This window comes from Dromiciops gliroides, chromosome 1 (assembly GCF_019393635.1).
Source record: "Dromiciops gliroides isolate mDroGli1 chromosome 1, mDroGli1.pri, whole genome shotgun sequence".
In the NCBI taxonomy this organism is placed as follows: Eukaryota; Metazoa; Chordata; class Mammalia; order Microbiotheria; family Microbiotheriidae; genus Dromiciops; species Dromiciops gliroides.
Genome location: NC_057861.1, coordinates 10,302,930 through 10,371,721, shown reverse-complemented (window position 1 = coordinate 10,371,721; position 68,792 = coordinate 10,302,930). Strand labels below are relative to the sequence as shown.

Below are 68,792 nucleotides of genomic sequence, written 5' to 3'. Positions count from 1 at the left end.
GCATGCCCAAGTGACCAAAAATATCCTCTGGTGGACTCAGACTCACTTTCATTCTCTCTCTGGGCTTTTCTTGTATATCATTTGCTCCTGTCTCCTGATCCAGCTCTGGCAGTTTGACACCTGGGTCCTCATTACTCTCCCTTTGGGCTCCTTTCCTGCTTCTGAGTTAGCTGGGAGTTTGGCTGATGAAAGAGCCAGGGCCTTTGACTTCAGGGGCTCAGGTTACCAAAATGTAAGAAATTGAGTAAGGGATAACAAGCACCCATTCATGTCTGTCTTGGAGATTTTGCCCAGACTGCAGAGTGTGGATTAAATGGCAGAGCTCAGGTTCCACCTGACAGCACAAGCCTCAAGTGTAGCCCTCCTTCCTAGAAGAGCTTGTCTGGACTTTGTCCTTTTGTGTAGTCATTTAGAAGCTGAAAAGCAAGCTGTGGGGCTCTGCTGGAGGCTTGATATTAAACCTGTGTGGCCTTTCTCTTTGGGGCAGGCATATGGGCAACAAAGTTATGGAACCTATGGACAACCTACTGATGTCAGCTATACACAGGCTCAAACAACTGCAACATACGGGCAGACTGCATATGCCACCTCTTATGGACAGCCTCCAACTGGTAAGACCTGTCAGAGATGCATATTTTTACTCCATCCTCCATAGGTTAGGCTAGTCTTGGCCCAAGGCTTGTTAAAATCAGGGTCTTTGCTCTACATTCCTGGCCCACAGCCACACTGACATTTGATAAACTTTTGTGGTGGTTGGGGAGAGAGTGTTTTTCCTTCATCTTTTTTTTCAATATTCTGATCAAAGTGCAGGGGGGGGGTTAAGTCTAGGGAAGAGAAACCCACCCTTTAAAAAAATTTTTGAGCATTTGGGGTACTGGCTCGTGGCTTTGGGATTAGGCAGCTATGCAGAATGTGTCAGGGTTGAGGCTAAGGAGCCTCAGACACTGATGCTTTAGCTGCTTTGAAAATCAAACGGGTTAGTTAACCTGACTGCTGACTTCATCTGATGGTGCACCTTCTACTTTGTGTTTTGTGCTTTCCACAGTAGAAGGGGCCAGTACAGGTTTGACTTTGCTGCTCATTCTTGCATGGTGAATGCTTTGTCATCTTGTCTAACCCTGTGATGTTAATTAACCTTTTAGGTGTCTTCATGTATTTATTCCTAAAACCTAACACCACATCACTCACAGCAGCACTAAAAGGTGCTCTCATCTCCAAAGGTGCCATTTACAGACCTGTGCATTTTCAGTTTGGTTTGGGGAGGGGTTTCTTTCTTTCTTTCTTTCTTTCTTTAATACAAGAGTAGCTGCCCTCTTCCCTAAGGTATTTTCATGTGATGATTATCCAGCTGACTTTTATTCTCTAAAGAGCAGAATGCATGGTTAGACATGTTTAGAGAATCAAACTACCGCCCTGCATGGTCCTTGTTTGTGATTTCTAGTGCAGACATGTATTTAACTTGGTCTTCATCAACTCGGTGAGTTTAATTTGGGGACCACCTTCAATCATTCATGACTGTTTGGGAGCTGAAAAGAAATTCAGTAATTAGAACAAATTCTATCTTGACATGTTTGGATTCAAAGTGGAATAAATGAAAACATGAATGGTACGTGGTTTTTGATTCTGCTCAGTTTTGAGATAATATTTCTGGCTCCTTTTATGTATGGTCTGTGTACAAGATACTTTAAGTCCATAAAATTCTTTAAGGCATAATCTCAAAATCCATGCAGTGGACCCAGTGCTGTTTCTTTGGGTATCAAGGATTTGGGGGTAAGGATCCCTAGAACAACTTATCTGATTGTAATGTCCTAATATATGGACATTGAAATCTGCCAATAGGTGTGTGGCAGTTGAACATTGAAAACATTTATTGCATATTTTCCCCAGTGACAGTTGTACTTGGGGGAGGAACTTGAATAAAATGAGATGTTTCCTAACATCCTGGGTGCTTGAAGCTATTCATTTGAAACCAAGTGTTATTTGAATACAAATGGTAAAGGTTAGATTTGCTCTTACTCTCCATTGGGTCTTTATCTGGACTTCTTATATATATTTATTGAGTTGCTGTTTTCTTAAGCACCTACTGTGTGCCGAGCCCTGTATCAGGCTCTGGGGTTACCGAGACAAAAAAAATGAAACAGTCCCAGATCCCCTGAAGGCGCCAGCCATCTGAGGGGCTGGTGCACTATGTACACATACACACAAATGTATAGGGGAGGGGGAAGAGTGAGGCCCACAGGGGTCAGGAAGGGCCGCGGTAGCAGGCGGAGGATGTGCTCACAGGGCAAATATGGAGCTTTGGGGTGGGGGAGAGAGCTCGTGGTTGAGGTTGCTAGAAATGAAGTGTTCCTGTAGGGGGTAGTATGACTGTGAAGCCAGTCTGTAAAGGTGTTGGGGAGCTAGATAGTGGATAGTGGAAGGCCTTAGGTGCTCAGATTGAGGCAGTTCTCTAAAGGATAGATTGGAGAGGGCAGAAACTGGAAGCCCAGGGAACCTAGTGGAGGGTGACAAAGACTTGGTTTGGAGTCAGTCATGTCAGTGGTGAGAAGAGGTAGACAAAGACTGTTGGAGATAGACCTTCCCTCACCACCCCCAGTAGATTTACAGTGTCTCAGTTTTGTATTTTTCCCCTTCTTTTTGGGGGGGGGTGAGACAATTGGGGTTAAGTGACTTGCTCAGGGTCATACAGCTAGTAAGTATCTGGGGCTGGATTTGAACTCAGGTCCTCCTGAATCCAGGGCTGGTGCTTTATCCACTGCGCCACCTAGCTGCCCCTCCCCTTCTCTATTGTTCCTTTCCAGTAGAAGGTGAGGTCTTTGAAGACTGGCTGTTGTGAATTTTTGTCTCGATCCATAGCTTCTAGCATGGTGCCTTGGCGTGTTGTCAGTGTTTTTCTTGTTCAATTGAATTCAGTAAATGGTGTCTAAGGGAGAAGGAAGAGTAATGGGTGAGGGAAATGATGAACCTGGGTATCTGATAAGATGGAGGTACCCACTTCAGAAATAGGCAAGAGCTCAGAATAGGGGCAAGATCGATTTTTTTGTTGGTTATGAAAAGTTTGAGGTCCCTATGGGACATCTGGGCTGTGATAGCCATCAGGGAGACAATAGAGCTGGAAGCTTGAGGCTCTAGTGTAGAGATACTGAAACACATGGGAGCAGATGAGATCACTAAGTAAAAGCGTAGAGAGAGAGATTATTGACTGAAAGGGAGCAGCTGTTGGACGGGTCTGAGCCTAATCCAAGGGAGCACAACAGAAGGAGAAGGTGAAAGAGTGTATAGGGAGGAGGGGGTGGTCAGCTCTCAAAGATAACAAGTCTGAGAACAGGCTGTGATAGCAAGCAGTAGATCTCTAAATTTGGAGGCCACTCCTGGTCACATGGTGAGACCAGAAACCATATTGTGAAGGTTCAAGAAGTGATTGGGTGGTAAGGGAGATGGATGCTGTGTACTCCATTCTTAAGGAGCTTAGCAGTGAGAGACTCAGCTTAATTGTTTGTTTTTGTTTTGTTTTTTATTTTTTATTTTTGCAGGGCAATGAGGGTTAAGCGACTTGCCCAAGGTCACACAGCTAGTGTCAAGTGTCTGAGGCCGGATTCGAACTCAGGTCCTCCTAAATCCAGTGCCAGTGCTTTATCCACTGCGCCATCTAGCTGCCCTGAGACTTGGCTTAAGGGACTATAGGGTCAGATACACGGTTTCCTAAGGATGGGGTATAGACACTAGACAGTGGGGGAAAGAGTTAATAAATTCTGAGAGAGAGAGAGGATGACAAGGGGGCAAGCACCTAAAAGAGATGGAAAGGGGTGAGTTTAAGGGTCAGCATTGGGGCTGTCCCTCAAGATGAGCCACCTCAAGGCCTCTTGGGGGGGGGGGCAATGGGGCTTAAGTGACTTGCCCAGGGTCACACAGCTAGTAAATGTCAAGTGTCTGAGGCTGGACTTGAACTCAGGTCCTCCTGAATCCAGAGCGCAGTGCTTTATCCACTGCTCCACCTAGCCGCCCCCAAGGCCTCTTTTTTTTTTTTTTTTGGTGAGGCAATTGGGGTTAAGTGACTTGCCCAGGGTCACACAGCTAGTAAGTGTCAAGTATCTGAGGCCAGATTTGAACTCAGATCCTCCCGAATCCAGGGCCAGTGCTCTATCCACTGTGCCACCTAGCTGCCCCATATTCTATTCTTTTCTTTTCGTGTGTGTGTGTGTGTGTGTGTGTGTGTGAGTGTGACTGAGTGTGAGAAGGCCTCTTAACAGAGGAGATGGAGAGAAATTTGGTACAGATTGGGGAAGAGGAGGCTGCTCATGATTGGATGGCTTCTACTTTCTTGTTCAAGTGAGAAGCAAGGATTCTGCTGAGAGGTCAGAGCAGTGGGGGAAAGAGAGCCAAGACATGAGAAGCCCACTGAAAAGAATGAGAGTCTCAATCATGACAAACCAGGCCAAGAATACTGTGTGGCAGTGAGGGCCCAGCTAAGATTAGAGAGCATTGTATTGGACCCAGCATAAAGTTGGTACCTCAGGAGAAAGTGGCTATTGGGGTTTAAGAGGAGAGCTGTTGAGAGTTACAGGCCTGCAGCTAGTTTTACAGGTCTTAATTTACCCCCAAAAAGTACCAGGATGACTATGTATCCTGGCGAGGAATACATGGCTCATATTGAGTCGTCTATAGAAGTGAGAGGCCCTGGAGAACCAAGAACAAATAAAGAATAGAACTACATGTACCTCATGAACTCAACCATCCCGGGCCTAGCTGGTTATGGGAAAGAATGGGAGAATGATAATAATTTGATGTGAATGACTGTGCATAATTGAGCTGTTCTGGTTGGCTTGCTAAAGTTTGAAATTTTTCTTTAGCCTCTACTTAGATTTAGCAGCCTTCCCTTAATTTGGTGGCTCTTCTAAAACCTTCTGAATGCCCAGAAGATATTGGACTATTGGTGTTAGGCAAGCTATGTAATAATTCCAGGGTGATCTTATTTATTGAAATAATTCTTGTGTTTACAAGTCTTTTGGCAAGTTTCCTCACCATTTTAATCTATTTTGCCTAATGAACCAGCTCCTCATGATTTCTGAGAAAACTGAATTGTCTTACAGTGAAATGTGGTCATTTTAAATTTCTCCATTCTTCCAAGTATAAAAGAGAATGCTCATGCTGCCAAGGAAGGTGTTAGAGCATAGTCTGTTAGAAAGGGGCTAAACAGCGGGGGGGGGGGGTACCTTTCCAAAAGATCCCCATCATACCCTTTGATCCAGCAATGCCACTGCTAGGTCTTATATCCCAAAGATATCCCCAAAATGGGGAAAGGACCTATTCGTACAAAAATATTTATAGCAGGTCTTTTTGTGGTGGCAAAGAATTGGGAATGGCCATCAGCTGGGGAATGGCTGAATAAGCTGTGGCATATGATTAAGGTGGAATATTATTGTGCTCTAAGAAATGACAAGCAGGATGATTTCAGAAAAACCTAGGAAGACTTATATGAACTGATGCAGTGAAATAAACAGAACGAGAACATTGTACACAGTAACAGCAATATTGTTTGATGAAGAACTGTGAATGATTTAGCTGTTCTCAGCAATACAGTGATCCAAGACAGTCCCAAAGGACTCATGATGAAGCATGCTATCCGCCTCTAGAGAAAGAATTGATGCTGTTTGAATATAGACTGAAGCATATTATTTTTCGGGGTTTTTTCTTCTTCCATTCTTTTTTCTTTTTTATCCACGTCTTGTACAAAATGACTAGGATGCAAGTGTTTTACATGATTGCACATGTAGAACTTGCTTATGGGGGACTGTTGGTGGGGGGGTTGATGGAATTTGGAAAAGAAGAAAAAAGAATAAAGCTCTTTGATTAGATTTGCCAGATATCTTAAGGGGAAAAAAAGATCCAGCATCTTTGATTTCTTCTAGGTGACTATCCTCTGTGCGGTAGAGAATATAATCCCTCCCTCTGCACCTTACTACATTTTTATGATTGTGTGGTCCAAAAAGCCCCAAACAAAATTAACCAACACTCAAGTGCCATCCTTCTGGTGCCAGGCTCTCTGAACCTATTGAGGTGGCTTGGCCCAGTCATTTACCAGACCCATAATCTAAACCTTTCTGGAAGACCAGTTTGTAGTCCATTCACCTAACTCAGGGTCATCTCCACAAGCCACTGAAAGAGGACTTTTGTGGAAGACAAAATAACAAAATTAATAACCTTTGTTTGTGTTAATGCCTCCTCGTTCTCCTTTTCCTCAAAGTTTTTGGTTTGTTAGTCTTTGCCATTTCTATTTCTGTAATCATTTTGCTCAGCTTTTCAAAGCAGTACAGGTTAATGAGAATGATTAATTACCTTAGTCTTTTACCATAATCATTGAGCAGAAAAAGGCACTGATTGCTGCTGTGCAATTTGATGGAATGAATTGGTCTCTGGTAAAATGTCATTTCTTTACGTTGCTTTCCTTATAAACTTTTTACAGGGCTTGTCATGGTTGGTGGGAATAGATCTATAGGAGGGACAGGAGAAGTAGGATTGTGTTCTGGGTAAAATAAAACCGATTTGGGCTTAATAGGATTCAATTTAGGACCATCCACTGAACAGCCTGCAACTAAGGGGAATAATTGTGTGGTTAGAGAACAGATTTGTGGGTATGTAGGACCTGGCAAGGATGACAACTGGGAGCTGTAATGGGGCATGGGTCTGCAGAGCTCTTGGCAGATAGGATCTGGCTTATGAGAGTAGAGCGCTGGGGTAGAGGTAACTGAGGAAGGGAAGTTGAAGGGTGACAGAGAGTGAGGTGAGCTTTCTTGACTACATGACTGGGAAGTACTGAATTAGGGCAGCCTCAGAGAAGTGAGTCCTAAGTGTTACAGAGCAGCAAAGGAAAACTTGAATTGTAGGTAGTTGAAAGGAATAATTGTAAACAGTCTAGAATCTCAAATAAGGTTGTCTTTTATTTTCTTCCTTCCTTCCCTCACTCCCTCCTTCCATTTTGCCTTTTATTGGTGTGTTTCCAGGTTTCCAATACTTAAGATTATTTCCTTGTGGCATGATCTTCTTACCTTTAGCTTCCCCATTCTAACATCAATATGCATATTCCTGTTGCCTGGTTTTTTGTCAGTCATTCTTCAGATTTGAGTTGCCTCTGCTTTTGCTAGATGGGGGGGAGAGATGTCACAGGAACTGAATCGTTTTTATAATGTTTAAGTTGTCAGTTTCTTCCAGTCTTTAACATTCGAGGATGGAAAACTTGCTCTCTGGAATTTGTAGAATAACCCATTTAAAAGTGCTGCTGTGGCAGCTATTTGGCAGTGTAGAATTTAAGGAAAGCAGCTAAAATGAAACATTATTACCCTTATATGTATGTTTGAACTGTTGACCCAAATTGAATTTTTTGGTTTCTTTCCTCTGTAAGTGCTTTACATTGCACTGTTGTTTTGCCTTCTCTCCTAGGCTTGGCATTTTTAAGGATTACTGTTTTGTTTGTTTTATAATAACTCAGTAATTAAGGAAAGTGTTAGTGACTGTTTTGCAAGTACAGAAGAGGCAAAAAAGCAAAAGTTAAAACAGGATGATTCTGTTGTCATTTTGAAGTGATACTGAGAGAACTGTTAGACCGCACTAGACATAATAGAGTATTTTATGTTGGGGGGGGGCAGTGAGGGTTAAGTGACTTGCCCAGGGTCATACAGCTAGTGTCAAGTGTCTGAGGCTGGATTTGAACTCAGGTTCTCCTGAATCCAAGGCCAGTGCTTTATCCACTGTGTCATCTAGCTGCCCCCAGAATAGAGTATTAAAGGAAACAATAATTTTTCTCTAGGAGTAGTTTTAGGAGAAGACTTCAGAATTTTGGACTGAAAACTTTCAGCTACCCAGGAGCCTTGTGTTTTAATTATTGAGCTGTATACTTTTTGTGTTCACTTTTTGGTAGTAGATGTTTTAGCCAAGTAACATTGTAAACAGAGAGACTTGGGCACTTAGAAATTGGCGTCCAATCTAGTAACCCATTTACTAGGTACATTGTAGGTCATCGATCATAACTTTACAACAGGGAGGAACCGCAAAAGACCATTGAGCCCACTTCCCTTATTTTCTTGGTGAGCAAACTGAGAGGCACCGAGAGATGAAGTCATGTGCCCAGTCTTCCTTACTCAGGCCCAGTGTCCTTTCCACTGTGCCACATAGGTTCAATAGCTGGCCTTCTCTAGGGAATTCTAGAAGTCTGATTTGGCTCTTGTTTGTTCTAGGTTATACTACACCAACTGCACCTCAAGCTTACAGTCAGCCTGTCCAAGGATATGGGACAGGGGCCTACGATACCACCACCGCTACAGTTACGACTACCCAGGCATCATATGCAGCCCAGTCTGCATATGGCACCCAGCCTGCTTACCCCACCTACGGTCAGCAGCCAGCAACTGCGGCGCCTGCAAGGTAATGACATGCTTCCCTGTTGCTGGTCTCTTTGTAAAACACCCGTGTCAGACTATTATGCTTTGGGGCTTAGAGGATAGATACATACAGAAACCTATTGTTTAATTCCGTGGGAATTTTAACCCAGCACGTGACTTTTCTTTTAAAGAAGTAGTCTCCCATTTTGTATGCTATGAGCACTGGATCCCTCCAGGGTTTTACAGTAGAAATCAGTTCTCGCTATAAAGGACTTTTCCAGTTCTGGGTTTAAAGAAAACAACACTCATGCCATTGGGTGACTAAATTGTATAATGCTTGTGAGCTAGGATCTGTCTTCAGTGGTGAGGGCCTTTGGGGGAGTGGGGTATTGATTCAGTTTACCCAAATACATGATTTGGAATCAAGAGGAAGAGTGTTTGGTTTTTCTCACAATGGGATGACTGGTAAAATTGTATTTTTAAACTAAGTTTGGTTTCACCAACCAGTGTAATGTGAAAACTGCTGACTGTGCAACGGGGTAGTAGCATGAGACACAGCTGTCTGAACCCTACATCTCTCCGGTTTGGAAAGCCGTGCTTCTGCCTCCCTTTGTCTTTAGACTTATTTGGCAGTTAACAGTTTCCTCCACAGTTATAGATGGGCCTTAATATTAGAGACCCAAAGTCAGGTGTGGTGTGGCATCAGCTGGGTACCATAGTGCATATTGAACAGTAGGGTAAGCGATTCCAATCTCCCGTGCTTGGTTAGCAGTGGGTAAACAGTATTACTTGTTGCTTAACAGAGGATTGAAGGTCTTTACTTTAGCCAGTGTACTTGGTGGCTGCTACAGCGTTGAAGGAAGTAAAACTGAATTGAAAGAAAAGCTTGTAGGGAATAAAGGAGAGATCGACTTGTAACCTAGACTTATTGTCTGCTGTAGAGGTAAGAAATTAGCTCGGGCAAAGACTGGTGCAATTACTTCTGAAACACACAGTGAGTAATCAGGACCGATCAGGGGATCATAAGAGTGGCGCATATCGGAGCAGCAGGAGCCAGCTCAGTTTATTAGAGTTGGGTCTCCCTAGGAACCACTTTGAGCATCTGAGCTATGGCACCCCATTTCAATTGACTCAGACATTTCAGGCAATTTGTAGTGTGCCATTTCTTCAGTGTGCTTTCTCATTTCAGTAAGTCCTTTGAAGCCAGGTGCCTCACTCCAACCAGAGTATATCTGCCCAATCTCTGAATTGTGATGAAATCAGTTACTGCCTCGTTTCCTTCTTTGTTGCTGTCCATCTTCATCGTTTCTCATTCCTGATACTTTTTAAAACAGCCATCGAAACAAAAACCAGCTCTCCCTTGCACCTCACATCTCCCCCTTTCTACTGGAAATAGTGGGATGATCTCTTGACCTTCCGAAGGTCTCAGATTGTATGTACTGTGATCCTGGACAGGCCAGCATTTCACACCAGCTCTCAGGCCTGCCAGTGCCCAGTGACAATAGTTTAGCCCATTCTACTCAATCCCTAGCAAAAGCCTAGCATTGGGGCCCAGTGAAGAGCCAATAGAAAGTGTTGGCCTTTTCAGGATTTAGATCGATAACTTGGCCCTTGTGAAAGATGAGCCACACTTCACCTGACCCATTTTATTTTGTGAGTCCTTGGCTGGTAAACAACTGCCCGTTTCCATGACTGCTCTAGAAGGGTTTGGGGAGAAACAGCCTGGCCCACAATGCTATTGCCATGAGGGGCACTTGAGGCAAGTTTCGATGACCAGCAGCAAATGAGTGTCTGCATACACTCGTCCTCATTTCAGATAATGGAGATGGGAAGCTATTTTTTAAGAAATACATTAAAAAGCTTTAGTTACACTAGAATATGCCAGACTTTGGACTTGCATAAACATTCGTGTAACTGAAAACTTCTTGTGAAATGCCCCTTCTCCCCACTGTCACTTCTCTAGCTGAAAAAAGCCCTCTCCCCTCCAAACCACTTCCCTCCCCAGCCCAACAAACTCTTAACTACCTTTATGTCAGGGGAAAGGGTAATGTGACTGAATCAGATACTTAGATTTGGGAACATTGCTCTCCCTCTCCGGAATGTTCCCTTCCAGCAAAAGCATTTATAAACTGGCTCTGAGGAGCCTTTTTATTTCCAAGATGGTCCTAAGGATGTGTGCTGCTCATATTTGGAGAGTGCTTAGGGGTTTAGTTAAGTGTGCCCATCAGAAAGGTGGCTTCTTACTTGTATATTTCTCCTTTTAGACCCCAGGATGGTAGCAAGCCCGCTGAGACTAGTCAGCCTCAATCTAGTACAGCAGGCTACAGCCAGCCCAGCCTAGGGTACGGACAGAGCAACTACAGTTACCCACAGGTGCCCGGCAGCTATCCCATGCAACCAGTCACCGCACCTCCGTCCTATCCTCCAACCAGGTAACTCTTGGGATGTGAACATGGTTTGTCTCATCCTCAGGGATGACAGTGTTCTCTGAAGCAGTGAAAGATGAGGCTGACAACCATTGTGTCTGCTTCAAAAAGGATGGTCACCTCAGTATGTGGTTGGAAAATAATAATAATGATAGGGGTGGGGGGAGGTCGGGAAACAACTGTATGCCCAAACCCACAGCAGTTAGATTTACTGCTGTTCTGTCCTGTTCTCCTTTTGTTCACCTAACTTTATTGTTGGAGCTGGAGATGGACCTTAGAGCCCATCTGTTCCAGGAGGCACTTCTCCCTTTTGGCCATCTGGGAAACCCTGTACACCCCTTTGCAGAATATTGTCTAGAAGTTATAAAGGAAGCCAATAACATTGAACCACAGATGTGATTTTTTTCCCCATCCAAGTTCATAAAACCCCTGAAATAGAAATGTATCCGTTGACCTCCTGGGGGTGAGTGGACCCCAGCCTAAAAACCCTTGACCTAGACCAGTGCTCCTTATAATTTTGCTCTTTAGAATTCTCATAAAAATTTTGATTGAGAAGATTTTACCTCAAAGGGGGGAAACTCTGTGTTGTCTTTTTCTGTTTTTTCCCCTCGATCAGTATAATTACCAAGGATTATAAATTTTCTTTTTTTTTTTTTAGGTCTTGGTTTTGTTGCTCCTCCTCTTCCCAAGTGGCTTCACTTTATGCCTAAACTTCTGAAATTTGTGCTTGTCAGTTTTTTATTTGCCATATTTTCTTGACATATTTCTAGTTCTTGCATTTAAAACTTTTTAAGCACCTCACATGTTTAGAGACAGAGCTGTGAGGGATACTTTTGAGAGCCTTCAAAGAAAGACTGTTTGGTTTTGTGCCCCCAACCCGAGAGTCATTTGTGACCATCCAAGGGGATTAAAGAGAAGTCCACTTGATGCCTTTAGTGCCTGGGCTAGACAGATCCAGACTGGCACTGCAGAAGAGCTGGAGCTCAGCGCCCCCCTGTCATGGCCCAGAACCTAACAAGCTTGGGTTTGAGGCCTCCCTAGCCCAGCTTCAGCATCCCAGTTTTCCTTGGTAGAAACTCTAGGGCGGTTCTGGGGTCTAAGTTTTCATCAAGATAGATTTTAATGTTCTACAAAAGGACTGTCTTTGACTTCCTCTGAACTGTGGTTGGGTTGTAGCGCTAATCGGATAGGAAATTCCCCATGTGTTCCAGTAAGTTGACATCGCTGCTTTCTTTCCTAAAAAGCTTTTAATTTTTGTCTTTCAGCTATTCCTCTACCCAGCCGACTAGTTACGATCAGAGCAGTTACTCCCAGCAGAATACCTATGGGCAGCAGAGCAGCTATGGACAGCAGAGTAGCTATGGTCAACAGAGCAGCTATGGGCAGCAGCCCCCCACTAGTTATCCCCCCCAAACTGGATCCTACAGCCAGGCTCCAAGTCAATATAGCCAACAGAGCAGCAGCTACGGGCAGCAGAGTGAGTTATTTGGAGAACATGAGTGTCCCAGGGTTGTTTTAAATTCCTGGACTGGGCTGGCTATTGATGGTGGTCACCCAGGTGGCCCCAAGAATGGATCCTGTGCTTGTCTTTCATGACCTGGAGAATTTCCCCATTAGCTTCTATAATACCTTGCCAAGAAAGGGCGAAAAAGATCATTATGGCACCCAGTGTTTAAAGAATGCCAGCCTTCTTTACCACCTCACCTGCCCAGGACAAACAGCATGGGAGAGTGGATGTTTATTTATGAGGCTGGTGGGTTTTGTTGGACAACTAGAGAGGTTTGGGGGAAAGTTCCCGCTGTATTTATATCACTTTATAAAAGGAGTTTTGTTGTTTGTTGGTTTAAGTATCAACATGGAGAGCAAGTGATTCCTCATTTGGGAAATGTCACTGCAAACGATAAATAACTCCGTGTCTCCGTTTGTAAAACATGTCTACATTTTTTGTCCCATTAAGTGAAATCCCATCCTCATGAGTGTTCCCCTTCATGTCCTCTATGGATTCTGCCTATATCCCAGCTACACAACTTAATCAGATACACTCAAGGGCTTAGGAAATTAAGGAGTGGGACGATTAAAAGTTAGGCTTGTGACCCATGTCCTTTGGAAGCAGCATTTTCCCCCTTTGTGATCCTGAAGCCTTATGCTGGGGTTTGTAGGATTTGGAGCGGGGAACCTAACTCTTGTGTCGCCCCGTGTCTGGGACTTCTGTCTGTTTGACGCCCTTTCTGACCAATCCCCTCTGAGGACGGTCTCAGCGGAAGTGACTGGAGTTTTTGTGACCCAGCAGTCTCCTCAGCCAGGGCCTTAGCAGATTCCTCCTGGTACTGTGAGAGCTCCTAACCTGAGCACTCAGCCGACACCACAGAATCGTGACAGTTCTCTGGCTCTAAAGAAAGGCCAGTGAACTGAAGCAGAGCAGGCAGTGCCAAGAGGCTGCTCTGAGCCTTACGAGTGTGACTTTCTCTTCAGGTGCGTTCCGGCAGGACCATCCCAGTAGCATGGGTGTATATGGGCAGGAGTCTGGAGGCTTTTCCGGACCTGGAGAAAACCGGAGCATGAGTGGCCCTGATAACCGGGGCAGGGGAAGAGGGGGATTTGATCGTGGAGGCATGAGCAGAGGTGGGCGGGGAGGAGGAGGAGGAGGACGCGGTGGAATGGGGTAAGAGCAAACCTTTTCTCCTTTTACCTAATTGTGTTTCATCCATAGGATTTTCAGTGGAAAGAAGGGACTGAAAGATATAAGAAAAAATTAAATCTACATTTCCATGGACAATCTGTTGATCTCAAGTCATCTTCCAAAGCATGGAAATGGCATCTTGGTGGCAGAATTGGCAGTATGCGTTTATCCTGCCAGTAGAGCCCGTTGGGTTGGGGAGGGGCGGCAATGGTTTGGAACCTAGAACTTTCAGTTCCCTTCAAGGTTAACTACAGAGGTAACAGTGTCCTCTGCGGGTACTAGAGCTCTGGGATGGAACACACACAAACCTTCTAACAATCTTAGGTCTAACTGATTGCCTCTGAGTGCTTGTCTTGAAATGTCCGATGTGTGTGTAAATAAGTATGTAGAGATGCATAGAGATGCTAGATGCTGCAGAACTCTAATGTCACCTGTTTTAAACGGAGGTTTGTCCCCAACATCCGTTTGTGTTTAAAAAGTTTATGAGTTATTGGAGCACTGTTGAGTGAAGATCCAGGTCAGATAACTAATGCCACCGAAAATGTGGCTCTAAGGTGAAGGAACCAAACATAGAAATCTGGTTGGTCTCATTGATTTCAGGACCGCTCCCCATTGGAGTCAGGGAGAACCCCCAAAGCAGTTTGGCCATCTTGATTGATGGCACAATCTGATTTAGCAGAACTTGTTTGTTTCTATTGGTAATGTTATAGCCCTGCTTCCCCCTCCCTTCCCCTGTCCCAAACCCCACCCCTACCCCCTCTGGTGTCTGTGCTTTAATGAAGGTGAGGATGGTACATTAATATTGGTGCTTAATGTTAATATACAGAAGGCATAGTTCTGTGTGTGTTCTGTCCCTACGTAAACTAGTTCAAAGTTATGCAGAGTGTTGTACAAAATACATTTTGGAGGCTGATGTCTCTGTCGGTGCCAGCTTAAAGAAAAATTGAGTTACTTTCCAAATTACTATAGACTTCATAGTTAGAATGGACAAAAAGCCAGTCTTCGATTCCTGCCACACATCCCTCCGAATTAATGCCTAGAAGCTAATGAAAACTATTCACCTTGGCATTCTGCATAACTTTAACAAAAAAAGTAAATCTGAAGGTTGTGGTGAAATCTTTATTGGAGGCAACAAATTTAGATTTGTGCAAATGCACATACATTTTGGGGTATTTCATTTGAACCCAAAGAAAATCTTACCGGTTGGTGGGGGGGGCGGGGACAGGACTTGTGATGTCCCATTGTAAAGGTTTCACCTCTTTGATGAATGTTCTAAAGTAGACCTAGACACTTGAAATGACTATCATCACGTCTCTAATCCCCTAGAAATTTTGGTGCTTTTTTTTTGATTGCCAACAAAATTCTCAAGTTGTTATTTTTTTTCATTTTAATGCTATTAGAAGTAAAGTAGACTTGACTAATAAAGGGAGAGCCCCTCTTTGTGGATGTAGTTTGTCTATGACCTGAGCCAGAGAACAGAGCCTGGCTTTGCCCACGGCTTTCCCACTAGACTGAAGCAGTCTGTGGGGCCGTAGGGGCAGGATAGGGGACCTCCCCCCCTTTTTCGTGGTGTGGTGATGGCTTTCAGTGTCTTCTGCAGGTAAGGCACTCAATGTTGTTAACATGCCCTTTTTCATTGCCTCAGTATTTTGATATTTTCATTGGCTGTTAAACGTGGAAACTTTTTAACATGCTTTGTCGCATTTATATGCTACAGGTTACAAAGTGAGAGCCTTGTATACACTTCAATACTTAAAAAGTACCCGTACTCAGTACTCAGCCGGCAGCATAATGAAAAGTGGGACTAGACACGGTGTCCATATGGAGAGGAAAAAATATACATAGAATATTTTAAACAAAATGTATTCATTGTATAAATGGAATCCTTCTGTAACTTTGGTAACTGCATACTTGTTGTTTGGTAATGAAAACAGAGGAGGTATAATACTCTAGAATTGTGTAAAATTAAAGTGTAAACTTTTGTGTTTAAAAAGAGAGAACATTTTATGGTGTGTATTTTTAAGAAAGGAAACAAAGCTGCATGCAACAGCTTGAAATTGTATTTTTAAAACCCTCTGGTATTAAAGGTGCAATACTGGCCAGAAAAACCTAGCGAGAACAACTCTGCCCAGACTCTTGCCTCCTCTTCCCCTTGATTCTGGGCGGTGACTTCAGGCCGCCAGACATGAAGATTGGATTGACTCTGACCTAAATGTCTGTAAAGTTGTACCCCCAGTCCATTGAGCCTTGGCCTTGTTTGTAAACTCTCCTCCCACAAAGATTGTCAAATCCATCAATAACCTGAACTGTATGGCTTCATGCTGAAGATTTGATGGAAGTGCCCTCTGATGTGTGTTGTAGGCATTTGATGTGGTTGTCTCCTGCTTTATTAAACTGTTAACTGGTTAGGGAGCCCCGAGGCTCAGTTGACGCTCCCCTTGGGAGAAAGCGGGGGTGCACCTTTATGTACATAGCAGAAAGAGAGGGTTCAGCAAAACGTTGCCCCACATTTCTTATTCCTCTAAGCTCCATTGTCCAGCTGGTGATTGATTTTTGTCTTCCTTATTTGCCGAGTATTGCACTATTAATACCCACCCCCAGAACTGAAAGGGCCAGCCAGACTGGTGTGTAAGATCAGACAAGCAAGGTTGTGTATAAAGAGCAAGCTGAGCTGCCCGGAGCGAGGCCTAGTGACAAGCTGAGAGAGATGCATTGTTTGGAGATGGGGTTAGCCAGTGCCCTTCTTCCCACGAGCCCCCGGGGCTCCGAGCGGCACTGGCTTTGTAAAGGGAAAGGCCTTCATTTCTTCGTTTATCCCCCCAGCAGCGCTGGAGAGCGAGGTGGCTTCAATAAGCCTGGTGGTAAGTTTTTGAGTATTACAATGGATAGTGTTTAAAAAAAAAAAATGCAGTCAGTTCTTAGAAAAATATGATTTTTGTTAGTTTCCTAAGTGGTTTTAAAAGTGGCCTATACAACAAGACTGTAATGGGTACTGCCGGCATTGCATTAGGGGTAATAAGGTTAACCTATGGTGACAAAACAAAGGGTAACTTGAAGTATTGAGCGACTGCTTCTGTAATTTGGGGGAACAGACATTTTTACAATTTGGTTTATTTGGAGGAAAAAAGTTAATTTAAACTTAACACTGATTGGCACGTTAAGCATTAAACAGGGTAATATCGGTTAATGGTTTAAAAGCAAACTTGTTTTTTTTAAAAAAAAAAAGCCCTAGCCCTCTGATCACCAATGTTAAAGGGGGCACTGCTGCTTTTTGGCAGTGCGGGTCAATTGGAGTTTAATGAAGCCCCATCTCATGGTGGTATAGTAGATAGTGATGTGTGTTTGTAAGGTGTGCAGCTTGCAAGGCCTGCACTAACGAGCCTCTGTGTGCTCTCTCCTGATTGGCAGGACCTATGGAAGAAGGACCAGACCTTGACTTAGGTAACTTGGACTCCTTCGACCTGTTTCTACTCTCCTTCATGGTGCAGGGTTTAGTGGCATGGTGAATTCTGCTCCCGTGTCCTCCTTAGGGCCACTCATGGGCTTCTTAGTATCCCTTCGACTGGCTTAGGGCTTCCTAATGAGGGAGAGTCGGCTTTCAGGGTTGGAGGGAGGCCTCAAATGATCCAGTCCAGCCCCTCCCTGAGGCATGAAATCATTGCCCACAAGTCCAGTAACACCAAGAATGCTTCTGATCAGTGCTGATGGGCAGATACCTACTGGTCTGGGAACTAGATCTGGTGATATATGTTGACTTTTTTACATTTTAGGCCCACCTGTAGATCCAGATGAAGACTCCGAAAACAGTGCAATTTATGTACAGGGACTGAATGAAAATGTGACTGCTGACGAGCTGGCAGACTTTTTCAAACAATGTGGGGTTGTCAAGGTGGGTAAAACTGGTCTCTCTGAGTTCTGCCCACTCAGCAGTGAGAAAGGAAGCTTCTGATTTTCTGGGATGTCAGAGTCAGAAGACAAGACCTGGGTTCAGATTTTATCAGGAGCTGCTTTGGTCATATTTGGGTTTCTGAATATTGGAGTTTATTGCTGTTCAGTAAAGCCTCAGGAGGAGAGGGTATTTACTGAAAACATGAATTATTTCCTTTGAGTGCCATGTCTTTTTTTTTTAAGTGGGGCAATGAGGGTTAAGTGACTTGCCCAGGGTCACACAGCTAGTGTCAAGTGTCTGAGGCCAGATTTGAACTCAGGTCCTCCTGACTCCAGGGCCGGTGCTTTATCCACTGCGCCACCTAGCTGCCCCTTTTTAAAATCTTTTTCTAATGGAAAATTTCTTAGAATGTATTTTTACCTTTCCACGTCTTAATAAATTTCACCTTTTTCTAATGAGAGCAACATCCTGAACAGTGATTATTGGGGTACCTGAGCTGTCTTCACATTCTTTTCCCCCATCTGTAAACCATGGAGTTGGTGGTGAAGCTGGGCATTCTGCTGAATACCGAACTCCCTTTGATTAGAGGAGGCCTGCAAGCCTCTCCGGAGAGTAGAGTTCTGCCTGGGTTTGGTGACAGCTGGCTTTCCAGGGGCCTTTAAGAGTCTGCCGGACAAGCCCAGGAGCCTGAGGCTGGCCTGTTCTTGGTGCAGGGACTTGTGTTGAGCACAAATTTCCTTTTTCTTTCTTTTTTTTTTTTTTAAATCAGAAGGGAGCTATTCAGCCATTGCATAGATATTGTCTTGTTTGTCTAGATGAACAAAAGGACTGGGCAGCCGATGATAAACATTTACTTAGACAAGGAAACCGGAAAACCCAAAGGAGATGCCACAGTATCCTATGACGACCCACCTACTGCAAAGGCTGCAGTAGAATGGTTTGATGGTAAGAATGCAGGCCCAGTTTAAAATTGTGCCTGACGGTGCTTCAGGTAGAGAGAGAAAATTGGGGGGGGGTGGGCGGGAGTGAAGAGGGTTAATTAGCCCACAGATTCAAATCTAGAATCAGTTTGATACATGTTAAGACCCCTCCTTGTGTGGACTTTTATCCTGGAAATGGTCACCATGAACTCAGGCAGGTTTTGAAAGGAAAGGGTTCACGTAGAAATTAGTGTGTAGAAATTTTATGCACAAGACCAAACATTTCTCAGGGCACTTGATAGAAGATCAGTCCAGTTCTTTGGCTCTCTGAAGCACATAATGAAAACCTCTGAAACTGTGGGAAAAGGCACATTTTCCACTCCGGTATGAAACCAAGGAGGAGTTTCCCTGAGTTGTAGAGGACAACTCTCTTAGGGGCTGGTGGCAGAAATAGAACAGAGTGGTCAGCACCTATGTCCACTACAGTCAGCCAGTCAGAAGGGAACAGTGATAAATGTGGCCCGGCTCAGTTCTTCCTTGCTTTTTTTTTTAATGCCAGGAGTGGACGTGGTTTTTAGATTGCTAGAAAGTCTCACCTAAAGAGTGTTAAATGTGGTGCACATGCACACGTGCGCACAAGCGCGCGCGTGCACACACACTCCAGATTGCTTTTTTTTTTAGCAAAGGGTGTTTGTGATTCCTTGTGGACTAAAATAATGGTAATGTTAAGGTAGAGGGTGATCAACTAGACAGACAGCTCTCTTCACTGTCGTGAAGAAGCACAAGTAAACAAGAAAAACTCTTGCCTTTCCTCTTGTTTCAGGGAAAGACTTCCAAGGCAGCAAACTCAAAGTGTCTCTTGCTCGGAAGAAACCTCCAATGAACAGCATGCGAGGCGGCATGCCACCCCGTGAAGGCAGAGGGATGCCTCCCCCACTCCGAGGAGGTAAGGGACTCCCTGAAGGCTTCCTTGGGTCCTGGGCAAAAGAGAGTCAGATAGCTGTGTGACCCTGGGCAAGTCACTTAACCCTCTTTGCCCTGCCAAAAAAAACCAAAAAAACAAAAACAGAGTCAGAGACGGAGAACTAGAGAGGATTCTGTCCAGCCGTCAGGGAGGAAAGAGTATTGCAGCATCAGCAGCCCTGAGAGGGAGCCATGTGGGTGACGACATCCCGTTTTAGGGACCACACGATGGCCACAGGGCCTTGTGACTTATCTAAGGTCACACAAAATCATAAGCAGCAAAATCAGAATTCACAACCAGCTTCTCAGACTGCACAGTGCCCCTGCCAGCCTAGGATAAAATCAAGGGGGTGTCTGTGTGGTGTGCCCCCAGGAAACTTAGAGAAATTCAGAGAAGGAGGTTGCGGGGAGGAACTGGTGAGATTGGAATAGCCCAAGAATCTTCATGGAAGGAGGAGGAAACGGGAGTAGGGTGAAGGTGGTGATTTCACTGTCCTCATGGGCATTTTCTCTAAAGATCAGTCTTAATCCTCAGGAATTGTTTTGTTCTAAAGAAGGCCTGAGATCAGCATGGCCTTTATTGCTAAAGTCAGTGACTACAAGGAGTTAATTTTCATTGCAGGTCCTGGAGGGCCAGGCGGGCCAGGAGGTCCCATGGGTCGAATGGGAGGCAGAGGAGGAGACAGGGGAGGTTTTCCACCAAGAGGACCCAGGGGTTCCCGAGGAAACCCTTCAGGAGGAGGAAATGTCCAACACAGAGCAGGCGATTGGCAGTGCCCTAATCCGTATGTATTTCTGTGTTGGCAGGGGTAAATTAGTAGCAATTTAGAAGTATCCATGTGTCATTGTAACAAAGGTGCGGGGTAATTTTTGATGGAAAAGGTGAAGTCAGCAAGCATTTACTAAGCACCTACTATGTTCCAGGAAATATGCTAAGTTCTAGAGATATAAAGACCAAAAAAAAAAGTCCTTGTTCTTAAAGCGCTCACAGTCTGATGGGGAGACAGCATGTAAACCCCTATGTATAACCCAGACCCATGGAGGTAATCTCAGAAGTCACCAGAGATTGAGGAAAACTAGGAAAAGCTTCTTGTACAAGGTGGGACATTAGCAGAGATTCACAGGAAACACAAGTTGGGAGTAAGGAGGGAAAGAGTTGCAGGCATGGGACGGTGACCTTACCTTGTGTGAGGCCCCGGCGAGGAGGCCTGGGCTGATGCACCAGAGGGTGTGGGGGGAGAGGCAGGGGTAGAAAGACAAAGTTAGGAAGGCCAAAGCGGGATTTTTCTGGAATCCCGGGGGGTGACAAATTGGAAACCGCTGGAGTTGGTTCTATAAAGGTTGTGGCCTGGTCTGGCCTGCTCTTCAGGAAGAGCACTACGGTGGCTGAGAGTATGGATCGGCCTTAAGGGAACACAGAGACAAGGAGACGCCCCACCCCCATCTCCCACCTTTCACAGCTATTGGAATGGCGGGGGGTGGACATATTTGAGAGATGTTACGGTAAAACTGACAAAACGTGGCACCAGCCTAGGCTGTGAGCCCAAGGGCATGGGGAGGATTGGTGGTGTCCTCTACACCAGGGTTTCTTAAACTTTTTCCCGCTTGCGACCCCTTTTCACATGACCCCAGGTATACAGGTATATAAAACAGGATGCAAATTGGCTGTGACCCACAGTTTAAAAAGCTTTGCTCTACAACAATAGGAAAGACAGAGATCAAGGGAAGATTGGGGGAAGAGAATGGGTTTTGTTTTGGCCAAAATTGTTGCGTTTCCTGGGTATCCAGTTGGAGATTGAGGTTAGGCTAGGACAGGCCGACGGGAGCGTCAGCAGCCTGGAGAGGGTGATTCTCTCCATGGGAGCTGATAAGGAAAGAGAGGAGACGCGGAGCCTTAGGGCCCCAAACCACTGAATGGCTGGGCCTGGATGAAGAGCTGGTGCAGGCTGCTGTCAAGACAGCGTCGTTAGGAGAAGGAAGAGGGTTTGTTCCTGTTTTTTGTAGTCACATGAGCTCCAAGGGGCTGTCCCGAATGGCTCTGCTGCTGGTTTGTTCAGTTTGGGTTCGATGAGTGGCCAAGCCTGAGGCCTGATTAGCGTCTTGCAGAGGAGTGACAGTTGTCGCCGTTGTACTGGAGTGTTCGGACGCACTCCCTGCCGGCCTCTCAGGCTGCTGCTGATGTCTGCTGTGCCACCTTTCTGTGCAGAGGCTGTGGGAACCAGAATTTTGCCTGGAGAACAGAGTGTAATCAGTGTAAGGCCCCCAAGCCAGAGGGATTTCTCCCACCACCCTTCCCACCTCCAGGTAGGTACCGGCATGGTGTGTTCAGTAGAAAGTGGTGAGTGGGTGGGGATCTTAGAGTGTGGAACCGGCCCTTAATTTATAAGAGAAGGAAAAAGGGGCTTGGTTCCCGAGCACACGCCTGAGATTCAGATCCTGCTTGATCAACTGCCTCCTTCACTGAAGTTCATTGTTAAAGTTCACCCCTGACCTTTGTCACCTCCCTGACCCTTCCCTTTTGTCAGGTGGTGACCGGGGCAGAGGTGGCCCTGGCGGCATGAGAGGTGGGAGAGGTGGCCTCATGGACCGCGGAGGGCCTGGCGGTATGTTCAGAGGAGGCCGAGGAGGAGACAGAGGCGGCTTTCGGGGAGGCCGAGGAATGGATCGAGGAGGCTTTGGTGGAGGAAGAAGAGGAGGACCTGGGGGTCCTCCGGGACCCCTCATGGAGCAAATGGGAGGCAGAAGAGGAGGGCGTGGAGGACCTGGAAAGATGGATAAGTATGTCTGCAATAAGCGGGCGAGGCCTGGGGTTGGGGTGCCAGGTGATTGCGCCTGAGCAGGGAGTCAGAGGCTGTGCACACTCAGACACAGGCACCTCTTCCCACATAGGGGGATGCCCGGAGGGGTGGGCCTCCCAGCGGAGCCTGGGTGTTTTAACAGCAACCTCTTCTTGCCTTGCAGAGGTGAGCACCGTCAGGAGCGCAGAGACCGGCCCTACTAGACGCAGAAACCCCGCAGAGCTGCATTTACTACCAGATTTATTTTTTAAACCAGAAAATGTTTTAAATTTATAATTCCATATTTATAATGTTGGCCACAACATTATGATTATTCCTTGTCTGTACTTTAGTATTTTTCACCATTTGTGGAGAAACATTAAAAACAAGTTAAATGGTAGTGCCCTGAGTTTCTTTTCCTTCTTTTAAAGATGGTTGTTTAACGAAGACTAATAAACCAATGAGAAACCATTGTTGTGAGCATGCTCAAATATCATTGTGTGGCGACCCAGGAGGAGAACTAACTGTAACAATGTTAATGGTTGTGATGTTTTTTTTTAAATAAAATTCCAAATGTTTATAAACGTAATACCTCTCGGCCTCTGTTCAGCAGTGATTTGCAGTGTCTCCGCCCGCAGTCGAGCTCTGCATTGGTCCCATAAAAGGGTTTCCTATCCCGTGCCATTTGGTGTGCAAGACCTGCTTATCAGTAGGTTGTACCAGGAACGGTAGAAAGAACCTGATCTGAGCCGACCACAGTCAAGTCTTAGTTGTGGGGCTGCCACAATATTCACACCTGGTGGGAAGCCACGGCAGTATTTTTGAAGTTAGGCTGGAGACCTTCCCAGGCCTCTTTGGACTCCAAATGCCTGCCTCTGGTGGGATTAAGGAAATGGTTTTCTGGCCCTCCGGCCCCAGCTAGGACTGGGTGGTGATCTTAAAACTTGTGCATTGGTATTCCTTAGCAAACAGGCTGGGGAAGTAGCCTGCTGAGCAAGCAGGAACTTATTCAGGAAGGGGGTCTTCTGCGTCACTGCCATGACCCAGACTTTCCACTTAAGGTTCATTTCAAAGAGCTCATTTGGGCAAAGGGAAGGGCAAAAGAGGCATTCCTGATGGACTCTGGGTTGAATTCCACTGTTTGCCTTGGCTATTTTCTAGCTCCAAAAAGAGGAAGGGGGTAGATTTTGGATTAAGCCATTGAGTACTGAAACAGCTCCCTTCTGTTGGGCACAGTCTTTGTGCTGGGACAGGATCAAAGAACTTTGATTTAGGCATGAGTGCCCAAAGTAATGGGGGCAGAGACTGGGAAATGGCATGAGACTACACTGCACTTGGAGTGGCCTTTTAGAAGGCTCTAAGGGGTGGCTAGGTGGCACAGTGGATAAAGCACTGGCCCTGGATTCAGGAGTACCCGAGTTCAAATGCAGCCTCAGACACTTGACACTTACTAGCTGTGTGACCCTGGGCAAGTCACTTAACCCCCATTGCCCCACCAAAAAACCAAACAAACAAAAAAAAAAAGTCTTGAGCTTCACAGGAAATCCTGACAAGTTTGACAGGTAGCATTTTTATAGACTTCGTCCTGCCATCCCCTGGTAGCTGATGTTGGGCCCATTCCGAATTGTGCACCTGGCCTGTGGCCCTTGTCGAAAGTGGCAGTAAGCCAAGTGGCCTGCATGTGAAAAGGGAGTGGCAGGATGAGAACCCCTTGTGCAAAGAACTAAGAAAGGAAATAATTTCATTCTCTCCCTAGGGCAAGCCTCCCAAATGAACCAATCGGAGAAAGTCAGATTCGTTTAGCAAACGTTTCGTCCGCTAGTGTTAGACACCTGCCCTGGAGCAGGTAAAAAATAATCGTATAGGATTTATGTAGAAATATCCTTCTGTATGATTCAGAAAGAGGATTACTCTGAAATTGTCCTCTCAGGTTTGGGGTGACTACAATGATAGTAGCTGCCAAGATCAGGTAACCTTTTATTCACCCCCTTCACTGAACACTAAGTGATGAGTTCTCCCAGTGGTGTCAGAAAAGGAGATGGGGAAAATGGAGTTCCTGACCTCATCATTAAAGTTTCCCATCCAGTTAACCCTGAAGTTGGCATTATTTGGGTAATTATATTCAGTCTCAACGAACTCTTGCTCTCTCCTGAACTAACACAGTTCTTTATTGATGGCTTACCCTGTAATTTAGGTTTGAAAGACTCGTGTATATGCGACTGAGAAAACAGAATTGTTTTAGGCACTGAGCTTTTCTTGTTCTCAGGGCCATCTGGTTGTGTGATCCACTCCTGGACCTCTTTCAAAGGTTTAGCAAAGTGTCTAAAAAGAAATGACAAGTAGCCAACACTGGAAACTTTGGGGAAGAAGGGCATCTTGGTCCTTGGCATCTTGCCTTTGTAGAGACCAGCTAATGATCTCCCCTGAAGTCTGTGCTTTTTCTTCCCTTAATGTGGAGAGAGGGATTTGGTAATAGAGTGGCCCACATCAGGGGGCTACTGCTGTGGCGCCTCTCCCTGGCACTGCTGGGGAGACACATCCAATGTGAGAGAAGGGGCCATGCTTTAAGGTAGGGCCTCAGTTGTCCTGAGCCCGAAGAGGCAGGAGGTGTGTGGTCCAGTGGTATTTTCTTCACAACCACCCTTGGAGGAACAGGAGGAATGAGAAGCGATGGAGGGAAGAGAATGACCAAGATGCCGATTTGGGATGCATGTCTGGGAAAGCTTCCTAACCAACGAGGCTGCTTCCAAGCAACACAGGCAGCCTGGGGGGTGGTGCACCCGTCCTCTTCGGGGGTCTTCAGGCAGAGGTCAGATAGCCACCTGTCAGCCATGAGCTGCCCCCCCTTGGAACTCTTTAAAAGGAGATGAGTGTGGGGCAGCTAGGTGGCGCAGTGGATAAAGCACCGGCCCTGGATTCAGGAGTTCCTGAGTTCAAATCTGACCTCAGACACTTGACACTTACTAGCTGTGTGACCCTGGGCAAGTCACTTAACCCCCATTGCCTCACCAAAAAAAAAAAACAACAAGGAGATGAGTGTAGCCTAAGGGTAATGGAACAGCAGAAAGCATTGAGAGCCCCAGGGCCCTGCTGGCTCGGTGAGGAAGCCAATAAATAGGAAGGGGGGAGGCTTTGGATGGGAGTCAGGGATGCAGCGGGAGGCAGTGTGGCTTAGAGCATCGGTGTCAAATCGAAACAGTAGCCTATTGACTTAGCTTTAAAAGGTGACCTTATCAATGTTTGATTATATATTTATTTATTTATTTATGTTAGCAAACATTTCCCAATGACGTTCAGATATGGTTGGGGCGAGGCAAGCCTATGTTTGACATGCCTGGTTGAACTTGGAGTCAAGGGATTATAGATTTAGATTCCGAAAGGGCTTCAGAGAGCATCTCATCTAACTCCCTCATTTTATAGATTGAGGAAACTGAGGCATGGGGGGGGGAGGGACGGAACCACACTGAAAAGCAGAGTTTTCGATACAGCCTCTTATGATGGGACTCCAGGTAATTCACTTTCCAGCTCCTGTTTGCTTTTCTGTTAATGGGGGATGATGATGCCTTTGTCGTAGCTGCCTCACAGAGCTGTTGTGAGGCTAAAATGAGACCATGCAAAGCTTAAAGCATTATATAAATGTTGTCACGGCAACATCGACCTAGAATCTCTTTTTTTTTTTTTTTTTAGTGAGGCAATTGGGGTTAAGTGACTTGCCCAGGGTCACACAGCTAGTAAGTATTAAGTGTCTGAGGCCGGATTTGAACTCAGGTACTCCTGACTCCAGGGCCGGTGCTCTATCCACTGCGCCATCTAGCTGCCCCCTAGAATCACTCTCTTAGGAATACTAAGCCAGTGGGCATCTGGGAAACCTGGGTTCTGCCTTAACTCTACTACATTTCCATAGTTTGGCACTTGTCCTTCCTGGGCCTCAGTTGTTCAATCTATAAAATGGCACCATTGACCTGGATGTCCTCAAGGTGCCCTCTGAGAGGCTATGACTTAAGGATCTTTAGAACTGTCAGGAACCTTAGGAGATAATTTTACAGGACGGTTTCTGAGGTCTCTTTCCAGCTGTAACATTCTAGGATTCCAATTTGAGTGAGCAAATGTCAGTATCTAAGAGACTGGGGGATAAGACAGGGAAAAGCTCCCCACCGTCATGAATGGAATCCAGAGCGAAATCCAAGCCCAAGAGGCATTCTCTCTTTCCCTATGGATGGTGAGAGTACATCAAGTCCTGGAACACCAAAGAGCTTCCTGAATGATTTCTAGAATCCCTCAAAATAATTTGATCTAAACTTTCCACTGGAAAAAACAAGTAGATGAAAAACTACCTACTGTCTAGACCAGAGGTATCAAAGAAATGGCCCAGCCCACCACCTTCCTGAGTGTAGCCTGAACCAGATTAAAATGTGGTTCTGGGGCAGCTAGGTGGTAGAGTGGATAAAGCACCAGCCCTGGATTTAAGAGGACCTGAGTTCAAATCTGGCCTCAGACACTTGACACTTACTAGCTGTGTGACTGTGGGCAAGTCACTTAACCCTCATTGTCCTACCAAAAAGACACAAAAAAAAAATGTGGTTCCTATCTGTTTTTTCCCAATCATGTAAAAAAAATGTTAACCATTTTTAAAATGTTTGAGTTCCAAATTCTCTCTCTCCCTCTTCCTTGAGAAGGCAAGAAATTTGATATAAATTATATATGTGAAGTCATGCAAAACATTTCTATATTAGCTATGTTGCAAAATAAAACAAAAAAATAAAGAGTTTAAAAATATGCTTCGGGGAAGCTAGGTGGCACAGTGGATAGAGCACCAGCCCTGGATTCAGGAGGACCTGAGTTCAAATCAAGCCTCAGACATTTAACACTTAACTAGCTGTGTGACCCTGGGCAAGTCACTTAACCCCAATTGCCTCACCAAAGGAAAAAAAAAAAATATGTTTCAATCTTCATCCAGAATTCATTGGCTCTCTCTCAAGGTGGATAGCTTTTTTCATCACTGGTCCTTTGGAATTGCCTTGAGTGATTTATTGTCTTGATCAGAATAGCCAAGTTTTTCACAGTTGATAATCATTACAATAGCACTGTTGTTGTGCACAATGTTCTTCCGGTTCTGCTCATTTCAGATTGCATCAGTTCTCAGGTTTTTCTGAGTATTCCATCACAGGGGCATCGAGGTAGTACAGTAGATAGAGCGCTGGGCTTGGAATCAGGAAAGCCTGAGTTCAAATCTAGCCTCAGAAACTTACTAGCTTTATGACATTGGACAAGTCACTTCACCCTGTTTGCCTCAGCTTCCTTATCTATAAAATGAGCTAGAGAAGGAAATGGCAAACCACTCCAATGTCTTTGCCAAGAAAACCCCAAATTGGGTTACCGAGTTAGGACTGAAACGACTAAACAACAACAACGAAAATTCCATCACAATCATATATTATAGTTTGTTCAGTTATTCCCCAAATGATGGACATCCCCTCAATTTACAATTCTTTGTCACCACAGAGAGAGCTGCTAGAAATATTTTTGTATGCATAGGTGATTTTCCCTTTTTATTTGATGTCTGGGATACAGACCTAGTAGTGGTATTGCTAGGTCAAAGGACATGTTCAATTTTTTTTTTTTTTTATAGCAACTCTTTTTTTTTTTTCTTTGCAGGCAATGGGGGTTAAGTGATTTGCCCAGGATCACATAGCTAGTAAGTGTCAAGTGTCTGAGACCAGATTTGAACTCAGGTACTCCTGAATCCAGGGCCGGTGTTTTAACCACTGCGCCATCTGGCTGCCCCCGACATGTTCAATTTTATAGCCCTTTGGACCTAGTTCCAAATTGTTCTCCCAAATGGAGGGGCCAGTTCACAACTCCACCAACAATACACCAGTATCCCCGTTTTTCTACATCCCCTCTAGCCTATTCAATTTTAATGTGTTTGGTGTGCTCATTTGAAAAAAAAATATGCAAACCCATGTGATTTCTAAGTTAATATGTGGCACTTGGACATCTTTGTGGATGATTTAGTGGCCCCTGTTTCTATTTGAATTTGCCCCGATATGTGATATGTGGTCAGTTAGGCAGCCAACAGAGAGCCCTCTACAGAGATGGATGCTGCAAAAGGAATATAGATGTGCTCAAAATCGAAAAAGAGGAAAGGGGGCTGAATAACCTTTGGGAAATTGTCCAGGGTTTTTAACGATCCTAAGCCACCCCAGAAACAAAGGCCCCTCTTTTTAACAGCCCTGTTCTGTCGATGATGTACGCCTGTCAGGCAGGAAACAACAGAAGCAGGAAGAACTGGGGTTGAAGATGGCCCAGAGGGCAGCGGAGAAGCATGTGGGGTGAGCACGTTATGTCAGAGGAGCTGCGAGCCTATCAGAGAAATGTAAGACAGAAAGAAAAAAATGGGCCTGTTACTTAGCAATAGTTGGTTTGGCCTTGGTTTTCAGGGAGGACCAATGACATCAAAGAGTGATGTCTTAAAGAGAACCGCTGTGCCAGGGGTGCCCTATTGGACCACTTGAGTAAAGCACTGAGAAAGTGTGAGGGAGATGTGACAGTCATCTTGTCCACGTGGCAGTTGAGAAAACAGGCCCAGGGAGGCTGGGACTTGACCAAGGTCACCCCTTCCTTCCTCTCCCTGCTGGGATGCTGACTCTCTCCCCTTCAATTCTAACTCTCTTTTATGTCCAAATGTAAGGTTTTGGAGGTCAGGGGGTCTTCCATTTTCCTGTGGCTGCCACCCATAAGGGCTGAACAAATGCTTCTTGACTTGACTTACAGGCAGAATAATTCGCCCAAATCCCAGACTCTAAATTTATTCATGGTCTTCCTACTGCGACTGTACACACCGCCAGGTTTGATTCCTTTTCTATGATACCCTCTCTCTCTCTCAAAACATATTCTCTTCTTTTCCCTCCTCTTCTCTATGTAAATAATATTCCATGTATATTTTCTATTATATTCTTACTGAATACAGGACATGGATTTAGGGCTGGGGGGGAGCTTGGGGGGCCAGCTAGTCCAAACCCATCATGTGCTCTCCACGTTTCCCTAAAATGTCCCAGAAGCCACTCAGGTACCCTTGTCCCCTCCCCATCCCGTGGCCATCTCAGAACCCGTCTCTGATAGATGCCAATGGGTGAGAAAGACCTGCCACCCCGGGGGTGCCCTTCCCCCTTAGACTCCCCTTTCACTGGGGCTACTTGAGTGTTCCTTGGGCTTTGGATGAGATGGGAGTAAACAACAATGCCTTCCCAGGAGGGGGAGGACCACCAGGCTTTTGCACTGACCATTTCTCCTGCCTGGATTGCCTTCCTGCCTCCCCTCTGCTTCCTAGGATTCCTGCCTTCCTTTAACACTCAGCTCCAGTACAATCACCCCGACCCCTCGCAGTGGTTTCTGGAACAGACTGACTGGGCTGGCTGGGAGAGGTGTTAGGAGGTGCCCTGCTGGGTCCTGGGGACGGGGCGGGGGGGAGGGGTGCGGGCTGGCTGGCTGGGCGTGCCCCCAGGGACCCTGCCTGGAACATTCAGGCACAACCCGATTCCTGCCTGGTTTCTGCTGCTTCATCATGACCCAAAGAAGAAAAACCACTTTGGCTGTTAATAATTGATGCAGGGTTTTCCTGTTGGGAGGGAGGGAGGGAGGGCGCCAAGCCCGAGAGAGGCTTTTCCAGTAACCGGCCGGCTGGACTCAGGCTCTGGGCCTCGGGACTCTGGGCCTGGGATGAAGGCGATGCAGCTTGGTCAATACAACTGCAGCGGCTCAATAGCCCACAGCTGCCTGCGGCCCCTTAGCAACGGGCTGAGCGCGGCCCCTTGTGCGGGGACCACACCCTGGCGGCCGCCAGGTCTGCAGCTCCTCCTGAGCGGGCCCTGGAGACGCTGCTACCTCCCAAGCAGAAAAAGAGCTGAGCTCGAAGAGTCTGGAGGGAGCTCCAGCCTGGCTTCGGCACTTCTGGGATTCTTTGGGTCCTGGCCCTGGAAGCCCCCTCAGAGGCAGTGAGTCCAAGCCTCTCTTTTTACCAATGAGGCAACTGAGTCCTAGAGACAGGTGTGAACTTGGGGCAGAAATGGGATTTCCATCCCTTGTCTTCGCACTGCCTCAATAAGCCTCAGTTTCCCCATTCACCAAACGGGGACTGGATCTAACTTCTCTTTAAGACTTAGTGATGGGGGCGGCTAGATGTCGCAGTGGATACTGCACTGGCCCTGGATTCAGGAGTACCTGGGTTCAAATCTGGTCTCAGACACTTGACACTTACTGGCTGTGTGACCCTGGGCAAGTCACTTAACCCTCATTGCCCTGCAAACAAACAAAAAAAAGAATACTGGGCCTGGGGCCAGAAGACCCAAGTTCTAATCTGACCTCAGTCACCTACAAGCTGTCACTGGGGGAGTCACTTAAGAGCCCCCATTCACACATATATGTACATGTATATGTATATATTTCCTATGTGTGACATGTTTTATACACACACAACTTTGCACAGGCGCTGCATAAATGTTACCTATTATTGGGTGACCACTAGAGGAGACGGGGGAGGAGCCCGACCTCTGGGCCTGAGCTAAGAGCTGCCCCTCCCAAGTCTGTGGCTGACTGTAATGATACTCAGGTGGATTCTGCATCTCCTCCACCCATGCCTCTCACCCCATGACACGCTTTCTCCACTCCTCCACAGGGGTCCAAACCATCACGGTGGGTGGGGAGGGTCCTCTAAAGCTCTCTGGGAACAGAGCTGCTTTCAGGTCTGGTATACAGTGAGTGCTTAATAAATGCTTGTGAGTTGAGTAGCTGGACCCTTGCCATTGTGTGGGCACTCATGGATCGTAGGAGTTGGTCTTGCTGTGACAGGCCCATCTTCTTTCCCATCCTCCACCTTTCCCCTCCAATTCACTTCTGCAAAACCTGTTAGTCACAGGCTCCACTCTACTCATGGCCACAATGGCTTCCCGCCCTCTGGGGACCCTCAGCTCTTGTTCTTGCCTGAACCATGACCTAGAAGGGGCCTGGAGACACAGAGAGCCCTTCCACTGGGCAAGGAACTCAGCCCAGAGGAGAACGGGCCACATCAACCACTGGACAACTGTTCAGTGAGGTGCCCTTAAAGGTCCCAAGGATCTACCTCATCATTATTATTATTATTATTATTATTGATATCTCTTGTTTTCACATCACCTACATCTTTTCCCTCACCCATCCCAGAAAGCCATCCTTTATAACATGGAAGAAAAAAGGAAGAACAAAAAATCAAAACTAATGAACAAGGGGCAGCTAGGTGGCGCAGTGGATAGAGCACCAGCCCTGGAGTCAGGAGGACCTGAGTTCAAATCTGGCCTCAGACACATAACACTGACTAGCTGTGTGACCCTGGGCAAGTCACTTAACCCCAATTGCCTCACTAAAAAAAAACAAAAAACAAAACTAATGAACATATCAAAAATATCTGTTGTCTTATATAGTGTTCTATGACCATGGTTTCCCACCTCTGCAAAGGAGTGAGGGGAGTATATCTCTGGTCCCTTTTCTTAGGTGGTGGTGCAGTAGATAAAGCAATAGGCCTGGAATCAGGAAGACCTAAGTTCAAATTCAGCCTCAGACACTTACTAGCTCGGTGACCCTGGGCAAGTCACTTCACTTCTCTGTCTCAGTTTCATCACCCGTCTCCCAGGGTTGTTATGCCATAATGTCTGAAAAGTGCTTCACACAGCACCTGACTCATAGTAGGCACTTAATAGATGTTTACTTCCTTCCCCATTCTTCTTTGGGGCAATCTTTTTTTAACCGTGATCGGTTGGGTTGGTTGCTTGGATCCAAGTCATGGCCCACAGCTGTTCACATAAATGTCCACTAGGGGCCACCACTATGTAAGCCAAGATGCAACAGATTGCTGTTCCCCGGTCCTAAGGGCCGACAGGCCAACCCCCTTAGCCTACCGAGGAGGAGTCCTGGGCCTAGAGAGGCGAGCAGGGCCGGGATCCAAACCCTCATCCCTTCCAATCCAGCGTTCTTCCGTTTGTCCGGTGAAACCTCCATAGGGGACACCAGATCCTTTGGGCCCAAAGAGAAGATGTTTTCTCCCTTGTCTCCCGATGACCCCAGCAGTGCCAGCTGCACAAATGCGGGAGATAGCCAGGCACGACCCCCGCCCTGCAGTGTCTTTGTCGGGCAAGCAGACGAGCATTCACTAAGCGTTGTTTGTTGTTTTTCTGAAGTATCTGACTCTCAGTGACCCCATTGGGGGTTTTCTTGGCAGAGATACTGGAGTGGTTTGCCATTTCCTTCTCCAGCTCAGAGGAAACTGAGGGCAACAGGGTGAAGTGACTTGCCCAAGGTCACACAGACAGTGTCTAAGGATGGATTTGAACTCGGCAAGATGGATCTTCCTGACTCAAGGCCTGACACTTTATTCACTGAGCTGCCCCATTACTGGGCTAAATGCTGGGGATGTACAAGCAAAAAGAAAGTCCCCTCTGTCAAGGAGTTTTCATTCTAATGCTGAGGAAGCATGGAGGGGGTGGGGGGCTGTGGCCCAAAGGGATTCCCTAGTGGCAAAATGGGGACGGAAGGAGGGATGTTCTGGTGCAAAAAGGCCCCCATCACTGAGGGCTTTTCTAGGGTAAGACAGCAGCTGAGTCATAGTGGCTAAGCCCAGAAGGCAGAAGGCCTTGGAGGGAATGAGGGTGGCAGAAATCAATATCACCCTATCAATATGCACAGGGCTGGTGAAGTGCTTCTGAGAGCATGGAGAGGGCTGGGTTTGTTTTGTTTTGTTTTTCAGGGCAATGAGGGTTAAGTGACTTGTCCAGGGTCACACAGCTAATGTCAAGTGTCTGAGGCTGGATTTGAACTTGGGTCCTCCTGAATACAGGGCCAGTGCTTTATCCACTGTGCCACCGAGCTGCCACCGAGCTGCCCCCGAGGGCTGGGTTTGGAGGTGGACAACCTGGCCTGGGCTCCCATCCCAGATCTGATCCCTTCTGAGACCTCAGTTTCCCAATCGATAAAGTAAGGACTGGACCAGATCCATGATCCCCCAGACCTTCTTCCAGCTGTCACATCACAGCTCCCAGCCTCGGTTTCCTCTTGTGTCCAATGAAAAGGCTGGACCGGATGACCTCCCTTCCAGCTTGATCCAGTGAGTTTCCTTCCATTCAGCTGGAAGGATACAAAGGCCCTCAGGTAAGTCCTTTGAGTGAGAGAGCATAGACAACTGGGGAGGAGGGAGGTCACTGGGAACTGTGGGAGATGGCCATTGAGCCTGGTCCTGAGGGAAGCTCAGAATTCCAGGCTGCAGAGAGGGAAGGGGAGAGAATTCTGGGAATGGGAAATAACAGTGAGATGGAATGTCACACACCAGGGGATGAGTAGCCTAGTTTGGCTGTGACATAGAAAGCATGAGGGGAAGTAATAATACTCCCTTTGGAAGAGAGAGTTAGAGCCACATGATTAATAATTACTGCTAACATTTTTTTTTGGTGGAACAATGGGGGTTAAGTGACTTGCCCAGGGTCACACAGCTAGTAAGTGTCAAGTGTCTGAGGCCAAATTTGAACTCAGGTACTTCTGAATCCAGGGCTGGTGCTTAATCCACTGTGCCACCTAGCTGCCCCTCTGCTAACACTTCCATAGCACCTATTGTGTACCAGGCACTGTGCCTAAGTAAGTGCTTTTTCTTTTGTTTGTTTGTTTACAGGGCAAGGAGGGTTAAGTGACTTGTCCAGGGTCACACAGCTAGTAAGTATCAAGTGTCTGAGACCAGATTTGAAGTCAGATACTCCTGAATCCAGGGCTGGTGCTTTATCCACTGCACCACCTGGCTGCCCTGTAAGTACTTTTTCAATTATGATCTATCTCATTTCATCCTCACAACAACCCTGGGAGGGAGGGAGGGGCTGTTATTATTATTATTTCCGTTTTACAGATGAGGAAACCAAGGCAAAGAGGTTAAGTGACTTGCCCAGGATCATCTAATACCTGAGGTTGGATTTGAACTCAGATCTTCCGGGTCTAAGCCCAATGCTCTATCTACTGTGACCAAATAGGAGATTGGATGTCAACTGAAGGGAAGCCATGTCGTGTGTGGAGGGAGATGACCCATGGTTGGCTAGCCGGGGACCCTGGAAGAATGGTGGTGCCCTCAACAGAGATGAGGGGAAGGTTTTGGGGGTGTGGGGGGGAGATAACGAGGCCCATTTTGGAGAGGTAGAGAGCCTATGAACCAGGAAAGGTTTTGTAGACTTAGACTTCTTTTTTTTTTTTTAGTGAGGTAATTGGGGTTAAGTGACTTGCCCAGGGTCACACAGCTAGTTAAGTGTTAAGTGTCTGAGGCCGGATTTGAACTCAGGTACTCCTGACTCCAGGGCCGGTGCTTTATCCACTGCACCACCTAGCTGCCCCCAGACTTAGACTTCTGCATAGATGGCAACTGAACCCATTTGAGGTGTTGAGATCACCAAGAGAAGAGGGCAAGAGAGAAGGAGCAAGAGTCTAGGTGAGTACCCACAAACGGGGGCGGAAACGGATCATGAGACAACAAAAGATTCAGAGAGGACAGGGAGTAGGAGGAGCCCAGAGTCACCCAAGCCTAGGGGAGCAATTGTCTCCAGGATTGCGCAGGCAGAGACCGAGAAGGCTGAGGATTGAGAAAAAGGCCATTGGCTTTAGCAATTAGGAGAGCGTGGGTGACCTTGGAGAGTGATTTCGGTCAAGTGGTGGGATCAGCTGCCAGAATTACTCGGGACTGAGCAGCAAGTGGGAGGTGAAGATGCAGACTCAACCAATCCAATTAGCTTTTTTTAAGAGTTTGCCTCTTTTCATAGGAGGAACAGCACAGGGCAATAGTTTGTGGGGACGGCAGGATCAAGTCAGGGTGGCTTTTGCTTTTTTGCTTAAGGATAGGGGGAGACCCAGGCGTATCCCTTGGCAGCAGGAGCAGGTGAGATAAAAAGATGGAGGAGATCAGAAGAAGGATGGATGGGGCAAATGCCAGAATGTACAACTACCGTCTACTCAGATTACAAATCCCTTTCCTTGGACTAGAAGGAAGGGCAGAAAGTTGTCCCCATTTTTCAGAAGGGATGATGTGATTTCCCCCAAAGTCCCAAGGGAAGGGGCAAGTGAAGGCCCCAGGGCTCTTTCCACAGGATCATGCTGCTTCAAATCATAGCATTTTAAAAGTTGGAGAGATTGGGCAAGAGAGTTCATCCATTTATCCCCTTCTCTCCACCCCCACAGCCTCTCATCCGAGCTATTGCAGTAGCTTCCTAATTGGTTTCCCCGGCCTCAAGTCTCTCCCTTGGCCAAGCCCAGGTCTGACCACACCCCTCTTGCCTCTAGGGTAAGATACAAAGCCTGCGCTGCTGGCACCAACCAATTCTTTCAGGCGCCTTACTCTCCCTGACACACTGTGCCTTCTAGACAAACTGACCCCTTCCATCTACCCCCTCCTTTGCTTTGCATAGGCTGGGCCTCCTCCCCCTCTGCCCTCCCGCCCTCCACCTCTGAGAATCGCCAGCTTTCGTCAAGGTTCAGCTGTAGCCACCCCGCCCCCACATGAGACTTACTGGGCACCTCCTCCCCACCCCCCACCCCAGTGGTTACTTAGGACCTCTCCCCCTCTTACTTTTCTATCTTCTCTGCATTTACCTATCTGTGTGGGTGGGGGCTGTTTCTCCCGATTGAACAAAAGGCTTTGAAGGCAGGGGCTGTCACATTTTTGTTTATGCATCCCCAGTACTTGGCACACATTAGGTACTTAATACATGAAAACTGCAGAAATGTGCATTTATTAAACACCTACTAGGTACCAGGCACTGTGTTAGGCACTGAGGATACAGACCAAAAAAAATGAAACAAAATCTCCATACATGAGCTAGGAGACCATGATAAAGCATCAGGGAAGTCTTTTTTTTCTGGCCTTTTCTCACAGCCCAAGGGCCAAGGCCAGGGCCAGCCCAAAAGAGGCCAGAATGGGGTTGAACCCCTTCCCACATCCATATTCATTCTGAGCTAAGCCAGTCCCAAGGCTGGGGCCAATCAAAGATCAATCACCAAGCCCTGAAGACCTTCTGGTACTGGGGGAATCTACCAGGGTAGGTTAGTTCCTGGGCCATAGCTAGTGACTGGCCCAAGGTCCCACAGGTAGTAAGCATCAAAGGTGGGATCTGAACACAGGTCCTCAGACTCTAGAGTCAGCACTTTTCCTGCCTGAGTCCGCAGGACCACCAAACACACACTATCGGTAGCTCTGAACCAGGAACACCCATTCCAGTGACTTGGCTTTCATACGGGACAGTCAGTGACACTGGAAGACTGTTTGCCGATTCCCTGCTTCCAGCTCCTGGTTGGCTCCATGCCACGCTACTAAGAGGCCTGAGAGTTTTGTGGGTCAGTGAGTAATGCTGATGAAACCTAGGACAGGCCTAGGAGAAGGCTGTGGGGAGGTAATGGGGTCATGGTTTCCTGCTCTACCCCTAGCTCTCCCCAGCTGCAGGATCTGGGCCAACTTAAATCAGAGAGAGGCTTCAAGGGCATCAGGATGGCCCAGCTCCTGGGGAGAAGTCTTTGGTCCCAGTGACCTTCCCTCGCATAGAGTAAGAGAGCAGCAAGAGGGGCAGCTAGGTGGTGCAGTGGATAGAGCACTGGCCCTGGATTCAGGAGGACCTGAGTTCAAATCTGGCCTCAGACACTTAACACTTACTAGCTGTGTGACCCTGGGCAAGTCACTTAACCCCAATTGCCTCACACACACAAAAAAAGAGCAGCACAGGAGGTCAGGCTAGAGTGGGGCCTAAGCCTTGGGGTCACACAGGACTGGAGACCAACCTAATAAACCAGCTTGGCTAAGGGACCCCAAACAGAGGTTGCAAGTGGGTCAAGTTCTTGGGTGACTCCGCAGCCCCTTTGTCTCTGTTTCCTGCCCAGAGGGGTGGGGTGAGGGGCCCTTTGCCAAGTGATGAGCTCACCCTGTTCCCCCCCAGCAGAGGCTGAGGCTCAGCTGCTTTGTCTCTGATCAGAGGATTGGGTGGGTCCCAGGCCTGGAGGAATGTGAGAAGGGCCAACAAACATAGTGAGCCTCCCTCTTTGCCCGGACAACTTGGGCTCCTGCTTCTCTGGGGTTGTCGGGCCCAGAGATGTGGGAGAGTGCGCCAGGGGCGATGGTGATCGTAACTAATAATTAAAAATAATGGCCCATGTTTATATAGGGCTTGAAGGTTTAGAAAGTGCTCTACAGGACTCCTCACCATCAGGAGGCCTGGATCTTAGAGCCCGGCAGCTTTGCCACTAGGAAGATGGTGTAGGCAGAGGAAAGGACTCTGGGCCTGACAGGGTCAGGGGGCCTACTTGGGTTTCAGGGCTGGTTCCATCCCTGTGAGATGCCAGGCAGGTGCCTTCACATTTCTGGGCCTCAGTTTCTCAGAGAAGCTGATTAGGCCTGGGGGATGGCCTGTCTGCGCAAAGGCAGGAAGGTCTACAGCCTCCCGGCTGGTCTGGCTGGAATGGAGCCTTCTCCAGGGGTGGTCATAGGAAATCAATCTGGCCAGGTGGATGGATGGTAGAGCTCCAGGTCGGGGAGGGCTTGAAATGCCTAAAAGAAGAGCACACCCTTTATTTTAGAGGCAAGAGGGAGCCACGGAAGCTTCTTCGCCGAGGAACAGCATGACCGGGTTTTACAAATACCAGTCGGGAAGGCCAGCTTTACCCTACCTCGAAGCGAGAGAGGGCCCCAGTTTGAAAGAGGTGACCTCGGTTCAAATCCCACCTCAGAGGCTAGCTCTGCCATCCAAGACAAGCCCCACAAGCTTTCAATGTGTACAAGGCGTTGGGAATACAGAGACAAAGGGCTCCTGACCCTAGAGGTATGTCTGAGGGCCAGAGTTCAGTAAACCTTGAGTGACAAGGTGGTTGGTTCTGCCAGCCATGGCCAGGGTCAGTGACATCCCTTCAAAAGCCTGATGGAAAACAAGAGGCTTGCTGGCAGACCGAAATCCTGATTGGCTCCTGGCTCCCCACCCCCAGGGGTCAGCAGCCATGGCTCCTGGGCTCCCACAGGGCCTGGGAGGACCCCCCACCTCCTGTCCCTAACTGCCCCAGGGATACCGCTGGATACTCCCCACTCCCCCAACCCTCTCTTCCTCCCAGCATCCTCCCACATAGGCTCCCTCTCCCAGGGGCAGAGCAGCAGATGGCAACATTTCCTGGGCGCTGGTTGGCTGGGTTCTAGCCCCTCCTTTTCTGTTTGAAAATAAGCCCTGATGCGGTTAACCCTCTGCAGGGGTGCACAGCTGCAGCTGCTGATGGGGAGGGGGGCCTCTGCCCTGTCTTTCAGTCTGTTCTCATTTCCTCCAGTCAGTTGGAAACCCCTGGTTTTCCATCATGTAATCATCATAGTGAGGAGTGATTAATGGAGAGAATTCTGGTCTGCAAATTTGTGATCTCATTTGAACCCCTGGAAGTAGGCGCTATTGGTACCCCCATTTTACAGATCAGGGTCAAAGTTGGGCTCTGGAGGGTGAAGAGGCATTTTCCATCCCTGTGGGTTTGGCACCCCCCACCCCCACCCCCTCTGTAGGATGGAAGTTTCCTTGTGTCCTAGAGCCCAGGGCCACCTTTCATAGGATCAGGCACTGAATGCGTGGTTAGGCCAGCGGGGTGTCCAGGCTGCCTCCCAGCCCAGCCCAGCCCTCAGCCTCTTATCACCCTCCCAAGGCCAAACTGGTCCAAGCCGGAGGTGACCAAGCACAGTCCCTTCCTTCCTCCCCAGGCCCCCAGGAAAGGGTTCCCTGGCCACCCAAAGTATCTTTTCCTGAGGAGGTCTCCGAGGGAGGCCTTGGAACAGACTGTGCCCGGTTGGCCCCAAGGGAGTGGGGATAAGGGTGGGTGGGGGCTTATTGGCCTCAGACCTCCCCCCTCCCCAACTACACACACACACCAACTACACGCACAATCCAGCTAGAGACAGACAAGTGGAGGAGCTAGTTAAACCTTGAAACTTGCTCGGAGCCCAGGGCGTGACTCACCTCCAGACACATTCATCCAGAATCCAGCCCTGGGGAGGGAAAGGGGGCGGGGAGGGGGCCAAGGGGGAGGGGGCCCAATGACCTCACTGGAGTTATTAAAGTCATAGTGTCCCCAGCCCCTGCGCAGGCTGGAGTCAGGTTCCAAGAGCCCTGAAGGCCGAGGAAGATTTCCCTTCCTCACAGACTTGGGGGAGGGGGCTGAGATAGTGACTTCCCCCACTCCACTCCCACGGAGCGGGAGCTTAAGGTGGAAGTCTGATTAGTCCCGGGCGGGCTCTGGGCAGAGTGATAGGAGGAAGCGCCTGGGAGGGTGGGGGCGGGTGGTGGTTAGCTCCCAGGGACTGAGGCTAGTGGGACTGGGCAGCACCGCAGGAGGCCGGGGGCGGCTTCCAGCTCCTCAGCCTCTCCCACTCCGCCCGGGACAGTGACCCTGCAGGACTCCACTTCTGGCCTTCCTCTACCACGGAGATCTCATCCCCGCGCTTCCTACCTGGAGCCCCCTCCTGCACGTGGGAGGAGACTCCGGCCTCCAGGTTTGGGAAGACAGGAGGGTCGGCTCAGGGGCTCTCACAGTCCGCTGCGCTTCCTAGGATGAAGGCTCCCCGAGCCCAGAGGGGTCCCGTCTAGAGCGCGCACTGAGATCCGGGCCTGGAGAGTGCCACGGGGACGCGACATCGGAGCAGGGGCATGATTCTGGGGCCGGGGGTCGGGAGCCGGGACTCCGGGGTCCGGTCCTCTGGGCATGCCCTCCCCGATGGCGGCGGTCCCTGCGGATAAGGCGCTTGGAGATCCACGGGTACCCCGGGGCACAGGTGGGCGCGGGCGCGGCCCCGCGGGTCTCCCTCTCTCCGCTGCGGCCCCGGGGGGTTGGGGAGCTCGGGGAGGCCCCCCCCAGGCCAGAGCTGCCGCGCGGGGCGCGGGCCCTTTAAGTGATGCGCGCCCGCCCTCCCTGGTCCAGCTCCAAGTTCGGGGAGGGGGGGGGAAGGCGGGGGGGAGGAGAGAAAAAAATAATAAATGAGCCGGAGAGAGGGAGGGGGGAGGGGGGAGCCGGGGCTTTTCGGGGCTGGGCTTCTTTCCTCTTTCTGCGGGCGGCGGAGGCCAGACGAGCCGGGCCGAGCCTGCGCCCAGCCCGGCGCGCCTGGGGGAAGGCCCGGAGGGCGGCCTGGAGGCGGGGGCCAGACCGCAGCCCCCGGGACGCGTCGGGGCCCTAGGACAATCTTCCGGGGCCGCGGGCTGGGCTTCCCGGGGCTGGGGCCGGCCATGCGCTGCCCTGGCCGAACCGGGTACCCCGGGCTGCGGGAGGCGCTTGGAGATCACGGTGGGAGAGCAGGATGAGGCAGGTGAGCCCTGGGGGGGGGGGTTCCTCGAAACGCCCAGATGTCGGGAGCCCGGGCCCCGCCCGCGCCGAGATCCTCCCTCCTCCGGCTCCGGCCCCCTGCCCAAATGGAGAAACTGAGGTTGGGCAAACCTAGATATTTCCCCCAAGGCCCCCTCCTTGGGGCGGGGGTGCGAGAGACCCGGCTCCTCCCGCCTACCACCTCCCCCACACTCCCAACTCCTGCGAACAGCTCCGGCCCCGCCCCTGTCGGTTTCTTTTCTAGGCCCCGCCCCCAAGATCGATCTAGCTCGGCTGAAGCCCTAGGTGGGAGCCCACCCAGGCACCTGTGGGGGGTGGGGAAAGACGCAGAGGAAAGCATAATCTGGGGGCTCATGGGGCATTGGAAGGAGCCGTGGGAGTGAGAAATCACTGCGCGGACTGTTTTTGTGGTGACCTTGGACCAGTCACTTCCTTCTGGCCCACAGTTTCTTTGTATGTAAAATAAAGGAGTTGGAACTGATTATCTCCAAGGCCCCTCCCACCTCCGGCATTCCCTATTCTAAGGCCCCTCCCAGCTCTGACATTCTCTGTTCTTAGGCCCCTTCCAGCCCTGACATCCCCTGTTCTAAGGCCTCTTCCAGCCCTGACATCCCCTGTTCTAAGTCCTTCCGAAGCTCCAACATTCCCTGTTCTCAAGCCCCTCGCAGTTCTGACATTCTCTGTTCTGAAAACCCTCCCAACTCTGACATCCCCTATTCAGAACAGCCTCCTAGCTCTGACTTTCTCAGTTCTAAGGTCCTCTCCCCTCTGACATCCCCTGTTCTCAGGCCCCTCCCAGCTCTGATATTCCTTGCTTTGTGTACTAAGGGCTTTCCCTAGAGAGGACCTGAGGCACCAGTGTGGCTGGGTGCAGCTTTGGCATCCCTCCCCCTAGTTCCTTTAACCCTGTCTCTCCAGCTGGGGCTCACTGGGGTTCCCTCTCCCTGCAGCTGTGAGGGCCCCCAGGATGAACAGCAGTCCAGCCCCAGCCATGGCTGAGAAGGAGAAGAGCAGCATCCAGTGCTCAGCCTCCAAGAGCATCCGGCCCTTCCGCTCCAGTGAGGAGTATCTGGAGGCCATGAAAGAGGACCTTGCCGAGTGGCTGAACGCCCTGTATGGGCTGGCGGTCCCAGGCGGCGGCGGCGGCTTCCTGGAGGCGCTGGAGTCCGGGGTGGTGCTCTGCCGTCACGCCAACAATGTCAATGGCATTGCCAGGGACTTCGCAGGCAGCCACCCGCAGGCCGCCGGCCGACTGCGCCTGCCTTCCAGGGAGGTGGTGTTCCAGGCCCATGGCGTGGCCCCGGGCTCCTTCCTGGCTCGAGACAACGTATCCAACTTCATCGCCTGGTGCCGAGGCGAGCTGGGCATCCCCGAGGTGCTGATGTTTGAGACGGAAGACCTGGTCTTACGGAAGAACGAGAAGAACTTTGTGCTCTGCTTGTTGGAGGTGGCCCGAAGGGGCTCCAAGTTTGGGGTGTTGGCCCCGATGCTCATCCAGCTGGAGGAAGAGATTGAGGAGGAGCTGAGGGACCAGGCCAGGGAGTCGGGGCCTCCCACTGCTGGGGAAGGGGATGGGGACCGGCGGGCCTCGGACCCAGCCCCTGGCACTGGGGCATACCCCAGCCGGGGACCCAGGATGACCCTGTGTGACTTCCGAAACCTGGATGAGCTGGTGAGAGATGCGTGGGCTGTGGGTACTGGGGTACCACCTTCTCCCCGACTGCTTTGGGGGTGTGGGAGAAAGCAGTGAGCTTTTGGGGTCCCTGCTCTGTCAAGGCCTCAGTTTCCTCATCTCTAAAATGAAAGGGGAGATTACATGTCCTCTGAGGCCCCTTCTAGTGTCTGCCGTGCCCCAAGGGAAGCTCTCTGAGTTTGTCCCTCTCCTCTCTATTCCCTGAGTCCCAATAAATTGGCCCCTCTCCCCACTAACCCTGAGCCTTCAGCCCATCCTGGTCACTGCAGGCCAGAAACCACCACCACCAACAATATTCATCTAACGCCTTATGGTTTTCAAAGGGCTTTGCGCAGGTTATCTCAACACTTTGAGCTAAGTGTTATTATCCCCATTTCACAGATGAAACCAAGGAAGGCAGAGAGTGATTTGCCCAAGGTCCAATAGCTAGTAAAAGTCCGAGGTCAGATTTGAACTCTGGTCTTCCTCACTCTATCTATCCCCTGCCCCACCTAGCACAGCTATGGGGTGATTGTTTTAGGGGCAAAAAAGGGAGAAAGGAGCTGAGTATGTGGAGTGGGGGGCCTCCTGGCCTGCAGGGTCTCTTCCAGCACTTTGCCCCCAGAGGTGATTTTGTCGAACACGGCTTAGAAACAATGGGGTCCCAGAGAGAGGATGGGGTCTGGCCGGGGCCGCACTCAAGGTCCGTCCCAGGCCGAGAGGGGCAGCCAGAGAAAAGCCCGCTGCCCTGCCCACCTGGGGGCCTCAGGCAGCTCTGCCCACTCCCTCCCTCTGCTCTCCCCAGGGCCAGGAGCTCTTGATGGCTGCTAGAATTGTTTTTTTTCCAGAGTTAGGCTACAATGAAGCCCTCAGGGGAAAAAGCAGGGCCTGTATTTTTAGCTCCTCCAGACCCAAGTTATGGGGTAGAAGCACAGACTCTTCAGGCGCCAGGGAAAGTGGGGGCTTTGCAGCCTCAGACCCCCAGCCTGGGACCAGAGAGAGCTCAGAAGCCCAGGGCAGACAGGCCAGTTCCCAGGTCCCCAGGCAACGAGTGCCCAGCGTGCCTGTCTAAGCCAGGGTTGGCAGGGGTTGGCACATGGTACCCATAGTACTGCCAGACGGCCCCACCTGCTTATTTCTTTCCAGGCCACGGTGGCGTTGGCCGAGGAGAGAGGGGAGATGGGAAAGGTCCCCATGGAGCCAACCCAGCTGGGCGGGGACACAGACAGCCTGGGTCCCAGGGCCTGGCTTGTTCGGGACATTGTCAGCCGGGCACAGCAAAGGGGCCTCACTCGCCCATTCCTTGGCCTGCCCCCAGACTTACTCATTCAGTCACTTAACAAGCAAGCATGTGTTACCCTCAGGGCTCTATGCTGGGCAGCTAGGCGACTTTGGGGTGGTTTTAGGGGTACAGGCTCTATCTTGGTGCAGGCTGTGCCCTGGCAGTGCCCTACCTCTGGGTGAGCTAGATGGTGTCCCCTCTGAACTTTTTTTTTTTTTTTTGCAGGGTGATGGGGGGTAAGGGACTTGCCCAGGGTCACACAGCTAGTACATGTCAAGTGTCTGAGGCCATGAACTTTTCTGATACTGCTGTCAGGGAGGGAGAATCTCCATGCTAGGAAGCCCCAAACCTTGCTATGTGGCAGACAGGAACTGCACAGGGAGGGGGAAGGGAAGGAAGATTTGTTAAGCACCTACTAAGTGCTAAGCACTTTAGAAATATTTCATCCTCACAACAACCTTGCCAGATAGGTGCTATTATCCCCTCTTTACTGTTGAGGAAACGGAGGCAGACAGCCCAGAATCACACAGCTAGTAAGTGTTTGAAGGCAGATTTGAACAGAGTTCTTCCCGAATATCTGCTGAGCTGCCTCATAAGGGGGCTGAGGGTCCTCAGAGACAGGAGGACAAGGCCAGCTTCTTCCCTCTGGTGACCAGAGTCTGTGCCAAGCTCCGGGGCTGGGGGCCCAGTCGTCAGGGCCAGAGGGGGAGAGCTGGGGAGGAGGTGAGATGCAGGGGGCTGGCCCAGGCCCTTGTGGTCTTGTTGAGGGTGAAACAGTTCACAGGAGCTAGGATTCTGCTGGGGTTTGGAATGAGCTGTCTTGGGAGCTCAGGGCTTTTATGGACATAACTCACAGATGAAGCAGCTGGCGGGGAGGAGGCCTGGATCCTCTTCATTGTTATTTTCATGTTCATAGCTCTAGAGTTGGAAAAGACCCTGGAGGCATTTTCCAGAGGGAAAACTGGGGCCCAGAGGATTTGAGGGCCCCAGTTGGACCTAAGCCAGTCCTGATTCCCAACCCAGTGTTCTTGCCTTGACCTCGCATTCATGTCCTGTCTCCCTGTCCCTTGAGGCCATGTATTTGGGACATTCCTGGGGAGCCCCGCTTTTGGAGGTCCATTAGGGCCCCCCAGGGGCATCTCTGGACCTGGCCGGGGAGATGGGACTTATTCACCCCAGGGGATGTTAGAGAGAAATGCCCTGTGTTTGCCACCTTTGAGAAGAGAAGCCAGGAGTCTGGACAGGGAGGCAGTGGAGATACAACAGGAAGACGCGGAAGTCAGGAGACCTGAATGCAAATAATTATAAGTTATAATAATAGCTCCTACCATGTGCTAGGCACTGTTCCTTTAAAGTATTATTTCGATTGATCCTCACAACCACTGCAGGAGGTGGGTGCTATAATTATCTGCATTTTACAGAGAAGGAAACTGAGGCTGAGGGGGGCTAGGTGCCTTGCTAGTAAGCATTGGAGGCAGGATTTGCACTGAGGTCTTCCCGACTCCAGGTCCAGCACTCTGTGCGCTATGGGTTCTGATCCTGGGCTCCAATGCTATATGTGTGGTCTTTACCTCCTGGCCTTCATTTGTAAAATGAGAAATTTGGAGCAGCTGGCCTCCGAGGGCACTACCACTGGGTCATTGCCCCGTCTGCTGGGTGGGGAGACCAGGGAGCCGGGGCCCAAGAGGCGAGATGCCTTCACTTTCTTCCAGGCCCAGGAGAAACCTCTTGCTGATTCAGGTTCCCTGAGTAGGTCTCCTGCCCTCGTCCATCTGTGCCAGGCCTAGGAGCCAGATGGCCAGTCTTCAGATGTCCTTGGGGCAAAGTCAGCTATTGGGAGGGAGGGGCGGAATGCTCTGTCCCTCCGATCTAGGTTCAAGGTTCCTCTCCCTTCAGCCACTCTTGGCTCCTCTCCAGAAACTTCCTCCTGCCTCATTCCGAGGCTCTTGGCAGAGGGGAGAGCCTGACCTCTGACCTCCAACTTCTCTGTCTCCCTCCACAGGTTCGAGAGATTTTGGGCCACTGTACTTGCCCAGACCAGTTCCCCATGATCAAAGTGTCTGAGGGGAAGTACAAAGTTGGGGACTCCAGCGCCCTCATCTTTGTTCGAGTATGTCTGTCCTGGGCCCCGGGGCCCCTCCCAGACTCGTGTCTCTGACCCCTGATCTGAGATCTCTTGGCCCTGGCTAGGTCAGGGCCTGGGGACAAGGGAGGGGATGCTCGAAGCTCCGGGAGATTTCCCGAGATGGGGAATGTGCCAGCTGAGCTCCCCCCAACTTCAGCCCCCCACAGCCAGGCCCCGGGAGGGAAATCCTTGGGCAGCAGCCAGGGGGCCTCACTCTTGCCCAGGTTTGGGGAAGGGTGTCTGCTTCCCAGGAGGCTCTGAGAAGGACTTGTCTCCCCCTCAGGTCCTGCGAAGCCACGTGATGGTAAGGGTGGGTGGAGGCTGGGACACGCTGGAACACTACTTGGATAAGCATGACCCTTGTCGGTGCGCTTCCATCTGTGAGTATGGGACCGGGTGTGGTGGGCAGGAGGGAGGGGGCCCCTCTGGGCCCACCTGGAGCCTCTCCCCAGCTCTAAGTCAGGTCCCCATCCCCTCCTAGGCCAAAGCACCCAGTATCCACCAAGCTGCTGGGAAGGGCCCTGGATTCAAATCTCTACTTTCTAGCTGTGTGAACTTGGAATAGGTTTGGGATTAGAGCTCAGATTTCATTGGTCCAGGGACCTTCCAGGTGAAAAACCAGTGCTACACTTCACTATCTTGGAACCAATGAGTGTTTTTAAGATAGACATTGGTATTTTCACTGTAACTGGCATCCTTTGTAATGCTGTTTTTCATTTTATGCCTTTACAACCACAATTCCGAGAAGGGTCCATTGCTCTCACCAGGCTGACTGCCGGGCTAGGGGGCCGTGACAGAAGTGGTCAAGAACCCCTGTCTGAGAGTTGTCTTAGAATCAGTGAAGTGACTTGCCCTGGGTCACACAGCCAGCAGGTGTCAGAGTTGGCAGGCTTCGAAGGCCAACTCTAGCAAACGCTCTTGGCATTGGTTTGTAAAAATGAGGGCACTGGAGGCAGCTAGGTGGCGCAGTGGATAAAGCACTGGCCTTGGATTCAGGAGGACCTGAGTTCAAATCCAGCCTCAGACACTTGACACTTACTAGCTGTGTGACCTTGGGCAAGTCACTTAACCCTCATTGCCCCACAAAAAGTTAAAAAAAAAATGAGGGCACTGGTCTACCCTACCTGGTTTTGAAGTCCTTTTAACTTTCACATCCAAGGGTCTAACCCTCTGCATGGCAGAGAAATGGGTATTGCTGAATAGGTTCCTCAGGGGTGGTGGGACCCAGTGTAAGTGACCCTGGGGGTGCCCGACAAGGTTCCCCACGATGAATCTCACCCTCTGTTTTTGCAGCGCACCGGCTACCCCAGCCTCGGGCACTGACCTTCTCCCCACAGAAAGCATCCCCAGCCCCCAGCCCCCGGGCCTCCAGTCCTGGGGCTCAGCGCTGGCCGGATGTGGGGAGCCCTGCCCCAGGAGGGGAGCGCCGGGGCTCTCGGCCCGAGGGGCTCCCTGCCCGGCTCCCTCAGGCTGCTGCTAACCCCCGAGGCCAACGGGATGGTCCGGAGACTCGCCAGGCCAATCCACTGAGGTAGGGCCTGGGTCAGGAGTCTGGGCAGAGGGGGCTGTCCTTGTCTGGTGCTCAATGGGTTACTCCAAGCCTGGAGCTGTGCATCCGGTCTGGGCCTCAGGAAGAGAGAACCTTGGCCGCCCTGCTGTGACTCATTCCCAGGGAAAAAGTGTGGCAGGCTTCCGGTCTCCATGGCGACTCAAACTAACAGTGCAGGCTTGGGTGCAGCCTTGGGCCAGCTCCCTCTGCTGGGGGGAGGGGTGGTGGGCTGGGCTGTCCTGGCAGGGAGAAGAAGAGGGGGGGCTTCTCTCCCTGAGGAAGAAGAGGCTTTGGCCAGCCTGTGGGCTGGGAGGCCTCTGCTGGGGACCAGAGGGGTTCAGTCTCATCAGCTTTCCCATTGCTTGGGTCCCCAGTGGCCTTTGGACCCCAGCTCCCCTTGTCTCCCTCAGGCCCCCGAGGTCTCGCCGATGCTCAGGTGACAGTGACTCATCGGCCTCCTCAGCACAGAGTGGCATCTTGGGCTGTTGCCGGGGTGAAGAGGGGTCCCCGGGACCCCGGAAGGACAGTAGCAGTCAGCGGGTCACCAGGGTCCCAGCCCCTCTCAAGAGACCCCCAGCCCAGCGGAGCAAGTCCCGGGATCGGGGCCCTGGGCCCAGTCCCCGAGTAGAGGAGCGGGGGCGGCCCCGGGGGGCCCAAGGTGGAAGAGATGCCCGGCCAGCAGCCCCGAGCCCCGCCCGGCGGGCACGGAGCCAGGGCCGAGAGGACCAGACCATGTTTCTCATCCACCGAGACAGAGATGGGCAGCACTCGTGGGCTCGACCCGGTGGCTCTGGCAGAAGCACCCCCCGGGCGAGGAGCCCTGCTGTCCCCCGTGCCCGGCCCCAGCCCCCCACGGCCCCTGAGCCCCCGCGACCCCTGCAGGCAGTGGACACCCTCTGTCAGGAGCTAGAGGAGTTGGCGCGAACCTTCCGGGCCCCCCTGCAGTTGGACCCTGGTCAGGAACAGCGGCTCTACCGCTGCCTGGAGGAGGAGTACCTGGCCAACTCTAAGGCCTTGGAGGCTGAAAGGGCCTCTGGGGCCCAGGCCCCCCAGACCACGCCCGAGCCCGTGGCCCCCGACTCTGCCTACTGCTCCTCTAGTTCCTCATCATCTTCCCTCAACTTCTTCAGCAAGCACGGCCCCCCCACTGAGGCCTCCCGGGGGGGCCTGGCCCCCAATGGCGTGGCTGGCATCCCCAATGGCTCCGGTGAGGGGTGGGATGCCAGGGCCCCTGGCCGCCGTCAGGGCCCCGCCCTCTCCAGCTCTTCGGACGAGAGTAACTACTGCCCTGCACTCAATGATGTGCAGGAGGTGCCCGAGGTGGGCTGGAGTGAAGCAGAGATCGAGGGCTCTGGGGATGAGCAGGGGGCACCGGGCCTTGGGCAGGCCAGGCCCGCCCTCACTGCAGACCCCCTAAGACCATGTGCCCGTCCTCGGGCGGACAACCAGCCGGACAGAAAGCCATCACGCATCCCTACCCCGCTGGCCCCTCGGAGGCCTTCAGCCTGGCAGGGTCTGCACTCGGGTCTCTCGGGCTTCCTGGAGCCCCTGACTCAGGTGCCAAGGGGAGGGAGGAGGCAGGAGGAGGGTGCCTGGATGTGACCCCCTCCAAGGCACCCCCAGACCACACCGACATGGCTGGGGGCCCCTTTGTGCCTCCTCTCTGGGACCACCGAGTCTAGGGCTGGGCTGTCAGCCCTCATCCCCTTCTTCCTTCCTATGTGGCCTTAGTTGTAACCGGGTCCATCGGGCTGACGGGATTTCCGCTCCCTTCGTCCAGGGACCAATGTCAGGGAAAGGCAGGAGCAGGGACTGCGGCTGACTTTAAGTTTACGGTTTCTGGGTTTAGGGGAGGCAGGTGGTCTGGATTGTCCCCCCTCCCCATCCCTCCCTGTACTGTACAAGTGGGCATAGCAGATCTATTTAAATCTAATATATTGAGAGAGTGTGTGTATGTGTGTGAGACGAGTGAGAGAGCGCGCGAGCCCCCGGCCAGGCCCCCAGCCCTGCTGAAGACACCCCCCACCCTGCTCTGTAAACCTCCCTGGCCCTGAGAGATTCTGAGCTGAAGAGAGTAAACTAATGTCCATTGCCCTCAGTGTGTTTATTGGGGGGGGGAGGAATCACCGGAGTCCTTCCCCCAGCCGGGTGGGGCTGGCTGGAGGTGGGCCAGAGGAGGAGCCAAGGTATGCTAGGGCAGCAGCTTCCAGTTTGGGGCTCGCTTTTTCAGCTGACTAGCTCCTGGTCTCCCTTCCAGGGGTCCTGGGCTGCCCACTTGTGCCTCTTACCACACCCTCCAAAAGAGAAGGGCCCTGCGTTTGGCCATGGTGCCTTTAAAGGATCATCATTTAAGCTGCAAGGAACCTCCTTCATTTTTCAGTTGAGGAAACTGAGGCACAGAGGTGGGGAGTGAAACACTGGTTCTCACTGGGAAGTCCACTGATAAGCTGCTGAGCCTCACAGGGAGGGCTACCAGCCAAGTGAAGGCCTACAGTCCATACCATAGAACTATCTGGGACAGCTAGGTGGCACCATAGTGGATAGAGAGCTGGCCCTGGAGTTAGGAGGACCCAAATTCAAAACCTGCTTCAGACACTTGCTAGCTGTGTGACCTTGGGTAAGTCACTTAACCTCTCAAAGAAATTCAAATCAATAAGAGGACTATCTGAAGGAACTAGATGTGTTTGGCCCTTGGGAAAGAAGGCTGGGTGGGGGCTAGATATGAGAGCAGTGGGTGTCTGGTATCTGAAGGGCTGTCATTCATGGGCTTGGCCTGGTTCTGCTTAGCCCCAGGGGCCAGAATCTGGAGCCCTGGCTGAGAATTGCATTGCAGGAAGAAATTTCTTTAAGCCAAGCCTGCACAACTACTGGCTGTGGTGGCTCCTTTCACAGGATTGTTTTTGATATGGCTTGGGTTAGATTGGATGCGTGCTCACTCTGGGATGCAGTCAATGCCACAGAGCAAGAAGTGACAGGGAAGGGACTCCAGCCCACCCTATCCAGAGCCGTCATCCCTCCTGGCCTGAGCCACGGCCCCGAGTCCATCCCACCCCAGAGATGGAGCTGGGCCTTCCTTCTCCTCTTTATTCTGTCAGCTTTGGCCCTGAGCAGGATAGACTAGCCCTTGGGGGACACATGCGGGGTCACCCTCCCAAGCCCTGGCATCAGGGTTCTTTATATTCAGCAGGAGTCCTCTTGCCCTAGCTGTGGCCTTGCCTGGCCCTGGGGCCTGTCCCATGGCCCTTGCTGTCCCGTCTGGGGAGGCTCTGGGTTGTGGGCTCCTGTTTCCCAGCCTCCCCCTCCCCACCTCCAACAAAGTACATGGCCTAGAGGGAGTCTTGGGTCTCCCAGCAGAAAGTGCATCCAGATGGGGCTTCCCTGTTCCAGGAAAGTCTTTGGGAACCAGCACAGCAGAGTCCAACTGGCTGGTATCAGTCACATGAGGCTGCAACGGTTGGGGTGCAGTGCACCCTGCAGGCGGATGGCTGGGTGGCTGTGCTTGCATCCCCTAGCTAGGACACTGCTCAGCAGCTCCTTGAAGAGCAGGACCACGTGCCAATTGTACTTGGCTGAGCACTCCATGTAGCCACACTTCCAGCTCTTCTTCACCAGTACAGCTAGTGCCCTACGGGGGCTGAAGCGCTGTCGCTGTTGGTCTCGTTTGTTACCCACCACAATGATGGGTGCCTCTGGTGCTCCTGCTGGCCTGCAGGGGAACAAGATTGAGGAGCGAAGGTAGGTGAGAGCTTGAGATGAGGGCCTTTCCTGTCTGGGGATGAGAGTTCCCACTGGGGGTGGAAGAGTCATGCCTAGGTGTCTCCAGGAATCAGAGTCACAAATCTAAATCTGGAAAGGACCTACCTAGGCAGCTAGGCAGCACAGTGGATAGATATCCGGCCTGGAGTCAGGAAGACCTGAGTTCAAATTCAGTCTCCAACACTGGGCAAGTCATTTAACCTCTTTGCCTCAGTTTTCTCAACTGTAAAGTGGGGATAACGTAGCACTTACTTTGAAGGGTAGTTGTGAGGATCAAATGAGATATTTAGAGTGCTTAGCACAGTGCCTGGCAATCAGTAGCTACTATATAAATGTTAGCTATTATAATTACCTCAGAGGCCATCTGGTATAGCCCACTCATTCTATAGAGGAGGAAACTGAAGCCCAGAGGGATGCATAGATTGTTCAAGATCACACAGCTATTTTTATCAAAGTAAAGATCTGAACCACTGAGCAGTGTTGTGTGGCGGATAGAGAACCGGCCTCAGAGACAGGAAGACCCAGTCTTAAATTCCATCTGTCACATACTGGCTATGTGACCAGGGGAGCATTACCCAGTCTTAGTGCTCTATGCAGTAGAAGAAGTGTTGATATGCATCAGTGGAGGGACTTTCCACACTTGGGAGCTTCCTATGGTCAAGAAAACCACAGCTCTAGTCCTCCTCCCTCGCCTCTAGGCTCTCTCCATTAGACTAGGGTAGCCTGGCTCCCGGCCAGGTTACTGTCCTGGGGAGAGGATTAGAGTAACTGATTAATATCTGGAAAGAGCCTTAGAGACTTAAAATCCAACCCCTTCACTTTACAGGTGAGGAAACTGAGGCCCAAGTTGGTTAAGTGCCAAAAATCACGCAGGGACAATCTGGTCTCAGACACTTAATAGCTGTGTGACCTTGGGTGAGTTCCTTAACCCAGCTTGCCTCAGTTTCCTCATCTTTAAAATGAGCTGAAGAAGGAAATGGCAAACCACTCCACTATCTGCCAAGAAAACCCCAAATGAGATCACCGAGGCTGACGCTGCTGAACAACAACTGGGTAGGAGAACTGGGATTCTCAACAGCACCCCCCTGTGGCAGTGATTGTGAACTGTCCCTGGGAAGAAGCACTGACCACTTTGCAACCAGGGGAAGGTAGCCTCCACCCAGCCTCTGCCCTTGAATGAGCGTACACTAAATAGTTGAAAAGTAGCCATCTCCCTTCTTCCACCATCCATGGTTCATAGGGCTTAGTGCTAGAGGGTCTGGACAGGAGAATAAAGTGGTGGCAAAGCCAACTAAGCTGTAATTGCAGTCAGAGGGTCTGGGTTTGAATCCTGCCGCTGTCACATGCTGTCTGTGTAACTTTGGGCAACTAACTTCAATTTTCTGGGCCTCAGTTTCCTCCTCTGTAAAATGAGAAGATTGGATAGCTGTTCTTTCCAACTCTAAGACTGAATGAGCTCAAGAAGGACTGCAGGGAAGAGCTGACCCCTAGAGACCTTGCTGGTCTGTGTAACATTGGAAAGAGCCCTGAACTTTGGAGTCAGAGAACTTGGCTGTAAATCCTGGCTGACTCACTTCTGGAATATTATATTCTAAGCTCTCCTCTCCTTTAGGGTGGTGGACGCTAAATCTTTTGTGAACCTGGGGATTCTCAGTACTTGAATTGCTTCTTTCTGGCTGCTTACAGTGTTTTTACTTTGATCTGGGAGCTCTGAATTCTGATTACAATATTCCTAGGAGTTTTTATTTTGTGGTTTCTTTCAGGAAGTGACCAGTGAATTCTTTCATTTTCTACTTTTTCCTCTAGTTGTAAGAATACCAGGCTGTTTCCTTTTATGATTTCTAGAACATAATGTATAGGCTCTCTCTCTCCTTTTTTGGTCATGACTTTCAGGTAAACTGATGATTCTTAAATTGTCTCAATATGTTTTCCAGATCAGTTGTTTTTGCTTTGAGATACCCCACATTTTCTTTTTTTTTTCTTCTTCAGTATCTTGACTTTATTTTTAACATTTCTGATGTGTCATGGAGTCATTAGCTTCCATTTGGTCAATGGTGGCTATTTTCTTGGGTAAGATTTTTATCTTTTTGTTTCAAGCTATTCTCTTTACACAGATTCCCATAGCTCTTATTTCTTTCCCCATTTTCCCTTTACCCCCACCCCCTTTGTGGGGCAATGAAGGTTAAGCCCAGGGTCACACAGCTAGTAAGTGTTAAATGTCTGAGGCTGGATTTGAACTCAGGTCCTCCTGAATCCAGGGCCAGTGCTTTATCCACTGCACCACCTAGCTACCCCCAGCTCCTTTCTCTCTCTCTCTCTCTAACTCTTGCTTTAACTCTTCCAGAAATTTTAGTTTGACTTGTGCCCAAGCTGTTTTTTTTCTTTACAAACATCTGTTTTTAAGCTATTCTTTTTTTCTGGATTTGTGTCTTAAGTTTCCCTGTCTCCATAATAGCTTTTAATGATGGGATTCTTTTGTTGTTGTTGTTGTTGTTCATTCTTTGAGCCCACTTCTTGACTTTGCACTGGATGTTAATGCTCGGCTCTGTGAACTTCTTGGGAGGAGCAGGAATGTCTGGCCTGAGCTGCTGTCCTCTTATGTTCCTCTGCTTTCAAAGCTCAAGCTGGGGGCCTGCAAGCCTTCGGTGACCCCACAATGATGTAATCCTGCCTTTTTTTTTGTGGGGCAATGAAGGTTAAGTGACTTGCCCAGGGTCACACAGCTAGTAAGTGTCAAATGTCTGAGGTCAGATTTGAATTCAGGTCCTCCTGAATCCAGGGCCAGTGCGCTATCCACTGTACCACTTAGCTGCCCCCATGGGGTTTTCTGCCTTTTTTTTCTTCCCACAGTGATGTAAACCAAGGCATGGTCTGCTCACTGCCCTCCTGACAAGAGCTCTGCATGTTCCTGACATAGGTTCGGGTCTGCTGGCTTGCTCCTTGCTGGCAGTTTCAGCAGCCTGCTGCTAGACTTGGGCATATTAGCTTCCTGAGAGGTTCAACAGGTTCAGAATATTTGATCTGTCGGCTCCCCATTGGTCTGTGATTCCTGTTCTGGGTATAGCACTGCAGATTGGGCTGGAGGCTAGACTGAGTCCCCTCTGTACTCCTGGGATGAGCCCAGAGCTATGCTTCTATTGGCTTCTGAACCTGTTCCTTGCTCAGTAAACAGCCAGGGCCCAAGACTGTGGTTCTTCCTCTCCACCACCCTTGAGGCAGACCCTGCCCTTCCCTTCCCCCCACCCAAGTCTGACTAAGAACTGGATAGTGGGTGATGGAGCCGCCCAGTGGCGTCCATTCCTCTGCCCTGCACCAGTTCAGGAATGCTCTGGGATTTCTTCCTGCCCAGGTGCTGGGCTCTGCTCTCTGTCAATCCCCGTGACAGATTGCTCCATGTGGGGCCCACTCCCAGTCAGACCCTGTTCAGATCTGAAGACTTCTTTGTCTCTCTAAGTCTCGCTGGGCTGGAAAAGTGATCCGCTGTGTCCGCTTCCTGGCTTTCCCCGACCAGAATTCAGTCTGGTGCATATTCTACATCTTTGTGGAGGAGGCTTTGCTTCCTGCTACTTTCTATCTTGACTCTGTCTCCACTTACTTCCCGTGTGACCTTGGGGCAGGGGACACGGTGGGGAAAGTTCTGGATCTGGAACTCAAGGACGTGAGGTTCAAACCTGGTTTCTGACACTTGTTACCTAGCCCCCCCACCTCAGTTTCCCCAGCTGTAAAATGAAGGGAGTAGATGGTCTCTGAAGTAAGTTCCTTCCAACTCTGAATCAATGATTCACTTAACCTTCACAGGCCTCAGTTTGTCCAGGTCAGGGTATCAGGTCGCTGAAGTCTCTTCAGCCAAGGTGACCAGCAAATCCCCACTGTTCTAGCTCCCAGGAAGGCACCCAGACCCGGGGAGGAGCAATAACAGGAATAATCACAGTAACTGACCTTTCTCTAGATCCTTGATCTCGCTAGAGTGAGGTGGGTGCCCTGGCTGGCTGTGTCTGGGGTGTCAAGTCCAGTCCAGCTGATCTGCCCTGTTCTTGGCTAGTCCCCCCCCCACTGGTCCTCCCTGCTGCCCTCCCAGCCCACCACAGCCTGGGGGCTCCCCAGGGTCTCACCGGTTCTCCGCAATCTGTTGCCTCAACACCTTGACGTAGTCGAAGCTGTCTGGGCTACAAATGTCATAAACCAGGACAAAGGCGTCCATGTCCTGCAGGCTCCAGTCCTTCAGATCTGGAAGCTCCTGCGTGGGAAGAAGGAGAGAGAGGGTCAGTCCCAACCTGTGGGAACAGAGCTTATCCATTCCCTGGGACAGGTGCCTAAGGAGCAGGGAAGGAGTGTCTAACCCTCAGTGACCACTAGAGGGCACCCACAGCTGCCCTGTTTGCTGATTCCTGGGACTGTTTCTGGCGTCAGCATGGCTTTATACATTTAGGGCTGGTCATCAGCGGTCATCTCTAACTCTCCCCCTCGCCCCAATATCATAGAGGAGAAAACAGAGATCCTGAAAAGGAGAAGTGACTTGCCCAAGGTCACATAGGTAGCGAGTAGTTTGTAAGATTTTAATCCTGGTCCTTGGACTAATCTAGCTCTCTACTAACAAGGCTACCCAGGGTCTAGAATGACTGCTCCGAATCTGGGCAAAGCAGAACCTGGGACTAGAAGAAGGCCAGCTAGGGCCTGGCACCCCCAAGAAGCTGTTCCTCTCCCTGTCTGCAGGGGCTCTGGGGCCTGGAGAGCAAATGCACAAGTCCTTGTTGATCCCTACTCTGATGCATGGAGCTCCCCCCTCCCCTGGCCCAGCTTCCAAATGCATTTCAAGAAAGACCACCAGCCACCCACAGGGGAGACACAGGATGCCTCCCCCTGGCATGGGCTGGGCTTTTTTTTTTTTTTTGTGGGGCAATGGGGGTTAAGTGACTTGCCCAGGGTCACACAGCTAGTAAGTGTCTGAAGCCAGATTTGAACTCAGGTACTCCTGAATCCAGGGCCAGTGCTTTATCCACTGCGCCACCTAGCTGCCCCCACTGCGCCACCTAGCTGCCCCCATGGGCTGGGCTTTAAACCCAGCCCCAAAGGGATCCCTCAGGTGGCCAGAGACTGACCCTGACCCTGTTCCTTAGCCTGGTCACAGACTGAGCTCTGACCTTGTCTGTAGACTGACCCTTGACCCTGGCTCCAAGCTGGGCCCTGATTCTGTCCAAAGACTGAGCCCCAAACCTTGGCCCAGACTGACCTCTTAGCTGTACCCAGAGCCTAGGCTGTAGCATGGTTAAAGGCTGACAAGGGCCTTGGCCCACAGGGCCCGACGGCCCACAGTGGACGCAGGGAAGCCCCAGATCACAGCAGCAACAACTCACGTTTCTCTGAACACAGACACAAACATACACATTCAGTCATGCAGCAAATATTTATTGACTAGCTGCTCTGGGCCGGCTGCCTATGGGGAGAGGATGGGGAGAAGTGGAGGCCGAGAAGGACACCCAGGAGGAGACCCAGTCTGCTCCAGCCAGCAGAAAGGCCTGCCCAGGGACAGAGGAGCTCGATTTGTGACGTTCCCTCTGCCTGGAACATTCCTTGGGCCTGCAGACTGATTTGGCTTTTTCCAATGGGGCCTAAAGCCAGAGGACTTGGTCCCAGCTCTGACCCTCATTCTCTGGGTCATTCTACCTATCTAGGCCTCACTTTCTTCCTCTGTAAAACGGGGGAGTTGGTTGGGATGAGCTCAGAGTTCCCTCCCAGATTTAAATCTATGCCTATGACTTGAGTTCAAATCCTGCTTTCTACCTGTTTAACTTTGGGCAAGTCACTTCATCAGACTGGGCCTCAGTTTCCTTATCTGTAAAATGAAGGAGTTAGACCAGTTGGCTTCTGAGCTTCCTTCCAGCTCTAGGATCCATGACATTCTGATTCCGAATCCAGCCCTCTACCCACTGGGCCGCACAGCCTTTTTTTTGTGTTTGTTTTAGTGAGGCAATTGGGGTTAAGTGACTTGCCCAGGGTCACACAGTTAATAAGTGTTAAGTGTCTGAGGCTGGATTTAAACTCATGTACTCTTTTTTTTTTTTTTTTGTGAGGCAATTGGGATTAAGTGATTTGCCCAGGGTCACACAGCTAGTAAGTGTTAAGTGTCTGAGGCCGGATTTGAACTCAGGTCCTCCTGACTCCAGGGCTGATGCTCTATCCACTGTGCCACCTAGCTACCCCGATCTTATCATTCTAACAACACTTCTCTCTCCAAATTTACCACTGACCTCTTAATTGCCAAATCCAATGGCCCTTCCTCAAACTTCATTTTCCGATCTCCCTGCAGCCTTTGACGGTATCGATCACTGTCTCCTTGAGACTCTCTTCTCCCTACGTCTTCAGGACACCCCTGTCTCCTGCTTCTCCTACCTCTTTGATTGTTCCTTCTCTGTTTCTTTGGCTGGATCCTCCTCCAGATCATGCCCACCATTCATAGGTGTCTCTCAGGGTTTTGTCCTGGGCCCTCTTCTCTTCTCCCTCTATACTATTTCACATAGTGATTCCATCAGTTCTCATGGTTTCCATTATCTTTCTGATGATGATTCTCAAATCTACTTATCCAGCCCTAACTTTTCTACTGACTTTCAGTCTTACATCTCCAACTGCCTTTAAGACATCTCTAACTGGAGGTCCAGTAGACATCTTACACTCAATATGTCCCACATAGAACTCATTAGCTTTCCTTTAGGCCTACCCCTCCTCCTACATCCTCTATCACTATAGAGAGCAACACCATCCTCCCAGTCCCTCAGGCTCACAACCTAGGAGACATCCTGGGTTCCTCACTATCTCTCCCAGATCCAATATGGTGCCAAGCCCTTTGATTTCACCTCTGGAGCCTCTTTCATCAATTTCACTTCTGGAGCCTCTTTCATCAATTTCATCTCTGAAGAATCTCTTATCAATTTCACCTCTGCAGCATCTTTCAATTTCACCTCTGTGGCATCTCTCATCAATTTCACCTCTGTGGCATCTCTCATCAATTTCACCTCTGTAGCATCTCTCATCAGTTTCACTTTTGCAGCATCTCTTTAAATATGCTCCCCTTTCTCCTCTGACTCTGTTCCCCTTTCTCCCTGTCCGAGGCAGACCCTGCATTACCTCATGCCTAGACTATTGCAATAACCTGCTGCTGGGTCTCCTGGCTCTCCCCACTCCAATTTGTCCTCCACTCAAATCACTAAAGTGATCTTCCTAAAACATGGGTCTGACCTCCCCTACTCCTCCAGGATCAAATACAAAATCCTCTATCATTCAAAGTTCTTCATAACCTGGCCTCCTCCTACCTACATTTCCAGTCTTCTTACACCTCACTCCCCAACACAGAGATATTGGCCTCCTTGTTGTTCCACAAGACTCGCCATCTCTCAGCTCTGGGGATTATATATAACTTTCCTCCATGCCTGGAGTGTTCTCCCTCCTCTGTACCAACTACTGACATCCCTGGCTTCCTTCAAGTCCCAATTAAAATCCTACCCTCTCCAGGAAACCTTCCCCAACCCTTCTTAATTCTAGTCTCTCTCTCTCTCTCTCTTTTTTTAGCAGAGCAATGAAGGTTAAGTGACTTGCCCAGGGTCACACAGCTAGTAGGTGTCAAGTATCTGAGGCTGAATTTGAACTCAGGTCCTCCTGAATCCAGGGCCGGTGCTTTATCCACTGCGCCACCTAGCTGCCCCCCCCCCCCCGTGCCTCCACTCTTGCTAATTATTTCTCATTTGTTCATATTTGTTTGTTGTCTCCTCCATTAGACTATGAGCTTCTCAAGGTCAGGACTATCTTTTGCCTTTCTTTGTATCCTCAGTGCCTACACAGCATCTGGAACATAGTTGGTACTTAATAAATGCTGACTGACTCTGGACCTCCAGCCAAGAAATGAATAAAATAATCAACAAGCATTTATTAAATGCTCTCTACGTACCAGCTCCTGTTCTAATCAATGGGGATTCAGAGATGGGTATCAACCAACCAACAAGCATTTATTGGGCACCATTGATGTACAAGGACCTATTCTAAGCACCGAAGATGCAAAAATAAAAGTGAGACAGTTCCAACCTTCAAGTTACTTTCAATCTACCAAAAACCAAGAGAAAGGAAACCAAGGAATCTTTTTTCTGTTTCTGAAATATGTAGGGAAAGCCAACAAGGACTAATGGGTGATATCCCAGGAATGTGACTCTTGCAACTTCTGTGCAGACAGAACATCCTTTACTGAACATCCTGTGACCCTGGGACAGTGCTCTGCATACAGAAAGTATTTAATAAATGAATCTCTAGTTTTGCTGTGCTCTCACCCTTATGCCTGCTCACTCAGTGCCCTCCTAGGTGGGTAGTCCTAGCTTCTCCACACAGCACTCTACAAAATGAGCAGGTGGGGTTTGGGGGGCCTTGAGGAGCCCTTCCTGCCTCCTAGTATCCCCTCCACTTTCTGTCACAGTGCCTGAAATCCCACCATTAGAGGTTCATGCCTTTGAGTTTTTACTGGGGCTGCAGAAAAGCCCTGGACCTTGGGGAGCAGAAAGGCAGTTGGGAGTTGATGGTGATCTGAGATCTCTTTCCATTCTTCCAGTCTATGTTCTAAGATAGGGAGCCTTCTCCTTGATTGGGCCACGGACCCCTTAGGCAGTAAGTCCCGGTGAAGTCCATGGACCCCTTCTCAGAGTCATGCTTGCTAATGCACAAGTGCAATCCACAGGATAGCAAAGCAATCCAATCATTGGAATGAAGATGTCATTTTTCCCCCCATCCAAGTTCACAGACCTTGGGGACCTCAAGTGAAGAAGTCCTATTTGAAGGATTCTTCCAAGCTTTGCCATTCTCTGTTCTACAGCCTCTGCGTTCTCTGTTCTCAATTCAAGGTCTCTTTCTGCTGTCTTTCTGAGGTCTCCCTCACCTCTGCTTCTCTCTGCTTCAAGAACCCTCCTAGCTGTGACAAACTGTGTTCCTCAGGGGAGTGGAGAGGGATGGGGATGCCAGCTGATCCTCTCTCCTCGTCCCAAACCCACACCTTTTAAATGAATGGTCCATAAAAACAAATGGAAATGCGCACTCTGTAGGAGTGTGTGTGAAGGGGGCTGGGGAGGGAAGATGGGTGAAGGAGATAGAACCCTGGGCTGGGAGTCAGGAAGATCTGAGTTCAGATTTGGCTTCAGACACTTATTAGCTTGTGGCCCTGGTCAAGATATTTTAACTTCTGTCTGCCTCAGTTTCCTCACCTGTAAAATAACTACGTATATCCCAGGGTTGTTGTGAGGATCAAATGAGATCATATTTATAAAAAGCTCTTCCCACGTTTCCTAGGACAATGAAGGCAATAGATATGCTTATTCCCCCTGTCAGGCAAGTGCGCAGAACGAGCCTTGCTGTGATTTGCCCTTTGAGAAGGAGCTGAGAGAGCCCAGGGTAGAAGGAAAGACCCCACACGCTCTCCCAGGACCAAGGGCTCTGGGTTTGCAGGCGCAAGGTGGGCTCAGAGGATACCCCAGCAGAGAGCTCATTGTCTGCACCCAGAATTATGGACAAAGGTAGGGTACGGTCAGCACCCAGGACCTCCCAAAGGAGGCTGACACATAGGACACAGGCTCCTGCTTGGGACTCTTAGCGGCTCACACGGCCTGTCCTCCCGGGAGACAGAGGGAGTCTCCCTAAGGGCACCTGGCACCCCTCCCACCCCAGCCTGGGCTGTGCCAGAAAGGCCCCGAAGCCTTCTCTGCCCCCTAGTCCAGACACACTCATACCCCCCAGCGCCAGCCCTGACACGCGCACGCCCCCGGCCCCTTCAGCCCCTCTCCTCCGCCCGGGCAGGGCTCACTCACCTGGAGGCCCCCGTCCCCAGCCGAGGAGGCGGCACTGGTGGCGGCGGAGGCCGCAGCCGACGAGGCTGAGGCTGAGGCGGAGGCGCTGCTGCTGCTGGCGGCCGAGGCTGCGGCGGCCGCGGGGGCGGCCGCGGGGCCGGCTGCGGGGGCCGGAGCCGGGCCGGGCCCGCCGTCGCTGATGCTCAGGTCGTACACGGCGCCGTTGAGCAGCACGGCGGGCCGGTAGAGGCGGCGGGCGGCCGTGGGCCGGTGGCGCTCGGGGAAGTCCCCGTACAGGAACTGCCGGATGATGGCCGTCTTGCCCACACCGGGGGCGCCCAGCACTGCCACCCGCAGGGTGCCCCCCATACCCCGCCCGCGCCCGGGCCCTGGGCCCCGGCGGCCCCAGCCCCGGGGCGCCGCATGGGCCGCTCAGGGCCCCCCCGGGCTGGCCCGCTTCGGCTGCCCGCCCCCGGGCTCATGGCCCCCCCGCCGCCGCATCCGGGGCTCCGGCCGCCGGCCCCGGCCCTCGAGATGGGCAGGCGGACAGACCCCCCCCCCCTTCACGGACAAATGGAGAGAACCCCCTCCCCGCACGGACAGATGGTCAGACTTCCCCGCACGGACAGGTGGACAGGCCCCCTCCTTCCAGCACTGACAGATGGACAGATGACCTCCCGCGCGGACAGATGACAGACCTTTCCCCCCGCACCCTCACGGACAGGTGGAATCCCCTCCCCTCCACACGAAACAGATGGATCCCTTCCCCCCCTCCACGGACAGATAGGTAGATACTCCCGCCCTAACGAACAGGGGGACAGACCCCCACCCCGAAAAAGGCAGATTGGCAGACCCCCCCAGTCCCGCACAGACAAACGGATGGGCAGGAGGATGCCCCCACACTTCAGATCACAGACAGGCAGACAGGTCTCCCCCCATCTCCCGGGAGTGCGTACAAACGCTCCCCACCAATCACCCTGAAGATCCCAGGCAAACAGCCCCTCCAACACCGCCCCCCCCCCCACTAGGAAAGATGCTGGCGTGCCTTCTGATCACAGACAGACCCCCCGGCCCCCTCCGCCGCCCCCTAAGCACTCCGCAGCCAGGACAGCGGGCACAACCAGATGGACCTGGCCCGATCTCGAAGGGACAGAGGCAGTAGAACGCCCCCGCCCCCACTCCGCCCCTGTAGACCCGCCGAAGCCCAGACAGACGCACCGACGGACGGACAAGCGGAACACTGGCTGGCTGGGCGTCCGGGCCGGCTCAGCCCTTGGCGGCTCCGCGGCTTCCCTGGCGGCTCCGTGGCTGCTGCCACCACTGCCGCCTCCCTCCTTCCTCCCCTCAGTTGAGCTCCCAGACTCCCGGCCCTTGGCTGATGAGGTAACTGCAGGCCGCCCCCTCCTCCCCAGACAGCCCAAGGGTCACCCAAAGGTGACTCCGCCTCTGAACCCAGGCGCCCAGGTTCCAGCAGCCGTGCCTCTGGTCCCAAACCCCAGCGCCTTCTCACTCCGCCCCTCCCACGTCGCCCCTCCCCCTCCCGCTCGGATGGCCCAGCCCCTGGCCCTCCTAAATTCAGGGGCAGCACCTCGGTACCGCTGCCCAAGGTCTCCCTCGTCACCCCCTCCCGCTCACTTCAATCTCAGACCCCTCGTTCCTTTGACGTCTGCCCCTTCCCCGCCCCCATCCGACAGTCCCCCAACCCCTCCCACGCCCCCCTACACAACCCCCAGCTCACAGCCTCCTCCCGCCCGTGTGAAAGCCGAGCTCAGAGGATCCGCCCGGTTTAGCTGTGAAGCTTGGCCCAGGGGTGTGTGTGGGGGGGGATGGGGGAGGGCGGGGAGGGGAGTTCGCAAGCCAAAGTACCCCCAGCCCCTCTTTCTCCCCCTGCCCCAATCCCTTAGCTGAGTAACTCAAAGGCCGGAGCTCTATGGGGCACCGGGCAGGTTGATCAAGGGAGGCCCCAGGAAGCCAGGGGGCTGTCTCGGGTGGAGTGACGCTAAATACGAGCAGAGCCTTCAGCAGAGCTCAGCTCAGTCCCCTCTTCTGGCAGGCTGGGTCCCAGACCCTTCCCCAACAACATCCCCTTCCCCTTGGCTCCTCAGCCCTTCCTTGTCTACCTAACTACGGCTCATTGATCCTCCACCCCCCCCACCCCCCCACCCCCGCTGCGGCTGTCGTCCCCACCCGACACCTTCCCCCCCCTCCAGTCACAGAGCATCGGAGAATTCTAGATTTAAAGCTGGAAGGTACCTTAGGAATCGCCTGTGCTGACAGCCCTCAGTTTACAAAGGAGGAAACTGAGGCCTAGAAGGGGGGGGGGATGATTTGTCCAGGGTCACACAGATAATAAGGGGTGGCCAGGATTCCAACTCAGATCAAAAGACCATAGCCTTAGAGCTGGAAGGAACCTCAACTCTCAATTTTACAGAAAAGGAAACTGAGGCCCAGATGTCACATTGCTAGTAAGGGTCAAAGGCAGAATCTGAAGGGAGGTCTTCCTAGCTCAAACTGGATTGAAGAATAGAGAGAAGGGGCTCAGGGCTGCTCTGCAGCTCCATCACTGGGGTCTGAGGACATTCAATATAGAGATTCCTCACTGTGGAGACAGGAGGGACCTTGGAGAGCTCATGCGCCTGAGGGAGGAGGGGGGTGCCTCCAGCACCAGGACCCAGGTTTTGCCATTAGGCAGGCTCCTTCTTTCTCAGCTTGGTGACCTCCTCGCTGTCTGCAGAGGTTGGAAAGAAGAGGCCCTAGCCTCTCCTGTCAGAAGCTGAGGCGGAGCTCTCTTCTGCCTCTGGGATCTTAAGGCTTGGCACCCCTGCTCCAGTTTGCCCCCCAGGGCTCAGTCACTGAGAACAGATGTACTTTTGGGGGAAGTTGGAGAAAGCGATTGCCCTTTGAGTCTGCAAGACCAAACTGCTGCAAAGGTGACCCTCCCAATGGCATCTGGACTGAGTAATCCCCTTCCCCTAATGTTCAAAAAGGCTTTTGATTGTGGGCCCCAGAAAGTCAGGCACCTGAAGCCCTACCTTTCCTCTCCCCACTCCTCTTACTTAACCCAAGGCCTTTTGGTTGGGGAGGAGAAAGTTTTGTGAGAGAGGATGGGTGCTGGGAGCACCCACTGGCACCCACTGGACACCAAGCAGGAGGAGAAAATGGGAGAATGGGCAAAACTCAAGGACAAAGAGGTGCCTGATGGCCTGGACAAGAGACATCTGACCATCTTACTCAGCTTTCCCCAGCATCGCCAGCCAGCCCGCCCTAGCTGCCACCTGCTGCTTCCCTGAACCTGGGCTGCTAGGAAACCAGGCAAAACCAAGTGGTTGGGCCACGTGTTTTCCTGCCACAGACACAGATCTTGGGTATCAATAGAGCCAGCCTCCCTCCTTGCCTCTGTACAGAAAGGATGACTGGTTCAGCTGCTGTGGGCTCTGCTGGTGCTGTGGGGACAGACAGACAGGCAGAAGGGAGCCACCCCCGCCCCCACTTCCCCACAGGACCAAGGGCTCAAAGGATTTGGGAGCTGCAGACTTTAGAGGTCATCTCATCCAGCCCAGTCCTCAATCCTAAGTAAGGATCCCTGATTCTTACCTTTTCTTCCTCCTTCCTCCCTCCCTCTTGCCTCTATGTGGGAGCATGAGTGCTTGGGGGTACTTCCCATGGTGATGGGGTATCTCCCACTGTTGGTCTGGAGCCAGAATAAGGATCTAGACAAGGGTCAATGGAAGAGTAACAACCCCCCCCACACACACATCCCTAATTTCCCAGGCCCCTTTTTCTCTCTCATTTTTTTTCCCAGGGCAATGAGGGTTAAGTGACTTGCCCAGGGTCACACAGCTAGTAAGTGTCAAGTGTCTGAGTTCGGATTTGAACTCAGCTCCTCCTGAATCCAGGGCCAGTGCTTTATCCACTGCACCATCTAGCTGCTCCCCAGCCCCCTTTCTTTGGTGAGGAAGAAAGGGATCCAAGCCTGGCTCTGGGCCAAGCTCCAGCACAGGAAGGCATGGAGGACATTCTAATAAAACACCACCAAACCAAAGGATCTTGACATGCTACATGATGGAAAAAAGTCCTATCTTTGGTTTCAAAATTCAGCTTTGCAGACATAAGATAGAGACCCATAACTAGATGACAGTTTGTGTGAAAAAGGCACTGGTGGTCTTAGTGGGACTGCTCCCTTATTAAGGGTCCTGGGAATGGAGAGGGGTGGCCAGCACCCAGAATACCTCACCTTGGAGTCCTTGGCTGGACTTGTCAGCTGGAGATGCTCAAAGAGAAATACATTTTAGCTGTTTGACCCTGGGCAAGTCACTTAACCCCAATTGCTTCACTAAAAAAAAAAAAGAGAGAGAGAGAGAGAGATACATTTTAGGGCGGGTCCAGTTTTTTGGACTACGCTTGTTTCTTACCAGAGAAGGTATTTATTTTGCTTGTTGGAGGGGAGGGAGAAGAGGGAATAATAATGATGCCCCCCAAAACAAAGAAAAAGAAGGAAAAGAGCTTTAAGGAAACAAAATATCGACAGAAGCTCAGAGACACAAACAGTGCTGGAATAAATTGATTGCCTACTTAAAAAAAACTTCAAGCTTGACATCATTAAAATTCATGGTTTCATATGCGTTTCCTTTTTCTCTTCCTCTTTACATATGGAAATGATCGTGTTTCTTGAAGTCTGTCAAGTTCATCATTTTTAAAAAGGAGAAAAAAACAGACCTTGCTGTGCCCCTAGGGACAGGTCCCAACTTCTTTGTCTGGTGTTTGAAGCCCCACCCATCCCTCCTCTCCTGCCTTCTCTGCCAGGATTTTGGTCAAACCGGTTCTTCCGGACACCCTGCACCGTCTCACCCCTTTTGCTCCCTCCCCCTAGAAGGTCCTTTCCCTCAGCTCTCTCTCTCCAACTTTCATCCATCCTTTAAGGCTCTGAGCAGGTAGCGCCTCTTGGGAGAAGCTTTCCCAGCCAGGAGTATGCTCTCCCTCCCACCCCTTCCAGCTTACACACAGTCTGGATTTGATCCTTTTGTTCTCCCAGCCCTGTGTGCCTGGCACACAGGGGCGCTTAATAATTGCTTTTCATTCGTTCATTCACTCACTGCACCCTACCGTCCTGGCATGCCTGGTGTACCCAGGAATATTCTGCAGCAGGGTGAGACAAAGAGAGGGACCCAGGAAGACCTCAGTTCGAATCTGGCCTCTGTTACTTACCAGCTGGGTGAACCTGGGCAAGTCAGAATCACTTCTTAAATGGTTGGGAGGACCATCTAGCGCAGCCCAAAGGGATCTCCAGGATATACCTGGCAAATAAACGGTCATTCAGCCTCTCCCCCCGACCCCTGCCCCCACTGGTGAGGAAGTTTCTCTCCACATGGAGCCTTGATTGGCTGAGTCTTGGTTCTGCATCTGTAAAAATGGGGATTTGCAAAGTAGCATTCACCTCACAGGGCTGTTGGTAGGTATGTCTGATTGGCAAACTTGAAAGCCTCGCCTAAATGAAAGCTATTATAATTTCATGTTGAAGAACCCGTCTATAATCTACATAGAATCAATTGTCTGCTACCAGGCTGTAGGCAGAAGGTCCTGGCCTTCCAGGTAAGGGGAAGAAAACGCTGGTGTGAGGCTGGGCAGGGCAAGCCTCACAGGTCCTCTGAGGGCAGAGGGATCTCAAAGATGATTGTGTCCAAGCTGGACCTGACCCAGATTACTTCTCTACCACATTCCTGACAAGTGATTCTACTTCAGGGAACTTACCACCTCCTACTTTGGGAAGAAAAAATAAATTCCTAATATCAAATCTGCATCAGCTGTGGCTCTTGGGTTCAAAAAGGACAAGTCCAGCCCTTCCTCCATAGGACAGCCTTGAGCTGTTGGAAGACAGTGACCTTAACAGCTGAAATCCTCAATTTACAGAGGAGAAAAGTGAGGCAGGTCCAGTGGGGTTGAGCTGACTTGCTCAGATCTTGTGACTCCAATGGCAATTAGGTCAACAGGCATTTATGAAGCCCCTACTATGCGCCAGGTCATCAGGCATTTGTGAAGCCCCTACTATGCGCCAGGTCAACAAGCTTTTATGAAGCTCCTACCATGTGCCAAGCACTGGGCTAAGCAATGGAGGTAAAAAGAAGGCAAATAAGAACCAAATAGTTTGGTGTTGTTCTACTACTGCCCTTTTCCTTCTTCAGCCCAAGCTGGGGCCCCGAATGAAGGTCCAGTATAATTTTGTTTTTGTTTTGTGGGGCAATGGGGGTTAAGTGACTTGTTCAGGGTCACACAGCTAGTAAGTGTCAAGTATCTAAGGATGGATTTGAACTCAGGTACTCCTGAATCCAGGGTCAGTGCTTTATCCACTACACCATCTAGCTGCCGCATCTAGTATCATTTGCAAAGTCAGGAAGGAGTGGGGTTGGGGCATTCAAGTTCAAGGAAAAGCCTGGAGGCAGAAATGAGAGGCCAGCTTTGTGGGGACAGTCAGGAGATCAATAAGGCTGGATGGAAGGGTTTGTCTCCACCGGGCAGGAGTGAGCCAGGAGGCTGAAGAGGTGAGGCAAGGACACTTGTGGGAGAACTGCTAGCTGGGCCAAGGACTCTGGACTCCATCTGAGGGCCACCGTCCAAGTCTGGTCAGATCAGTCTCAAGCTAATGACCTTGGCCATTTCCACTGGGCCTGTCGGGAATGCCAAGATGGGCCAAGGATAGATAAAATGTGAAGATGAGGGGATCAGTCAGTCAGCAAGCATTTATTAAGCACCTACTATGTGCCAGGTCTGGGTTAAGGGTGGGGATACAAAGACAGACATGATGTCCTTGTCCTCGAGAAGCTCCGACTCTAATGGAGGAGACCACTATGCACAAAAAAGAAAGAGACAGAATAAATTGGAGATAATGCACAGAGAGAAGACACTAGAAATATGGGGGAATTAAGTAGAATTAGCTACTGAGCCTCTGAAGTGGCTAGGTGGGACAGTGGATAAATCCCTAGGCCTGGCATCAGGAAGCCCTGAGTTCAAATTCAGCCTTAGACACTTACAAGCTTTGAGATGTTGGGCAAGTTACTTCACTGCTGTCTGCCTCAGTTTCCTCAATTGTTAATGTCATCAACAACAACAGCACTTCCCAGGGTTGTAGTGAGAACCAAAGAAGATATCCAGAAAGCACTTAACATAATTCCTGGCACACAGTAGGCTCTTCATGAATGTCTGCTTCCAACCCCCTCCCCCATTCAGTTCCCTGATCATCCAGTGAGGTCACAAAATGTTTTGCAAACCCCCTCAAAGCACTATGTAAATGCCAATTATCATCGTTATTAGCATCATGGAGACGTGCCAGTCTACTCCGCTAAGACCTCCCTAGGCACCTCAGCAACTTTTGCATCCAAAGTGCCTATGGCTACACCCGCTGCCCGAAGTACCCATCTCCTCTTATCAGAATGCTCCTGGGGCAGCTAGGTGGCGCAGTGGATAGAGCACCGGCCCTGGAGTCAGGAGGACCTGAGTTCAAATCCGGCCTCAGACACTTAACACTTACTAGCTGTGTGACCCTGGGCAAGTCACTTAACCCCCATTGCCTCACTAAAAAAAAAAAAAAAAAGAATGCTAGCTCCTTGAGTGCAGGCATTTTGTATTTCTCTCCCCAGACCTTAGGAGAGCACTTGGCACACAGCAAGAGCTGAACAAATGGCTTTTTATTGATCATCATTCATAATTACATATATAATTGGCATTCATATTAAAAACATAATACTTCTATTGACAAGCAGGCATGGTGTGACTAGAGTGCTGGGCTTGGAGTAAGGAAGACCTATATTCAAATCCTGACAGTCACTTCCTGGCTGTGGCCCTGGACAAGGTCATTAACCTCCCTTGGGACTTCCTAAGACACTTCCCTTGCACTCCAGTGTCTGGAAAGGGTTATAATTTGCATCAGTGGAGGAAATTCTCACACCGGGAATTCCCCCCACCCAAGACATAATAATAGTTTTCATTTACATAGCTCTTTAAAGTTTGCAAAGTGATGACAACTTTGGAAGGTAGCTAAAACCATTATCCCAATCTTATAGAAGTGGGTGGTGCAGTGGATAGAGTGTTAGGCCCAGAGTCAGGAAGACCTGAGTTCAAATCCTGCCTCAGATACTTACTGGCTGGGTGACCTTGGGTAAGTCACTTAATCCTATATGCCTCAGTTCCTTCATCTGTAAAA

At 50.4% G+C, this 68,792-nt stretch overlaps 3 protein-coding genes across 10 annotated transcripts in view; 2 read left to right on the top strand and 1 right to left on the bottom strand.

Annotated features, from left to right (window-relative positions):
• The window catches only part of EWSR1 (EWS RNA binding protein 1), a 31,189-nt gene extending 8,570 nt beyond the window's left edge, over positions 1-22,619 (top strand). The window contains exons 4-18 of one of the 5 annotated variants that reach the window (XM_043983769.1): positions 488-611; positions 1,046-1,063; positions 8,232-8,418; positions 10,640-10,807; positions 12,067-12,278; positions 13,274-13,463; positions 16,308-16,342; positions 16,890-16,922; positions 17,252-17,370; positions 18,186-18,315; positions 19,114-19,236; positions 19,876-20,038; positions 21,460-21,557; positions 21,779-22,031; positions 22,215-22,619. In XM_043983769.1, the coding sequence (XP_043839704.1) occupies positions 488-611; positions 1,046-1,063; positions 8,232-8,418; positions 10,640-10,807; positions 12,067-12,278; positions 13,274-13,463; positions 16,308-16,342; positions 16,890-16,922; positions 17,252-17,370; positions 18,186-18,315; positions 19,114-19,236; positions 19,876-20,038; positions 21,460-21,557; positions 21,779-22,031; positions 22,215-22,254 (1,893 nt within the window). In that variant the 3' untranslated portion in view covers positions 22,255-22,619. Of the gene's footprint in view, positions 1-487; positions 612-1,045; positions 1,064-8,231; positions 8,419-10,639; positions 10,808-12,066; positions 12,279-13,273; positions 13,464-15,198; positions 16,343-16,889; positions 16,923-17,251; positions 17,371-18,185; positions 18,316-19,113; positions 19,237-19,875; positions 20,039-21,459; positions 21,558-21,778; positions 22,032-22,214 lie in introns of those variants that run through there. The other 4 variants (XM_043983759.1, XM_043983787.1, XM_043983778.1 and 1 more) reach the window with 4 other exon arrangements.
• Positions 22,620-39,150: 16,531 nt separating this feature from the next.
• GAS2L1 (growth arrest specific 2 like 1) lies at positions 39,151-49,122 on the top strand. Of its 4 annotated transcripts, none has more exons than XM_044003330.1 (6): positions 39,151-39,857; positions 41,353-42,074; positions 45,359-45,466; positions 45,765-45,861; positions 46,775-47,012; positions 47,441-49,122. In XM_044003330.1, the coding sequence occupies exons 1-6, from the start codon at positions 39,788-39,790 to the stop codon at positions 48,630-48,632; spliced, it is 2,427 nt and encodes an 808-aa protein (XP_043859265.1). In that variant the 5' UTR covers positions 39,151-39,787; the 3' UTR covers positions 48,633-49,122. The 4 variants fall into 4 exon arrangements, with proteins under 4 accessions (XP_043859265.1, XP_043859277.1, XP_043859271.1 ...); XM_044003342.1 differs by lacking the exon at positions 39,151-39,857 and adding an exon at positions 40,101-40,381; XM_044003336.1 differs by lacking the exon at positions 39,151-39,857 and adding an exon at positions 40,101-40,385.
• A 71-nt stretch (positions 49,123-49,193) lies between these two features.
• Positions 49,194-61,084, bottom strand: RASL10A (RAS like family 10 member A). Its single transcript, XM_044003350.1, has 3 exons — positions 60,620-61,084; positions 54,899-55,023; positions 49,194-50,736 (listed from the first exon to the last, which is right to left on the bottom strand). Exons 1-3 carry the CDS (start codon positions 60,965-60,967, stop codon positions 50,466-50,468), a joined length of 744 nt encoding a protein of 247 aa, XP_043859285.1. The 5' UTR covers positions 60,968-61,084; the 3' UTR covers positions 49,194-50,465.
• Between the last annotated feature and the right edge of the window lie 7,708 nt (positions 61,085-68,792).

Bases quoted from the DNA above. Each gene is read 5' to 3' on its own strand.
- RASL10A (XM_044003350.1), bottom strand. From the start codon at position 60,967: ATGGGGGGCACCCTGCGGGTGGCAGTGCTGGGCGCCCCCGGTGTGGGC. The intron at 55,024-60,619 runs GTGAGTGAGCCC...CTTCCCACGCAG, and splicing joins CTGGGGACGGGGGCCTCCAG to GAGCTTCCAGATCTGAAGGA. The intron at 50,737-54,898 runs GTGAGACCCTGG...GTTCCCCTGCAG, and splicing joins CAACAGATTGCGGAGAACCG to GCCAGCAGGAGCACCAGAGG.
- GAS2L1 (XM_044003324.1), top strand. From the start codon at position 40,423: ATGTCGGGAGCCCGGGCCCCGCCCGCGCCGAGATCCTCCCTCCTCCGG. The intron at 40,688-41,352 runs GTGGGAGCCCAC...CTCTCCCTGCAG, and splicing joins TAGCTCGGCTGAAGCCCTAG to CTGTGAGGGCCCCCAGGATG. The intron at 45,467-45,764 runs GTATGTCTGTCC...TCTCCCCCTCAG, and splicing joins GCGCCCTCATCTTTGTTCGA to GTCCTGCGAAGCCACGTGAT.